Source organism: Octopus sinensis, linkage group LG5, assembly GCF_006345805.1.
Source record: "Octopus sinensis linkage group LG5, ASM634580v1, whole genome shotgun sequence".
Taxonomy (NCBI): domain Eukaryota; kingdom Metazoa; phylum Mollusca; class Cephalopoda; order Octopoda; family Octopodidae; genus Octopus; species Octopus sinensis.
Genome location: NC_043001.1, coordinates 38,000,570 through 38,053,910, shown reverse-complemented (window position 1 = coordinate 38,053,910; position 53,341 = coordinate 38,000,570). Strand labels below are relative to the sequence as shown.

The 53,341-nt window shown below is 35.5% G+C and overlaps 2 protein-coding genes across 2 annotated transcripts; one reads left to right on the top strand and one right to left on the bottom strand.

The window, feature by feature from the left end:
• The first annotated feature begins 14,554 nt into the window (after positions 1 to 14,554).
• On the top strand, positions 14,555 to 16,723 carry LOC115211909. Its single transcript, XM_029780656.2, has one exon. It carries the CDS (start codon positions 14,774 to 14,776, stop codon positions 16,118 to 16,120), a length of 1,347 nt encoding a protein of 448 aa, XP_029636516.1. The 5' UTR covers positions 14,555 to 14,773; the 3' UTR covers positions 16,121 to 16,723.
• Positions 16,724 to 21,290: 4,567 nt separating this feature from the next.
• On the bottom strand, positions 21,291 to 52,634 carry LOC115211795 (pyridoxal 5'-phosphate synthase subunit SNZERR). Its single transcript, XM_029780497.2, has 8 exons — positions 52,326 to 52,634; positions 31,171 to 31,233; positions 29,076 to 29,176; positions 28,029 to 28,109; positions 27,623 to 27,743; positions 24,856 to 25,002; positions 22,450 to 22,632; positions 21,291 to 21,598 (listed from the first exon to the last, which is right to left on the bottom strand). The coding sequence occupies exons 1-8, from the start codon at positions 52,360 to 52,362 to the stop codon at positions 21,297 to 21,299; spliced, it is 1,035 nt and encodes a 344-aa protein (XP_029636357.1). The 5' UTR covers positions 52,363 to 52,634; the 3' UTR covers positions 21,291 to 21,296.
• Between the last annotated feature and the right edge of the window lie 707 nt (positions 52,635 to 53,341).

Genomic DNA, 53,341 nt, shown 5'->3' with positions numbered 1-53,341 from the left:
CATATGGATATATGTTTGTGTGTGTGTGTGTATATATATATATATATATACACACACACACACACACTTTATATATATATATACAGACACACACATATATACAAAGTAGATTACTCCCATTATTGTTCATTGACTTGTTCTTAATTCTGTTTTGCTCTTGTTTTTCTGTATTTCCTACCCCTGTGACACAGACTAATTAAGGAAAAGCCAGAAATTTACTATGGAATGAATGAAGTTAACCTTCATCCCCCATTTGGAAGAAAAATTTTTTAAATATGTAGCTGAGTGTGGTTGACCTGTTTTGATTTCTATGTGATTAAAAGAAATACATTACTTTTCCTCTTTTTTTTTTGCCGTATTTTTTTTATTGTTTTTGCTTGAGATACTGGTTCCAGTGATTTGATTTGGTTGACATTAAGTTTAATTTGAATATTTTATTTTATTTTTATTTATTTATTTAGAAATTAAAAAAAATATATTAACATGCCGAAAAAATAGAGACAAAGAAAGAGAACATTTGATTTCTATACACTTAATTTTCTTTACAGAAGAAAACTTAAAAGGCAAAATTTTGAAATTATTTGGGGTAGAAAGAGATCAGGGTATTATGGGATTTCATTAGAATAATGAATTCAGTCTTAAATTGGAGTTTTATGTCTTTTTTTTTTTTTAAATCCTTTAAAAAATAAAGGTCTGCTAAACATCAAACTTACAAATGAGAGTAAAATGTTTTTCTTTGATGCTGTTAAAACTTTGTACACACCACTTCAACAAAAGTCAGATACAGGTATAAGTATTTTAATAGCAAATTGCTACCAAATTTGGTTAATTCTTTATAGATGGAGGTTTTCACAGAATTCTTTTAAATTTATTGATGCTTTCTTTGTTTATGTAAACTTAGTTATTATTTAAAAAGTTCTTTTTAAAAAGCATTACATTATTTAACTTCTTGGGCAATGGAGTTTGTGCAATGAGCCTGATTACATTCTTTAGGATGTGATATTTAACTGATTGTTTTATATTTCTTCTTAGTTCAATCCCATAAGAAATAAATTTACCTTCGATCTCATACATATTGATAAAATATGTAGCAGTAATTATACTGGGGCTCAGTGGCAAGACCATTTTTTTCTGTAGAGCTTTCTCTTAAATTTAAGATGGAAACTTTAAATCTTCCATGTTTCTTTCAAATTAATTGGTTGTTTGTAACCAAGAAGATATTTTTATTTTAAAAACACCCGGTTCTTGTTTTTGATACATTCTATACATTTATTTACAACTTCACATTAAGAAGGATTAGAACAAAAATCCATAATGATAACAATAATGCTATACTATCTTCATTCAATATAATGTTGCTTATCATTATCTATTAAGAAAGGGATATATGTGCTACTACTGTTGTGTTCCTTTAGGGATGCAGTTTGGAAGGGATGTTGAGTACTAAAGGAAATGCAACTTTGTAATGGTTTCAAATTTATAAATAAATGCAGTTGTTGTCTCACTCAGTGCTATTGCTGACACTGCCCTCAGCTTAACTTTAATTCTTGGTCTATTGTAGATGGTAAGATATAAATTTGTTGTAGAGACAAGAGCCTTAAGGTGAATACTCTGTAGTTTTTTTTTTCTTGTTTCTGTGTTTAAATCTCCACTGCAGTGAATGCAGCTTTATTTTCCTGTGGATAAAATGAGTACTAGAAGTTTTATTGGAGATAAAAGTTTGGTATACCTGTTGACTGCAGTTATCAAAAGTGGAGCCTTCATGTTTCCTTTGAGTAGAAGAAATAAATAAAAAAAATTGTAGTTATTTAAATGATCTTTATTAAATGCAAAAAAAATATATTAATTGCTTTTTGTAGAAATGTGCTTGCAAAGCTTAAATAATTTAAATTGAATTTTAGTATTTGCTTTGTTTTAACAATATAATCATGTAGTGATGAATTTAATCACTTAATATGTTTGTCCCAAAGACAAGAGATTGTTGTGTAAGGCTCACAAATGTTACTTTTATTTTTAACTTAAATTTCTATTGTTTTGTTATATAGTGTCATTACTGACTTCTCTTTCTTACTAGAAACTCAACTTCTTTTAATACATTCCAGTTCTTCATAATTTTGTACATAAAAAAGTATTCCTTCAAATACCAACAAATGAACATATACCACTACTGTCCCATGTTCAAATACTGTAATCCTCAATGGATTCTAGTCATTACCATCAACTATTCTGGCTTGAAGAGATTACCTCTGAATATATTTTTTAATGATTTACATTAGATTTTCTATGCTGGTACAAGATAAATTTTCCAACAATTTTAGTTGTGAAATATATAGCTAACATTTTTTATAGTTAAATATTCTAAAAAATTAACTATTCAGCCTTACAACTGAATTATGCTTGTGGGTAGGTAGTTTACAATATTCTCACAAGAGCTTGAATTCGTGAATTTTCATAATAGTCAGGTGCCGGGTTACATACTTATGGTATCGCTTTACTCTGAACTTTTGAAATTTCCTTTCTTCAAGGGAAATCTATCTCAAATTTTGCATACAATTGGTAGTGTGGCATGCTACTCAAGGCATATAGTACTCTGACCCTTTCAATTATTACCCAACTATTTTCCCCACTTTTATCCTAAATAATGAAGGTAAGTACTAATCAGCATTGTTTTAAATATCTTAAATCACTTAATTTCTTTAACACTTACCATTTTATTTTATGGAAGCAATGTAATGCCCCAGTAATTTGGTAAAGATAAATTTATTAATCATAGTTTTAGTGAAACCTTTAAAAAATTCTTTTATATTGTAAATGTTATATTTCTAACCATTTATTTCTTCATGTGTTGGGGATATCCACCTGTTCTGTACTTGAACAATTTTTGGTAGTCACATGGCATTTTAAATCTTTATCCTTTGCTATTCTCTTCCCATTAACAATCTGCTTTCTGTCACTTCCGATTCTTCTTTCAACATGAAAAAAAAAAATGCCTTTAAAGTGACATTTACAATCCAGGATGAATTCTCTTCAAGGATTTTTCCTAAAATATTCATTGTCTCAAAATTATTTAATACTTATTTCCATAAACTCTTAGCATTTACATCCTTAAAAGTTACATTTTTCACCCAAGTATAATGGCTGACTTTATATCAGGGAAAGTATCTCTTTCAGTTATCATTACTTTAGATTATTTGTAGAAATACAATTATTTCATTTAATTTGGTAGCCTCATTTTGTTTACACAACTTAAGTTTATTTTTTCATTTTTTAACACTGTTATTTTGTTTCTGTTTCTCTGAACTTTTTTTGTATTCTCAATTTTTATTAGCCCTAAAACTATATCACTTAAAATTCTTAATTGATTCACAAATTTCCAGCAACTGCTAACTATTTGCTCTTCAGATATAAATGTCATCCTTCAGAAATTGGCCACCCTTCTTTTCCAGAATTATAGCAGTTATGTATATGTATGGAGATATATACACACACACACACACACACAGAGTTATTGAAAAATAATTTACTTTAATAAATTGGGTTTAATCTATTTCACTGTTGAAATCAAATTGGAAATATTTTATAATTTTGAATTTATCTATAAGAGTAGTTTTGTAGACTGCTTTAAGAACATCTAGTTATATTTGGTTAAACTCGCATAAAATATTCTATATTGTAAGGTATAAACTATATATTTTCCTTTACTAATGCAATATATAATGTGTATACTGTGGTTTTTTAAAAATAAATTTCAGTTTATTTAATTGCTAGCTAGATTTGACTTAGATCCCTAAATAAAGTAACAAAAATAATTAGTGAAAGTAACTTATGGTAATTGTTTCAGCTTTTTTTTTTTCCATTTTCTTAAGATTAACTTGTTTTTGAATTTAGATACAAATGACTGAAATATGAAATATATCACCAAATTCTCAACTACATTAAATTTATAGATTAGTAATAACACCAGAACAATTTATGATAATACTTTCTGTTTTTATTAACCATGCAGCTATTTTGATATATTCTGACTTTAAATATTCATGTCATTTTCTTCTTCTTTAGAATTGAGTCAACTTAACAGCTAACTTTAACAGCTTTTCTGAATATTTTTGACAAACTAATTAGTTGATTATTAATTATTATTAATCAATTTCATTATGAAGTGTCCTAAATTATTAGAGTGCATAATTTATGTTTCAGTTATTAGTTCAAACTATACTTTCTTAAATTAACTAATTTGTGACATGGAAAAGAGATTCTGAAAAAAGAAAATATTAGGTCTGTTTTACTAATATAGAGATCAAAGGTAATTCTTTTTGAAATTCTGGCTACATAATACAAGTGTCAGTTAGCTATACAAAACTTTTTTTCATAGATCTACTTCTTCATCATATTTAGTATTAAAATAATGAACTGCTAAGGTGGCCTAATATCTCCAGAACCTTAAAATCTTTTTACATTACCTACATGTCAACTTCATTGAAACAATATCAGCACAGAGCAACCTTGAATTCAATAAGTAAATTATAAGAATTTAATATTGGTTTGAATATTATCTTTTGTAAATAATATATACCTTCCACATTATTTACATTTAATTTAAATCAGAATTGATTTGGTACTCTTACATGTGAAGTATGTCATATTAACTGCAGTTTCAATCAGTGTGATTTATAAAGTGTATGAATGCTTCTGGTATAAAACAAAAATTATTGGGGAACTGTAACCCCTTTGTATCACAGACATGTAATCTTTGACTGATTTAATTCTCATTGAAGCCATTTCCTAATACTGGGAGACTGCAATTGTTCTTGGCATTAAAAAAAATATATATGTCATTTTTAGAATCACTAAAAGTCTCCATTATTTTGCTAAAACGTGATCTTTATTATTTATTTTTTTTTTTTTCATGTTTGCCAGTTGATGGCATTTTATTTTAAGTATTCTTCACTTGCTTCGTAACAAAGAACCTCTTCTCAGAATTTAGCAAAACTGAACTGTTGTCACTGTTACAACAGTCACTATCATCTCAGTATTGAAAAAGAAATCAATAATAACTGTAATAAAAACTTGTCACAAGATCCCTCTCTCCAATTTTAGTCAGTATCTTGCCTCAAAACATTAGGTAAAATGTAGCCTGAGTGTTGAAGCTTTAGAGATGAAAACTAATAGCCTCTATTGGTTCACTTGACTGTGATGTTTGTAATGTAGGACTGTCTGCCTCTCTAATCAGACACCATCTGACTTAGCATGTTGGCAAAAGTTGAAATATTTCAGCTGTTAATATCGTATGAAATAAACGAGAATATTTATTAACATATTAATTGCTAGACTTCCGAGTTTATTTTTGTGAAACATTTTCTACTTTTTTTTATATACAAGCATACATATTTTCTTAAACTGTTTTCTTTCATTATCTTTTTATACTTGTATAAGCTTAGACATTTTCAAGAATATTTCATTAATGGTTGCTATCATTCTACATTTTCTCCTTTTACATACTGTCTAGCTCAGAGGCAGGAAATTTTTAATATTGAAATGCTGCATTAAAATCACATTGGGTTACAGTCTGCAAATTCATTGTGTAGAACAGTGTCACATTTCTATATAAATACATGTTCACTAAATTTAAATAAAATTTATAGCCCAAAGTGTGTCAAATCACACACAAACTAATAATACTGTAGGAAAATAACAGATGAATTTGTAGAAATAAAAGCAATAATAGATTATATATTATTTTCCTCTTTTTTAATAAATACTAACAAAAAAAAATCTTGATGGACCTTGTTGGAAAAATAATGCAATAGTTATTACATAACACAATTTGAGAATACAGGGTTAATACATCGTTGAATACATTGTTAATGTAATTGATCTTAATTTGTAACATCAATTAACGTAAAGCTTATATGGATGTGGTTTTGAATGTATTAATAAGTTTATTAGTTGTAGAGATGGGTTGCAGATAATGTTTATGAATATTTTAGTGCCTTACAAAGTTGAGTGAAGTTTGTAGTACATGTTATAATATTATTTTGTTTGTCGAGTCCAATAATGTATTATAGAAATAATATATTTTATTTTTCAATTGAATAATACATTGTAGAATCATATCATGTCATTTTTAGAACACTGTATGCCAGTGGATCTTGGCATAGAAGTAACTGACTTGAAAATTAATGTACATGTTTTCCAAAATGATCAAAATAGATATCCCCCAAAATTTCTTATTCAGTTTAACATGTGCCATGATTAAAGCTGAAAGAGAACCAGTTCTGTTCTCTACATAGAATGTTAAATAATATGCTTATCATGGCTGCCAGAGAAAGTAAGATGAGGACTGAATAAGTGGTCAACTTGTCTGGTGTTAGATGAATGATTTAAGAGAGAATTAATGTGGTTACTAATAATTTTTCTTAACTATCATACTGTTTAACCAAACTACTGTCTGAATGCTTTTCTGTCTGCTCTGTTTATATATAATACAGAATCAAGATTTGAACTAGAAATAATAAACTTATTTTTTTATTCAGTTTTTTAAAGGTATTTTTTAAACTAATTTTTAGCTTGTTAGTTTGAGGTGCATAGAGTTCTTTGCTCAAGGGTATGATACAAATTCATACCAACTTTTTGATAATGTCTACTTTTTTTATATACATGGTTGACTATGTAAACTGAATACTAAGAGTTAAATGTTAATGAAATGATCATTTTTATTTGACATTAGAGAAAGGAGCAGTTAGTAAAATTCAGTGATATTAATTTGTTGATAAGAGCAAATATTTCACTCTTTTACATTGGGTAGGATCAGTTCCAAAAGGAATTTTAGGAATAATGAGGAATGAAAGTTATAGTAGGAGTATACAGTATCCTAACTGTAGAAGTGAGTGATTACAAATTGGAATATCAGTGGAAGTATTCCTATTAACCCTGCATCAGATTATTTATCTAGAAATGATATCTACTTGGTGTGTCAAGGATATGAAGAAGACACCAGCAATAATTTCTTCATTTTTGGACAGAAAATTATATATATATATATCACCATCATTTAATTCTGTATTCTATGCTGGCATGAGTTAGTTTGACAGGATCTGACAAGCCCCTGTCCTGTGTTGAACTCCAATGTCAACTTTGGCTTGGTTTCTGTGGCTAGCTGTACTTCCTAACTCCAACCACTTTACAGTGTGTACTGGGTGCTTGTTTTGTGCCACCAGCACTAATTGGCAAGTAACTTGCAAGATGTGAAAACAACAGGAAAAGGAAAATGGGGAAAGACCCTTAGATTAGATGGTGGGGGAATATTTGGGAGACTAACTATGAAAAACTTAGAGGGATTTAACAGGAGCAAGTACCAGTAGTATGGTTCAAGTGCATTTCAAAGGGCTTTTTAAGTCATACTTGTTCATTAACATCATTTGATCACTGTCTTCAGTGATCTAAAGTTGTTAATTTGTAAACATGATTTATTACATGACAAGTCCATGCATTTGTTGAGGAATGTTAACAGAATTAATTCCAGTGCACTTATATTTTACTGATCTTGGAAAAATGAAAGTCAAAGTTGGTCTTGGCAATAAGTAACCTCTTAACTTGAACAGACAAGACTAAATATCATTAAGATTTAGTCTAAGACCCTACTATTTCTGCTATGCCACTGCTTTGATATAAGCAGTAATAATTGTTCCTAAGAGGCATAAGGTCAGATGCTTGGACCAACCTCAGTATTTCACTGATACTTCATATTATCAACTGGAAAGGAAGAGGTAAAAATGATCTTGCTGAGATTTTAACTTAAAACTTAAAGAGTTGGAACAGATATCCCAAGGAGTTTCTTCTGACGCTCTTTAATAATGATTACTTAAGCACAAGGTACCAAATTTGGGTGAAAGCTACAATTGTTTATATCAACTTCACTACTTGACATGTACCTTTCACTTCCAAAAGGATGAAAGGCAAAGTTCATCTCAGCAGGATGGCTATAATAATAATTATTAATTATTATTGTTAATGATAATAATACTAATAATAATAGCTACTAAAGGCACAAGGTCTGATGTTTGGGGGAAGGGGTCTAGTCGATTACATTGACCCTAGTGTTTTACTGATACTTATTTCATTGGCCACAAAAGGATTAAAGGCAAAGCCAACCTCGGCGGAATTTGAACTCAAAACATAAAGATGGATGAAATGCTGCTAAGCATTTTGCCTGGTGTGCTAATGATTCTGCCTGCTTGCTGCCTTAATAATAATAATAATCCTTTATACTATAGGTACAAGGCCTGAAATTTGGAGGAGTGGGGGCAGTCGATTATATCAACCTCAATACACAACTGGTACTTAATTTATCAACTCCAAAAGGATGAAAGGCCAAGCTAACCTCGGCAGAATTTGAACTGAAAATGTAAAGACAGATAAAATGTCACTAAGCATTTTGCCCAGGGTGCTCACAATTCTGCCAGCTTGCTGCCTTAATAATAATAATAATAATAATAATAAGAGCCAGAAAATTTGGGAGATGGGTTGATTGGTTAAATTAAGTACTTGAGTAATACTTTAAGAAAGACAAATTTTTTTCCCAGTGGGATTTTATCTCAAAATATAAAGAATCAGAGCAAATACTGATGTGCAAATGATTCAGTTTACTCACTGTTCAGTAATAATAACTTTGTGTATTTGTAACACTCCTTGATTGACTTTTCCTATGAAATAATCCAATGTTATGCTATCATCCATCAGATTTTACCAGCCCTCTTAAGTTGGAGGGTTAGTGATGTTTTATTTTTCTTACACAGGATATTGTAGTTTAAGTGATGGGATATAAACTCACTAAACTCACAATATTTCAGTCAAGGTTGATAGCTCCACTCAGGCATTGTGATTTCTCAATATTGGTAATGATTATAGCCTAACTGAGACAGAAAGTTGTCAAAACTGTGATTTAAAAAAAAAACAAAAAAACTGGGCAATGATGATTCATATTGCCTTAAACATTGGACACTTTTATGCCAAAGAATTCACTAAGTTGAAAAAAAAAACCTGTTACATCCAATTTTTATTGGATTGGTTTGGAGGAAGGAGCTGTGCCTATGACCTACACAGACTCTCAAGCCCAAAGTGATCTGTATGATTGAAGTTCGTCTAGAGCATTTGCAAGAAAACATATGCAGGGACGGAATTACAAATGGCAGGGTTCTGAAGAAGGACTCAGTGTAGTGATTAGTGTTGATGTGGGTAACAACTGCATAGAGATGGCACAAGGCCCTCCAGCTCCCAGGAACAGACCAATGTAGTAATGCAGAACATAGAAGGCAGAGAGAGTTAGGCTACAATTATTACTAATATTGAGAAATTATAATGCTCGAGTGGAGTTATCAACCTTGACTGAAATATTGTGAGTTTATACCCCATCACTTCGACTACAGTGTCCTGTGTAAAACATAAAACATCTCTATCCCTCCAACTTAAGAGGGCTGGTAAAATCTGATGGATGATAGCATAACATTGAATTATTTCATAGGAAAAGTCAATCAAGGAGTGTTACAAATACACAAAGTTATTACTGAACAGTGAATAAACTGAATCATTTGCACATCAATATTTTCTCTGGTTCTTTACGTTCTGACTTAAAATCCCACTGGGGTAAAGTTTGCATATCAATGTGTGTGGACTAGAGGTTGGAATGTCTTAGTCTCTAGATATGAGGTCAGTTATCCATTGTAGGTCTCACTTGAGATAGTTGTAGGGGATTGAAGTATTTTCCAGTTCTTAAGAGGAAGACTAGCCTTTGTAATGCAGTCTTTACCTAGCATTTGTTAGACGAGATCTTCAGTGATGATGTGGCCTAACATTTATTGAACTTGAGAGTTAATTTGTTGTGAGGAGTTAAAAAAAATTACACATTTTGTCCTTTTAAGAGAAAGAATATAAAGACCAGTAATACAGTCGTGGAAAAGTATTGTGGAGTGATGTATGTGTGGGAAGAGAGGCAGGAAAGGACAGCATGTGTAGTGTGTGAGAGATACGGTCTGGGAGAAAATAAAGGGGATGGGGTGGTAAAAGTTTCTGGCAAAAACCAGGTCATTTGAAATGGTAGGGAAGTGGTGAAGGCCAGATCAAGTTAAATAAGTGTGAAGGTAAAAGGTTGGATGGAAGAACAATTGCAAAATAAAACAAGACATACGATATCAAATGAGGAAGAGGAAAAGGGTGCGAAGAAAGTAATTAACGAACTTTGTGAATTGTTATGAGTTATAAATCAATGAATAATGACTCAACGTGTAGAGTGGAAGATAGAGTACTGACTTCATAAAAATAGTAAATGTGCACGAACTGTAGATGACTTTCAGCAACATAGTATATGTAGTGAATGTATGAAAATATGTGAAAGCATAAACTGTATGACAAAGTATGCATACATAAATTAACTCCTCACCACAAGAATTGTTACAAAAGCAAACTCAGCTTGCGCATGTTTGTAGAGTACTCAACAGTCTCTCTCATAAACGATGCATTCTGGCATCGTTCAACTCAAAAAACCTATTCGAAAAAAAAAAAATCAGGTGTACACTGATGTACCCACTTCTTCGTAACTACTTTCATCTCATCTGTATCATCAAATCTCTACCCCTCACCGAAAACTGTCTTTCATTGGGCTGAATGGTAAGCATCGAAGGGTACCAAATCCGGCCTGTACGGTGGATGAAGAACCACTGGTCAACCCCTATCTGATTATTGCCTGATTTGTTGCCAAAGATATGTCTCCTCGTGCAGTCATGGTAAATATTGAATCGTTTTAAGACTCTTGGTTGGTCTTTTCCTCCTAATGTCCCTTCTAAGTTTTTTGAATGCCGCAGTGTATCGCCCGCTGTTCACAATACAGTTACGTTCCAGAAAATCAAGGTGACTGACACTATTGTCATCTCACCAAAGCAATCATCATGACTTGTCCAATCACTAGTTCTTAGACATTAGAGAAGAAGTGTAACGCTATGCAATAGATAGTCTTCGTTTCCAAATCATAAAGATACACCCATGTTTCATTCCCTGTCACCAGATCGAGTGAGGTAGATTTTTCTTTATTGCTTCAAACGCTTCTGGCAAATCAGAGCGTACTTCCACTCTTCTCTCCGTCAAACTACCGAAGTACTAACTTTGCACACTTTCTCATATCCAAAGTCTTCCACCATCTTTAATTCACTGTGACTACCAGTCAAGCTGTGCAGCAAGCTCACTGAACACCTGTATGAATCAATTCGCCCACTCGGCGATTCGTGTTCGTTGTTGCAGTTGATGGTCTCCTACTGCATGGTTGTCTTCAGTATTGGTTTCTTCTTCTTTAAACTTCTTCCATCTATGCATATTGCCTTCGTCTATGGTGTCATCTCCATGGGACTGTAGCTTCATTGCTCTTTTGTCAAGAAATCAATGTTAGTAAGTCGTTTCTGTTTGGAACCGATTATTTGCCTGCAACGAACAACTGGAAGAAAAGTTACTAAAGAGGAAGTTACTCTACCAACACGTGCCATTTGAACAACCTGTATCAGTTAATAAAAAAAGAAGTTACGCCCACATTTACGTTGCATTTCGAGACAACTGTGTGCGTGCGTGTATGTGTGTGTTGAGATAATCTGTGAGAGTGAAATAGACTAAGCTATGACAGTGACTATTTAGATGACCATGACCTCAGTTGATTCTCCCCCACCGGGTCACAGAGGGGAAGACCACCCACCATCACCTCAGCAGTGAAGAAAACACCGCAGAATGCTGGATCGTACCCATCCAAGACTCTGACAACACAATCAGGTGAAAGGAGTGATTGCACATGCAATAGGGGCTAGCGTAAGAACCACCTTGAAGAACTACATGGTAAAGTTTAACAAGAAACTATACATGCAGGTTCAAGGTGCAGCCATTGGTGTCGGTGTAGCTGGAGATTTAGCCAGCCTCTTCATGACCTGGTGGGACAGAAAACTTAAGCAATCCTTAGCAGAACAGTCCACAACTCTTTTACTTTACATTAGGTATGTAGATGACATTAATATCCTAGTTAAGACCAACTCTAGTAACGGTAATGTTGAAACTAAGAGAAACATAATGGAGAGCATCCAGCAAGTAGCTAACTCCATCCACCAAAGTATCAAGGCAACTATAGATTACCCCACTAGGTACTCCAATAATAGACTTCTTGTCCTTGATACTGAACTATGGTTAGAGTCTGTGAACAGCAGACTGCAGCTCCTCCACTCCTATTTACTTGTTTCAGTCATTAAACTGTGGACATGCTGGGGTACCGCCTTGAAGAAGTTTTAGTTAAACGTATCGACCCCAGAATTTTTTTCCTTTCTTGCTTCTTGCAGTTACCAGACTACGGCCATGCTGGAGCACCACCTTGAAGACTTTTTAGACAACTGTATCAAACGCCAAATTTTTTTGGGCCTGGTCAAAACCACCTCAGTGATAGATTTCGTTATTCCCCCTCCCCACCTTTGTACTTATTGAATCATTAGACTGTGGCCATGCTGGGGCACTGCCTTGAAGCATTATCCGTAAAAAAGAAATGTATTCCATCGAAAATAAGTAGAAGTGAATAAGAGAACACAAGATTTTTACTACTCAATGTACATATTTTCTGAATTCTAACAAAAGGAAAGCATTTACTTCAAGAAATGTGTAGAACAATAGAAACAATAAGAAATACATTTGAACACTTGGCCTTCGGCGCCATAATTTTGTTAAACCTTCAAAGGCCGGAGAAAGTTCAAAAGATCAGCTCATGGATCTTTTCCTTTTGAACGGCACACAATTTCTAGTTAACTAAACACTTTAAAACTTTGTATACAGGTAGAATGTGTCAAAATAAAACATTTTTTTCTCTTGGCTTTCTTGATAAAATTGTAATTCGTTTGTTTAACGCAGTTTAATTTTTTGAATTTTAACCAATGAATCACCTCTAATTGAGCTAAAATCATTTGCTGCGTCTAAAACTGAGACAACATCCTGTCACTAACCCTAAACCTCCGTATACGTGCGGAAAGCTTGTGTATAAAATTATAGAATTATTTTGTTTGTTAATTGTTTTAATTATTTTCCATTGCTTTCGTTTTTTTTACATGCGTAACAATTAAATTAATTTAACAATTAAGAAAAAAAAAATTAGGGTTAGGGTGAGGTTTAGGGTTAGTGACAGGATGTCTCAGTTTTAGACGCAGCAAATGATTTTAGCTCAATGGAGGTAATCGATTGGTTAAAATTGCCGAAATGCTCGAAATTTCAGACGAAATATCTTACAAACTATAGAATTTTCTCAATAAAACCAAGAGAAAATGATGTTTTATAAACACATTCTGGATCTTTTCCTTTTGATGGACGGAATTTTCTAGTTAACTAAACAATTTGAAACTTCGTATACTGGTAGAATGTGTCAAAAGAAAACATTAACAATAATATTTTCTTTTGACACATTCTACCAGTATACGAAGTTTCAAATTATGTTTTCTTTTGACACATTCTACCAGTATACGAAGTTTCAAATTGTTTAGTTAACTAGAAAATTCCGTCCATCAAAAGGAAAAGATCCTTTATCGCTAGTGCCGTTACATAATTTCAACTGGGACTTGAATCCAATAAAGTTGTGAGACAAAGCGGCTACTATTTCTAACAATTCGCTCGACTTGCTAGAAATAGCAGCCAAGGTGTTTAGGAATATCTCTCTCTCTCTCTCTCTCTCCAAATCCTATACTTCAGAGGAAAGGGACAGGGTAGTTTTTTGTTATTGTTTTTTTTTTTTTTTTTTTTTTAGCATTCTTGAGTCCCATACTACGGGAATAACGACTGAAAAAAAACTTTTTCAAAAAGTTTCTCCACTACCTTTCCTATAAGTTTTGAGAGTTCGAGGGCTAGTTATTTCACAACTCCGCCAAATGCGAGATGATCGTCGGATCTTTTCCTTTTGAACGGCACTTTGTAACATAATTTCTAGGTAACTAAAAATTTTAAACTTCGTGATAAAATTAAATATTGTGTCTTTATCTTTTTCGGTTGCTACACTTTTATTCTTTTCTAAACTAAGCACAAGGCCCGAAATTTTGGGAGCGGAAGACAGTCGATTAGATCGATGTCAGTACGCAACTGGTACTTAATTTGTCAACTCCGAAAGGATGAAAGGCAAAGTCGACCTCGGCGGAATTTGAATTCAGAACGTAAAGACAGGCGAAATGCCGCTAAGTGCTGCGAAGCATTTCGCCCGGCGTGCTATTGTTTCTGCCAGCTCGCTTCCTTTTGCTACATTTTTATTAGCTAATAAATGATAATTTCCAAAAAGTGTTCATTTGATCTTTTTTTTTCATTTACGTATTTTTAATTATTTGTACGAAACTTGAGCTATTATGTGAGCCTCTGCATATTTAATCGATTTACGAGAAATAGCCAACAATTTTCATTTATCTTGTATACTTCCGAGTCAAGAAAATGACACATTGTATGATGTAGTCTCACATACTCCTAAAATACGGAATAATCATGGGTAATTGGATAGAGCTGAGCTTTGGTTATGCAACAATAAAAAAGTACGAAACTACAAATATTGGTTGTCAGTCCATTATTGTACGGTTTCCTAGCAATTACAACACAGTTCGCTCAATGGTTTTCGTAAATACCGTTGTGAACCTACCAGTTTAACTTAGTGTTCTAAAATTGCGCGTGTATTCACGTTACAATCCTTTTTATCACAATCTCTTTTTTAAATTGATATATTTTAACAGTAAAAGCACAGATGTCGGCTGGAGATCTTGTAAACAGTCTAGGTAAGCTTGAAAGTAAGCTGAAACAAGTAAAATTTCCTAATTATCGTAGATCAGACTTCCTTTCAGGAACTTTGGATGTCTACCTTGCTGTATACGGTTATGTGTTTTCATCGTTTAATTGCGAATTTAGTAAAGCTATTGCTGAAAGAGGCTTGGAACTTTATGGTAAAACTAACAAACACTTCGTCGACAATCTCTATCGCATAGTGCGAGATGTTTTGTGTTATAAACCTCCCATTACAAAAAATATGTTCTTGATTGATAGAGCCTTTATTGAGATGAAAATGATCATGTGTACACATATTTTGGATTTAGTTCTACAAAAATGTAAAGAGTTCCCGACTGTGACACGTAGAAGTGGTCGCTGCAAAACTCGAATTTTAACCAACAAATCTAATACGAACGAAGGACCTGGCCCGAGAAATAGTATAAACACCGCTAATGAAGAACCTGCTAAATCTGTTAAAGTGTTAAATCCTACATCTTCCGTATATCATCTTGATAACAATACACACTTTTATAATCAACAAAATGCCACCAGATCTCACTTACATAAACCTGAACACAATCGAGAAGACACACAAACTGAAAAAACGGATAAGGCCGACTATTCCATTAAACCGCATCTTGGGAAAAAATTGTTCCATGCTTGTTCTTCTTTAGGGATTCCAAAGAACTATCAAATTACTCAATTTGTATTGCCTCCGAATTCAAAAGGTTGTGTAATTCTTGAAAAACAGAAATCAAACATTAAGAAACTCCCAGTAAGTGTTGAAATAGGACCCTTTCCAAAGAAAGAAAAAACCCAAGAACTTTTAATAATCCAGAATGAAAACTTAAATCATCCATCAAACTGTGTTGAGGAACAGGATGATCACATTTCAAACACTATTCCTAAAGTAGTAAGATGTCCACTAACTAGAACCTCCCAAAATGCTGAAAAGATTTCAAATTCTTCAAAAGAAATTAATCATGACCCCATGATGGAAAACATTTCAGAAACTGTAGTCAAATCTGCAAAGATTCTTCTGGATTTACAACAGAAAAATCCAGAAGGAAAGATATTAAATTCTTCTAAAATGTTTGTAGGCAAAGAAAATTCTCCAGTATTATCATCATTAGACACGAAAATCACTCCTGTTGAGCCTCAACAGTGTCCAAAAGAAAATTTCACAAAGAACCAAACTTGTTTTCATCCCTCTTCTGTTGAACTGGGTGTTACCTGTAAAAAAGAATTGGATTATTGCCTTGCCAAAATGAATTTGATGGAATGTGCTATTAAATCTTTAGAATCTAAATTAGAAAATCTGTCATAAACTCCAATTTGATATATTTTAAATTAACAACTATATTGTATTGAAAATATGAGCATTAATACTATGAATTGTAATTATAAATATGTAAATCATTTGGGTATATATAAAGGTATGTGTGTGTGTGTGCCGCAGGTTTTGATATGTATGTTTTTATATGCTATTCAATATTAATGCATTTATAATATTCAGTTTTATCAAATTATTATTAGTTCCTTTTTCAAATTTCATGTATATTAAATTACAATCTTATTACATTCATTTAAAAAAAAAAAAATTACTACATAAAGGATACTTGGCATTGTCCAGGAAATAAAATACAGCTGGTGGCCAATTTCTTGAATGAAAATAATGGTAATTTTGCCTAGATTTATTACTTCAAATACAATGCTTATTTTATTTGTAAGGTATATATGTGTGTTGTGCAGCAGGTTTTTCATGTCTTTGCATATCCTCAGTAGCTCATGTCTCACTACATGGCAACGAGACATGGGCTGTGACTACTGAGGATATGTGAAAACTTGAAAGAAATGAAACCAGCATGCTAGGTTGGATGGGTAATGTCAGTATGCATATATGACTGAGTGTAAGTGATTTGAGAGAAAAACTGGGTATATGTAGCATCAGATGTAGTGTGCAAGAGAGAAGACTGTGCTGGTATGGCCATGTAATGTGTATGAGTGAGGACAGTTGCATCAAGAGGTGCCCATCTCTAATTGTAGAGGGAATGTGGAAGGGGTAGATCCAGGAAGACTTGCAACAAAGTGGTGAGAAAGGATCTACAAATGTTGGGACTCACAGAGAGGATGATGGGACAGATTCCTGGCAGTTTGCTACACTTGAAAAGACTCGTCAAGATAGATAAAAGTACGGTTGCCCTTGCATATAGGTTTGTCCCTTGCATCCCTAATCTTTTGAGCTTGTAAGTGCTGGTGCCATGTAAAAAGCCATTTTATTATATTCATTGCATTCACTGTATTTATTAATAGTGAGATATTTGTGGTTTTGGAGTGTTAGCTCCTCTTTCTAGCAATTGGTATTCTGATACCCTACTTTATTTGTTTTTTTTACCTACATAGGTTAAACTTGCTGTCCGCTCTTTTATTATTATCAATGGTAATAATACTTTATTTAATTTTATATATATATACTAGCAGAGATGCCTGGCTTTGCTCAGGGTTAAAATGGCATAGTCTTTTATTTTACTTGTTTCAGTCATGTCACTGAAACCTTGCTGGAGCACTGCTTTTAGTCGAAGAAGTCGACCCCGGGATTTATTCTTTGTAAACCTAGCATTTATTCTATTGGTGTCTTTTGCCAAACAGCTAAGTTACGGGGACATAAACACAGCAACATCGGTTGTCAAGCGATGGTGGGGATACAAACACTGAGACATGTACACACACATATATGTTAGTTAGTTAATTTTTTGGCTCAAAAAGCAAGGCCATGTAGGGGGACATGGAGTTATGTACAGGGTGGTGTTCATGTAAAGAGTTCAGGCCACTTGTGGTCAAGGGAGACTTTGAACCGAGCGGTCGTCGGCATCTTCACTATCTCGTCTGGCAGCTTATTCCACGGATCCACAACCCGGACAGAGAAAGCCCCTCTCCTTCGATTGAGATGAAATCGTCGCAGATAGAGCTTTTCGGAGTGACCCTGCAGCCGACGCTCTGGAGCAGGAGTGAAGAACAGCTCCTTCGAGAGGTTACACTTTCCGCTTATGATGTTGTGAGCAAGAGATCACCACGGTGTCGTCGTTTTTCTAGAGAATAAAGGTCGAGCGTCTTCAGCCTTTCTTCATAAGACAAATGCTTGAGACCAAGAACCATGCGGGTAGCCAGCTTCTGGACTCTTTCGAGATGTTGTATGTCTTTGAGGAGATAAGGAAAAGAGGCTTGAATCCCGTACTCCAATATGGGTCTCACCAGTATATATACATATACATACAAATGTATATGTGTGTATATATATATATATATGTTGAAAGATGTAAAAGCCCAAACAATGCAAATAGATTTTAAGATGAAGTAATGTAAACTGAAAGTAAGTTACCTGGTAATCTTTGGTCGTATATGTATCCAATATTTCAGGACACAAGTCCCTTCTTCAGGGTTAAAAAGGAACTGTCCTTGGTAAGATGTTTCTTGTCAGAGATAAAATAATTCTATGATTATATTTGAATTTTCAAGCGTTTCTCTTCGTCGTGAATGTTAGTGATGTCAATTATTAACTCATCGCTCCACAAATCAATTTTCATCACCTCTTTTCTAATATGTAGCAAATGTGCCTGTGTGTGTATGTCATGTTATGTATTGTGTGCCTAGCTCCAATCTATTATTTATTTGTGGGTTTAATTTATAGATAATCAAAGCTTCCTTAATTCTTAAGTTGCCAAGATTTCTATCATTAGCTTTAATAGTAACTTTAATTTGAACAGAAAGACCAATATGTTTATTGACAACTGTAGACACATGTGGTGCGGTGGAATCACAGTAAGATTAGAGAAACTCTTTGTGCATGGCAGATATGCAGGAGCAATATATAATAAGATGCACAGAATTCCTGAAGGTAGCAAATAGTTTTTGTTACCTAGGTCACCAAAGTAGTAGTGGAGGAAGATGCCCTGAAAGTATAGTAACTAGAATAAAAACCAATTGGAGAAAGTTCAGAGAGCTATTACCCCTGTTGGTAACAAAAGGTCTCTCTCTCTCAGTGTGAAAGGCATATTGTATGATGCTTGTGTACAAACAGCAAGGCTACCTAGTAGTAAATGCAGAGGACATGCAAAGGCAAGAAAGAAAGGAAGCTAACATACTCCACTGGATGAGTAACATCAGTTTCATGTGTGACAACATGCAAATGTGTTGCAGGAAAAATTTGGGTGTAAGAGGAATTAGATGTAATGTGCAAGAGAGAAGACTACACTGGTATGGTCATGGATAAGATAGCTGTATAAAAAAGTGCTGTTTACTAAATGTAGATAGAACTTAAGGAAGAAGTAGACCCAGGAAGATGTGGGATGAAATAGTGAAGAATGACCTCCAGATGTTGAGCCACATGGAGGAGATGACAAAAGATTGAGATGGTGAGTTACTGTGCATGAGAAGCTCCATCCATCTCAGCAAAGATGAGGCCTCAAAAACTGTTTATGTTCATGGCCCTACACCCAAGCTGTCCTTGCTGAGTCTCTCCTATGATTTATCTTCCTAATGCTGACCCCACCATTGCTCTTCTGACTATGGCACTATTCACTCAATTGCTGTAATTATATGAGAACAGAACAGTACATCTTTCATTCCCTCTCTTATGCTACCAGTTATCACTCCCTGGAACCATTTTCTTTTGTCATTCAAATTCCAATATCATCTCTTACCATCTTATTTTCACCCAAATGCTCCTTTCACCTGACTTTTCTCCTGTACAGCCCCTGCTACCTCTGTGTCATTATTTCCTCCCTCACCCCTTGCACAGTACATCTCTCTTGCACTCCCCTACTTCACATCATGTGTGTTGCCATCTGTTAACTCCCTGACCTCCTGTCTCCACCAAATTTCTCCTCAGACTGATATTCGACATTGACCATGCCCCCACCTGTGTTCATCATCCACCTCTTCTCTTTCCCTATCTTTATTTGTCACCCACCTTTCACATTCTTGTGAACTTATCTCTCCACTTACCTTGTTCAATCCTCTTCCACTTATCTTATATTCAGCTGCCTTTAACCGTTTTGTTACCATATTTGTGTTAAAATGCATTGCTTTTTGTTTCAGTAAGTTTCTAAAATAATGAAGAATTTAATAAACTAAGTTTGTAATTATTAAGCTGGAATTCAGAACATTAATTAACATGCAATTTTAATGGAAGGTTTTAATTCAGATACATAAAAAAAGAAATCTGTATCATAGAACTGGGGCTGTTGCAGGCAGGGTGGTATCAAAAGGGTTAACTTGAAAGAATGCTCTGATACCTCATCACACCATCACTTTTTTCCAGCTGGAGTAGCTACGCATCTCCTCTACAAGACACCTATACCCGTTCCTTTATCATTCTTTAACTTCTCATACTTGGCATAAAGCCATCTCCTTCAATACACCCCCACTCAGTTGAGAATCTTGTCTTGCAAGCTACTTGGTGTCCTCACTAGTTTCCACACACAAAAAAGCACCTAATGCATTATAAAGTGATTGACATTAGAAAGGGCATTCAGCAGCAGGAACCATACCAAAATAGACACTGGAGCTTGGTACAGACCTCTATTGGTCCTTGTTGAACTATCCAACCCATGCCAGCATGGTAAATGGATGTTAAACAATTATGATAGTGATATATATATAATGGGTTTCTTTCAGTTTCTATCTATGGAATCTAGTCACAAGGCTTTTCTTGGTCTAGTAGAAGACACTTGCCCAAGGTGCCACATAGCAGGACTGGATCTAAAACCATGTAGTTTGGAAATAAACTTCTTAGCCACACAGCTATGCCTGCAACTCAACTAATTATTACTTACATGGTTGTCTTTATTTAGTATTGACCTCAAATTAACAAATAATTATTCACTTTACAGTTATTATCACTATCAAACAACCACTAATCATTATTTTGTATTGCCTTGTTTTCAAGCTAGTAATTTTGCTTCTTTTAATGTGGTTACTTTTGTTGATTATTTTAATAGTCTTACTTGATGTTTAACCTAGGTTAGTCCTGATTGAGCAAATCTATGATCAAAGGCATTCCACCTGCGACCATACCATCATGGTTCTATGTACACAGAATGCAGACCACATTATTTAAAGTGTTTTCTATAAAGGAAATTTGACAACTATTTCTTGAAGGTTGAATAGCCAAAAAACCAAAGCTGTTCCTTGTCTACAGCTATGGTGAAAACATTTTCTGCCAAAGAAACTGCAAATTTCATTGGATGTTACATTTAATACGAAAAAATACTAGAGAAATTTAATAAAAGACAAAATAGACTAAAAGAACAAAACTCTTTCTTAAAATTATCTTTTATTTGATGTACAATTTCAAATATTAGAATGAGACAAGGAAACAAATTTAAAAATAGAAAAAATAAAATTTTTGTCAAGAGAATTTCAGAGAGACATGGGTTAAAAATTGTCATTATAAAAAGGAGCATTTTATCAGCCTAGTTTATTTGAGCAGTTATTGATTGTCATCAGCTGCTTACTTTGGTTGAAGAACTTTGATTGCTTAGAGTGGCATTCCAAATCTTCACTTCCTCTCCTATTGGCCCTTCACGCCTTTTGTCTTGTGGTCGGTCAGTATGTGGGATTCCAAACATAGCTTCACCTAAGTTCTCACTCAGTTCAGCAAGAACAGAAGGTTCATTGTAATGGGTCACAGCTTGAGCCATTGCTCTGGCACGTTTCTCGGGTAAACTACTTTTAAAGATACCAGAGCCAACAAACACACCATCAACTCCAAGTTGCATCAACAATGAAACATCAGCTGGAGTAGCTGAAATAAACAAAATATATTTTTCACTGGATTAGTAAATATCACTAACAGTTGATATTACATGGAAGATAACATAAAAAGTTACAAAAAAATAAATATTAGCTGGAGTGATCTTATTCTTGGGTCTGATTAATTTTACTTCAACAGACCTCAAGTATAGATGTAGCCAAGTAAATACTTGACACCACCATAATTCAAGCACTTTAGATATGCAAGATATACAATTCTAATGTGAAGGTGCATGGCTCAGTGGTTAGCTCACTGGGCTCACAATCATGAGGTAGCAAACCTGATTCTCAGACTGGGCTGGGTGTTGTGTTCTTGAGCAAGACACTTTATTTCACATTGCTCCAGTTCACTTAGCTGCAGAAATGAGTTGCAACATCACAGGTGCCAAGCTGTACTGGCCTTTGCTTTGCCTTGGATAACATCGGTGGCATGGAAAGGGGAGGCTGGTATGCATGGACAACTGCTAGTCTTCCAAAAAACAACTTTGTCCGGACTTGTGCCTTGGAGGGGAACTTTCTCGGTGCGATCCCATGGTCTTCATGACCAAAGAGGGTCTTTACTTTTACCCTTACCTTACAATCCTAATACAAATGTCCAAGCACTTATAATACTTTATATTGTAGGCATGCTATAACTTGGTAAATGGAAAATATGTGAAAAAGAGTAAGATGTTTTGTTTAGTGAGAATTGGCTGCTGCATTTAACAAAAAAGGTGACTATATACAATACAGACATGTTCAATGTGAGTGTCCATGCCAAATATCTGAGAGGTAGATCCTATAATTAGAGCTTATCACAACAATGAATAACAGTATAGAATTGTATGAAAACACTAGACTTACCAATGCCACCAGCAGCAAAATTTACCACTGGAAGTCGACCCATTTCAGCAGTTCTCCGCAACAGTTCTATTGGAACTTGTAGCTTTTTAGCATATTCATAAAGTTCTGTTGAGTCCATAGCTTGAGCAGTTCTAATTTCACGATTGATAGTACGAGCATGTCTTACAGCTTCAGAGACATCACCTGCAAAGCACAAAGAAAAAGGAAAAGTTTGGAAATAATATCTTAATAATATATACAGCATATTTTGGGTAGTGAGTTGACTGATGAATTTTGTAATATTGAAATGAGAGACAAAATATTGACACTAGCAAAATCTGAGTAAAGTGTTCTGAGTTCAAATCCTGCTGGAGTTAAATAGTATTTGTCCATTTGACTTCTAAATAAATCAGCACTTATAACTTATCTAAAACTTCTTTTCTGCCAACAGAAATATATTGATTTCTTCATCTTCCTGTTTATTTTAAAGAGCTTAATTGAAATCAACTTTTATATCTTAGTCAAGGAAGAAAAAGTATTGCTTATGACCTTATGCAGAGCCTCTGAGAATAGTAAAGAAAGGGTGGATGCCTGGTCCAAATGCTTGAAAGAGAGATAGCTTTGCTAAATGACACCTAAGGGCTAGGTTGTAGTGTTAAATAGGACAAAAGATTAGGGCTACCACCCAACTAAAACTATACCCTTGTGGAATAATTTTTAGCTGTGATTTCAATAGTATACAACAAATTAAAACTAATTCTTCTCCTACATAACATGCTAAAAGTATTGTAAGTCAGCTTCTCAAATTAACTGAGAAAAAAGCTTAACTAAAAAAAAAAAAAGAGTTCAGTACTTTGCAATATTTCTATCTTTTAATACTATATACTAAAAGAAATTGCATTTTATGTATATGAAATATATATAATTATTAAAATAGGATATATATTTGCAAATTGCAAGCCAGTTGATATTGTATTGGTTAACTATAAAAAATATATTTAGTAATTATTTAAATTAGTTACATAGGAACAAATATATTCTGTAATTAGAATAAATATATTTTTTAAATGAAAAATCAATCAAATACTTTAAGTTAGTCAAAGACAACCTACAGCAGGTGTGACTTTCTGAATGACATACCTGATGAAATTTTTGAAATTTTTATAGTAGTGTAGCTCACTTCTTGAAAAAAAAGTTGCCTGTGCCTAGTTTAAAAAGGAGTTCTGTAATCTAATTAGATGTAAAAAACATAAAAATATAAGTGTATCATCATCATCTTGTTTACCATTTTTGCAGTACAGCATTATATTCCAAATTTTGCTTAAATTAGAATTTTACACCTTAACACCCTTCCCATCATCAATCACAGAGTGGAGTGGGTGCAGAGTACCAATAAGGTGCTCTTACAAGAAATGGTCCTGTGTTTTGCACAAAACAATTACTATTCTGAAAAATGAATGTATTTCATATATAGGAAAAACAATATAGTAGAAGTTATATAAAGAAGAAAATAGAGCAGAATATCTGATGATCTGTAGTGCACCTGAACATTGTATACAATAAACTTGCTCTTACCAGCTTTGCTTCCTAGTCACATGGTTGCAAGTTTAGTTCTACTGCATAACACCTTGGGCAAGTATCTTCTACAATAGCCAAGGGTTAACCAAAGCCTTGTGAGTAGATTTGGTAAATGGTAACCAGAAGAAGCCCATTGTATGTATGTGTATTTAAATAAGTATGTGTGTGAGTATGTATGTATATGTACATATCTAAGTGTGTGTGTGTGTGTTCCCTTGACTAGACATCATGATGATTGTAAATCATCACACAAACAAGTGTGTTCATTTCCAGTCTGTGAAAAACATGTCTAACAATGGGAAAATAATACCCTGCTTGGAAACAGAAGGTTGGTAACAGGAAAGACATTCAATAATAGAAAATCTGCCTCAACAAATTCCATCTGACCCATTCAAGCATGGAAAAGTGGACATTAAATGATGATGATGATGATATCCGTCACTTGTTAGCAACAACATTACCAATTGCACAACAAAGCACTTGCCAAATTTTTATTTTCAAATAAGACAATGAATTAGTTTTGTGGTTATATTTCCACAAGATAGATAATCCACTAGCCATTTAAAGCCAGCAAGAGAAGCAAGTGATAGATAAGTAGTTTGGGTTTCATCAGTAGGCCTGTTGTTGCTTATAATGTCAAATACCAACTTTAGTTTGTATTCAGTAAAAAAGAATTAATATCTCAAAAACAAAGTCAAAAATGAAAATAATTAACTCACATTTCCTTCTACTTCTTGAAATAAAAATAGATTAACTATTATTTGTTCTAGTGTTTTTGAGAAAAATATGTCTTTTAATAAAAAGAATAAAAATAAAACAAAACAAATTGATATATTAAAACTACTGTACCTGTTCCAGCTTCTCCTTTGGTTCTTATCATAGCAGCACCTTCAGAAATTCGACGCAAAGCTTCACCAAGGTCACGTGCTCCGCAAACAACAGGAACTTTGAGCTTGTGTTTGTCAATATGGTTGTCAACATCAGCAGCTGTGAGGACTAGAACAGAAGGAAAGAGAATGAACAAAAATTACTTATCTCAATGTTAAACATTCTATTTTGTATTTCACTCCACATCACACAAGTCTGTTTCAAATAATATCTTGAAGAATAGCACTGTTACACATGCTTAGAAATAACAAAAATAAATAGATATATGAAGTGGATTCAATCCACCATAGCCAAATTTAAATTAACACTTCAACAGATCTTTTCTCACAGTGGATCAATGGGGTTTTTTTTGCGACAGAGTTTTACATTTTTCTGATTTCCTTAGCTAGGCCGAAATAATGTCTTCACCACTTAACCTTTCTAACCTCTTCTATTTCACCAAAAGCTAGAATTAAGATAACAAGACCACCAACTAAATCTATTGTTCTCAATGATATGTTTATCCTTCTGGATAGTTATAAAAACAAGAACTCCCAAGCAAAAATCAGTTAGTGACTCGAGGACAACTGAGTTAGTCACTTAGTGACGACTCAACTAGTTTAGTCACTTGGTGACGATTCAACCAGTTAGTCACTTTGGTGACAACTCCCGAGTTGAGAGAGAGCTAACATCAGTTAGTGAACTGACCACTAGAATCATGAAAGCAGACAGACAAACAGCCAGAGGGAAAAAGAAAAACATCCCACACTCTTTCACTCTCACTAGCTCTAATTCTGTTCTCTTACAACATCATTCTATCTCTCTTGGTAATTACTACTAAACAATGACGAGAACACAAATACAAACTATGCAAGGAAAATCTATATGTATCTTTATTTCAATTGCTTTACGATTTTATCACTTGCTCATTGAGGCAAGGAATTGTATAATATAACAGTAAAAATAAATGTTTTCTTTCACAATTCCAACCGTTACACAAAAGTAATCTTTCATTGCTTACAAACAGATTACATCCATCCTGCTGTGTATCAACTATTGTTTTTCATATTATGATAAAAACTAATCTTCAAACATTACATATGAATAAATAAATAAAATCTTCTGTATAACTCTATCACAATTGATAAACTTTGTCAACCATCTTCTGGACCAAGTCAACATATTATTAGTTCAAAGCTAAACTTTCTATGAGATTCAGTTATAATGCACACTAAAAAGTTGCTTCACTATCCAAAATTGGGTCAGAAAAAGGGTTGATATGTTAAGCGAAAACAGATAAATAAATACTACCATTATCTATGAGCGTGTGCTACACTAGAAAACATTTTCAACTGTCAGTGAAGTTGAGCTTAAGTTTTTACAGTTAGAAAGTAGTAAGCAAGTGACTGAAGTTCATCATCAACATTTTCATGTCTCATTGCCAACTATTTGTCTGACCACCTCATCATTTTTCCCATTAAGTTACTGCCTACTGGAACAAATCGGTCTTACCAGGGGAGTTAATCAACTGGTTCAAACAGCAGAAATAGTGCAATATTTAATGAGGGTAAGGCAGTAAGCCGGCAGAAATGTTAGCACGCCAGGCGAAATGCTTAGCAGTATTTCGTCTGCCTTTACATTCTGAGTTCAAATTCCGCCGAGGGTCAATAAATTAAGTACCAGCTGCATACTGGAGTCAATCTAATCGACTGCATCCCACTCCTCAAAAATTTCAGGCCTTGTGCCTAGAGTAGAAAAGAATATTTAATGAGAGTGCAGCTGAGTTTTCTCATGTGCACTAAGTTCTACATGTGGCAGGGATGAAGTACAGCTGCTCTATTCTGCAGCATGCCAAAATTATTTCAGACCCATACAACAGTAATGATTATAAACTACTCTCCGTTTGACTGACAGATTAAATTCAGATTGGCAAAAGCAGTATGATACATTCCAAAAGCAGTATGACACATTCCAAAAGCAGTATGATACATTCCGAAACTTGGAGTTATTCCTTGTCTATGTTATTGCCTGAATTACTGAAATATATAGGTAGGACCATCAAAGTGTTCAAAATTAAAAACAGTTCTGTAGCAGTATTTTGAACTTAGAGGATGTAAAGGACATAACAAATTGAGCAACATATCTTACTTTACAAAGACATTAGTAACAGAAAAATACACTTATGTGGTATTGCTAAATAAACAGTCTAAGCAGAGGGCTAAATAAACAATCTAAGAAGATTTGAAATTGTGATTGTTTAGTTGCTACTCATTCATGTTAACTGAAAACAATCTTCACAAAAAAGCTAATACATACAGAGTAGTTATGTCATTTGATGTGCAATACAAAAATAAATGATGATTGATAATGATGATAAAAAAAATATTGATTTCTCTGACCTCTCTTTATAAGGGCAGAAAATGTGATTTGTGTGATATTTATGTTTTGCTCAAGAACAGAAACTGACATAAAATCTAGTGAAGTGGTTACAACAACTAAGAAAATTACAGACTTAATATCACTGAAATGTTATCCCTAATATGCTGTGTTGATTAAATTGTTAAAATACAATAAGAAATTAACTCTGGCAAAATATAACAAAACAAGAACCCCAAAACAGAGTATGTAAGAAAGACAACTTGATATTATCTGAAAATATTAGGGTTGCTTTAATCAGAGAAACAGAAAAGTAAGTCATCAAATATAAAGACCAAAACTCATAATTGTAATTAAAAACTTGTGTATTTACCTTCAGATTCATCGACCATGTCCACACCTAAAGCCTCCAAAATCTGGGCTTCAGCAAAATGACCGATACGGGCTTTAGCCATCACTGGTATTGTAACAGCATTCATGATTTCTTTAATTTTCTTCAAAGGAAATTTTTTTTATTTTAGTGCAAACTTCAATGATATTAATTAATCCCTAATATTTCTGTAATAACAATTAAATATGCTAACTTCTATGGGAAAAATGGATAAATTTACATTTGTAAGATACTTTGTAATGGCCACTTTATTTAGCATGAAAACATTGTCAGTTGATTACATATCAATACACCATTCATTACTAAAAGTTGGAATTATGTCAAATTATTCCTTCTAAGGAATTAAGAAGGCCAATGCTAAGCAAGAGAGAGACATTAAGTTACTTACCAAGGGATCAGTCATTCTGGCTACACCTCCTTGGCGGCGAATATCAGCTGGAACTCTTTCAAGCGCCATAACAGCACAAGCCTATGAAATAAAATGAAAAAGTTATGTCATAAGAAATAGATAAGGACTTTCCTGTGAAAGTCTCGTTTAGAACCACATACATTTATGGATGATAATGCAAAAGTGAATTAGTTTGATTTGAAGAAAACTACCCTTGAAGTTATAATCTGTAAGGTTATTTTTGAGCAGCAAGCTAAAGAGTAAGCTATTCCATATGCTTTACTAAAAAGCTCAAAATATATATTTCTGAACGACATTTCTTTATATTTCTGACAACTGCTTTCATATACTAATTAGTAATTTTATCTGCAATTATTTTACTTACATTGCTAATATCTTTAGGAAAAGCAAAACTTCAATTTCATACACTCACAAATTATAAAAAAAAATCTTGCATTTGAGAAGGGAGGATGCTAATTCTAGTTGCAATAGAATATAGCTGGTTGAATTAACTTCCAAAATTGAAAGACAAGTTGATCCCAGTAGGTTTGATCTTGAGACAGTAAGGTGAGCATTCTGTTGGTCTGTCCATTTCAACTAATTTCAACTACATTAATAAATTATTAGTATTAATGTAAGAAAAGAGAAAGGATCACAGATGATTCACTTTGAACCCAAGAACATGAGACTTGGTGCTAATTAATAGTAAGGTGAGCTAATCCTTCTATTAGCATTCTGTTGGTCTGTCCATTTCAACTAATTTCAACTACATTAATAAATTATTAGTATTAATGTAAGAAAAGAGAAAGGATCACAGATGATTCACTTTGAACCCAAGAACATGAGACTTGGTGCTAATTAATAATTAGTCTGATGCCATATTTTTGTGCATTCAAATGCAATTAAGATCAATGATACTTTTCATCTCTTGCAGGTTGATAAAATAAATTTCAAATTATTGCTTTGCTCTTACATTATAGCAGATCTTAAGCAATAGAAAGAATTCATTATTGTCAACAAAAAACAAATAAAAAAAGACAGACTTACTCCAGCTTCTTCGGCGATACATGCTTCTTCTGCATTGGTAACATCCATAATGATTCCTCCTTTAGCCATTTGTGCCATACCAGCTTTGACCTTGAAGGTTCCTAGTATAAAGTAATAAAAACATATATTTTACTAATGTTATAAGGAGAATGACTTGAATCTAGCAAAAATAATATGTAAGCCTATAAATTAAATGAAACTGAAATAGGTTACATAAGTAAGCATTATGTTAAAGATTAAATGTATCATATTCAATTCTAACATCAAAAAAAGAATACAAATTTGTAAGGATAAAAGAAAGCAAGAGAGAGTGAGAAAACAGAGAAGTTAAAGTTAACCACAGTAACATTTCAACATAAAACAGAGAAAAACTAAATACTGCAAAGCAGTTAGATCATCATCTTAAAATTTCTGCCAGTCAACTGATTCTAGATTAATATTTAATATTATCAAACTTTTAAATGAAACTTTCTGACTTTTCATCATCATCATCGTTTAACGTCCGCATTCCAAGCTAGCATGGGTTGGACAATTTGACTGAGGACTGGTGAACCAGATGGCTGCACCAGGTTCCAATCTGATCTGGCAGAGTTTCTACAGCTGGATGCCCTTCCTAACGCCAACCACTCTGAGAGTGTAGTGGGTGCTTTTACATGCCATTGGCATGAGGACCAGTCAAGCAGTACTGGCAATGTTTTTTTCATGTGTCACTAGCACAAGTGCTAGTAAGGTGACACTGGTAATGATCACGTTCAAATGGTGCTTTTTACGTGCCACTGGCATGGAAGCCAGTCAGCTGCTCTGGCAATGATCATGCTCGGATGGTGCTCTTAGTGCTCCACTAGCACGGATGCCAGTCATCGAATTTGATTTTGATTTCACTTACCTCAACAGATTTTCGCAAGCAGAGTTTAGTGTCCAATGAAGGAAAGGTACGCATAAGTGGGCTGGTTACACCCCTGGCATAGGCCACGGATATGGTCTCACTTGGCTTGCCAGGTCTTCTCAAGCACAGCATATTTCCAAAGGTCTTGGTCACTAGTCATTGCCTCAGTGAGGCCTCATGTTCCCAGGTCTTTCTGGGTCTACCTCTTCCACAGGTTCCCTCAACCGCTAGGATGTGGCACTTTTTCACACGGCTATCCTCATTCATTCTCGCTACATGGCCATACCAGCACAGTCGTCTTTCTTGCACACCACATCTGATGCTTCTCAGGTCCAACTTTTCTCTCAAGGTACTTAGACTCTGTCAAGTATGCACACTGACATTACACATCCATCGGAGCATACTGGCTTTGTTCCTTGCGAGCTTACGCTTGTCCTCAGCAATCACGGCCCATGTTTCGCTGCCATGTAACATGGCTGTTCATACACATGCATCATACAGTCTACCTTTTACTCTGAGCAAGAGGCCCTTTGTCACCAGCAGAGGTAAGAGCTCTCTGAACTTTGCCCAGGCTATTCTTATTATTTCAGTGAAGATATTTTCCCAAGGAAAACTCTCACAAACTATGGCAATAATTCTTGCTGGTTCAGTTCAGGTAACCTAAGTATATAGAGATTATCACCATAAACAGTGAGCACATTCTACAGTTATTTTCATACCCTTGAGGTCTGAATGAGGTTTCTGTACTTATATATTATTTTTATTCTGTATTGTGAGGATTGGTCAATACAGCAGAAAGGTTTGGATTTACTGTTCACACAATCTGCTCTCATATTGTATTTTAAGATGGCTAGTAGGAGAAAAAAAATTATAAACTACTGTTTTAATATAACCAACATTTCTTTTCCTTTAGCATTATTACATTATATTACAGAGAATAATTTATATTTTGATTTCTTTTTTGATTGATACAAGCTAAACTATGCTAATGAGTTATGTTGAAAATGTTAGCAGATTGCAACTAGCTATAATATGAAGTGGTAACTGTAACCCTAAATTCAGAAGTTAAGCAATTTTAATTTTTCAACAAGTTAGCCTTGTAAAAAGAATTAAAATATCACAACTGTTGTAGCTGTGAACAGGTTGTGTCAAAAAGTCAACAGTTTTGTGAAGTCATACATTATAAGATAATTAAAGTGTAAAACACACCAGTTTTCCTTCCTGCAGTTTCATCCTTCACAGCTGTTAAATTGGTAACAACAACATCAGGATCTATAAGTAAAATATGAATATTAATAATAATCATAGTAATAATAATGGTGACAAGGATTTATTACACTGGATAAAGTTACAAATTGGTGGAGAAATATCACAGAAAACTGATATTTATGGCATTTCTTAAAAAAAATCTTTATGAAGTGAATGCTTGAAATTTAAAACAATTTCTTTCATTTTTTAAAAAATTTTCAGACAATCATAATGAAAGGCAATGTTGACTAGATGGAGGAATTAGTTTAGAATAATGAGATTTTGCAAAGTCACAGATGACAAAGTAATATTGCAGTGGGGATATAAGTTGATATATTTGACCCTAAGTACTTACTAGTTGTCATTTTCTTGATGCCAGAAAGTTAGAAAGCAATGTTGGTGGAATTTATGAGAAGGAAAGCTAAACACCTAAGATACGTAGGAAAGAAGAAAACAGAAGTTGGGGCACTGATGCTTTGATGATTGTGATTGATTTACAAATCAGAACTGGGTAGTAGATCATGTACAGAACTTATTGCCACACTGTAAAAATTTTCCCAGTTACACAAGCAACAAATTTGTAGAAAAGGTACAAAGTCAATGAACTGATATGGTGCATGACTATTTTAACTACTTACAAGAATTGAAAGTACAAATCTGTTGAGAGAAAAAATTGGGCATAAAAGGAATCAGATGCAGTGTGCAAGAAAGAAGACTGCCATGCTATGGACATGTGATATATAAAGATGAGGACAACTGTACAGGGTGTCCCAGAATATAAATAAAAACGCACTTTTATTTATATTTATCATATTTGATGTGTTAAAAGTGTATGAATTTTTTATTTTGTATATATTTAAAAAATTTTTATAATTTTTTAAATAATTTTATTTTCATTCATCGAGTATGAAAATTTTATTTTCATTTCACATAAAAAGCACCTTTCAAGTGCAGCCAATGCCAGTGCTGGTGGCACGTAAAATGCACCATTCAAGCATGGTTAATGCCAGTGCCACCTGACTGGCCTCCGTGCCAGTGTCATGTAAAAAGCACCCACTACACTCTCAGAGTGGTTGGCGTTAGGAAGGGTATCCAGCTGCAGAAACCCTGCCAGATTAGATTGGAGCCTGGTGCAGCCTCCTAGCTTGCCAGTCCTCAGTCAAACCATCCAACCTGTGCCAGTATGGAAAGTTGATGATGATGATTCCTGTTGGATCTTGCCTATCTGTCCGTGACAGCATTTTTAAAAGTTAGCTGCAATCGTTTTCTCTATCTCCATCCTCTGGATGGGGCAATAGTTTAGCTGAACTTAAAGAACACATTCAGTTAGAAGTGCAGGAGATAACTCTGAAATGCCTCAAAATGTGTTTTGTAATACTAAGGATAGATTTGGAATTTGCAGGGATACAGACAGAGCACATGTTGAAAATTTTCAATAAAGTTTTGATGCAAGATTTATAAATCTATTTGTTTTGGAATCATAAGTAATAAACATAAAATCATGTCAGTTTTTTTTTTAATTTGCCTGATTTCATTGAGATAAATAGTTAATTCTTGGACACTCTGTATAAGTAGTGTCAATCACTTAACAGGGATGGAACTTGTGGAAAATGGGAGACAAAGTTATGAAGGCTGATCTCAGGACCTTGAACCACATGGAAGAGATGACAAAGGACCAGGATGACTGGTGGTATGTGATACTTGAGAAAACCTGAATTCACACAAGGTACTTTATTGATACTTATTTAATATGAATATCCAACTGCCCCCTCAGAAGAATGAAAGTCAACCATAGTAAGATTTGAAGTGAAACCATAAAGTGCTGTTAAGTTGATGTCATAAAGCTTTTGTCTGACATGCAAACAATTCTACAAACCATTACCCAAGAGGAGCAGTTAATAACAATAGTTAATATCCACAACCTAACATGGCCATCAAACTAAACAATGCCTTTGTTGTTGATTTAATTGATAAAAATACATAAAATCATATATGAACTTGTTTTTTTTTTTAAAGTCTGTGATAAACTAAAGAATTACATCAATGACTTATAAAAATAGAAACTGAGAGCTAATTGAAAACCCATCTGATCTCTATTTAAACAGTGGAGGAGGAATCGGAGGTGGGGAGGAGGAGTTGGCGGTGGAGAGAAGGAGTTGGAAGTGGGAAGGAGGAGGAACAATATAGATTTAGTACAGGAGTGGGTGTTGGTATTTTGATATTAGTTTATGACTAAAAAACTATCTCACCATTCAACAACAGATGATAGAACTGCTTATGTCAGTCAGCCCCAGCTGTCAAATACTAAAACAAAAAAAATGCTACCAGAAAATATTTTGTTCTCATCAGTTGGGGGTGCCAGAAATGTCAGAGAGAGAGAGAGAAAGAGAGAGAATGGAGCGAGGGTGACAGTAGAATAATGATTGTTAAGAACCATATAAAATGACAGTTAGTTCATTCCAAGCAAGGTAAAAACAATGGTTTTGCTATTTTGGGGATCACATGCATCCTGCACATCCTGTGTATGTATAAGTATATCCTTAGTTAATGTGGGAATAAAATTTGTAAATCAATACAGTTTAATCTTCTGAACAGTTTAAAGTAGTCTAGAAATACATGAAAATAGTTTTCTACAGCCACAGTGCTGGTTTTGTAGTCTCCTAGATCTAAGGATGATATTTTACAATGTGAATTCTAACAATTTCAACAAAGTTTTATGAACACAAAGTGGTAGTTTATGAGTATCATTTAATAAACCAATATGAAGAGCCTTAATTGTTATTTCTTTTTATTAAAAAGAAGACAACAAAAGCATGCATTAAAAGCATGTTTTAGTTCCTGGTTAATTCTGATGGAGCAGACCTATGATCAAAGACTTCCCAACCATGGCCATATTGTCTTTTTAGGGGATGTAAGATTATGTTATCTCAAATGTTCTGTCCATAAAAAAGATACAATTTGGAAGAGATTTGGCTGATATTTAACCATTTTGAGTTTTCCCTCTTTTTTGCTTTCTTAAGTACACTTTTGAAAGTTAATGAAGAATATGGTAAGTCTTTTGTTATTGTGTTGCTCTAGTTTGCTTTGTTTGAACAGGCCTATAGCATAGAGGCAGATCTATAGCATAGAGGAAGACCTTAGCATAGAAACACCAGATAAAAAAATATAAATGTGTTTAATTAATATTTAGATTATTGTCATAATATTTTGAACTAGTAATGTAGTCCTATTTTTTAAAATCGTGAGAGTTTATTACAGGGGATTTTGGTTACAGTATTGAAAAAGCTTTGTAGAAGCTGGTAAAATACTGAAAAATCAGTCAAGAGATTAACACTTTGTATCCTACTACCACCACTACCATCATTGCATTATGTCAGCAAATAAGACAAATAAATCTTAGAGTAATGACACTTTAAAGTTGAGGAGTGTTTTATTGACTTGTAATTTTGAGTTCAGTGCTGTCTGTGGAGAAAGATGTGAGAAAGAACAACAGCGTATTCAGGGGACAAGTTGTATTCCATTTGCTTAATACTATTAAAACTTTAGATAAGTACTGGCTGAGCAAAACACACAGGTGAATGAACACATTTTTCTTATATGAGAATAACAGACATAGCTGAAACAAAATAAACTGGTAACTAAAAACTAGATGTATTAAATTGATATATGAAAATAAGAAAATTGAAGTAGCATGGCAACGTGATGAAAACTAGATGTAACGTCTGGCAACAAAATAACAGCCAGAGTTTAAAACCTAATTAAGATTGATATAAGATAGCTATAATTAATAATTTTTTTTAGATTGGCACAAGCTAAAAATTAGTAAAGCAGGAATGTTTGACTGAATTAACTCTAGTACAAGTTTGGTATTTATTTTATTTTCCTGGAAAAATGAAAGATAAAGTTCATCTTGGTGAAATTTGGAGTTGAGACAACTGTTTGGTATTTAGTCCAGTACTCTGCTATTCTTAAACACAACTACAATTAATAAAGGGTATTATTACCAAAGACAGTAATAGTGCAAACTAAGTAAATCCTAGAAGTAAAAAATTATCTGTACTTTTGTCTAAATTTCTTTAGGTTGGCCACACTGCCTTCAGTGCTTGTGCACTAAAAGGTGGTACTCTTGTGGTTACATAACCAAAGTTTGACCTAGATTGTTCAAGTTTTCTTTCTTCTGTTACAGAGTAAACACAGCTGCACCACTGGCAGTGTGCACCAAAGAAGAATAGAAATCAGTGATCCGATTTCTCTAGTCTGAAGCTGTGTCAGGGGCTGAAATTCATCATAAACTTTCAGTACAGTACAAGGAAAGTGCTCTGCCTTATAGAAGTGAGTATGAATGGATCAAGAAGTTTTAAAATGGCCAGACAAGAGTGAAGCATGAAGAGAGAGCAGGATGCTCAACAACCTCCATCACTAGTGTGAAGACTCAACAAGCTTGAAAGATGGTTCTGGTGAACCAATGTGACCATCGATGAGGTGGCATATTCTCTGCAAACTAGCCATGGTTCTGCGTATGAAATCATCTATGGCAAGCTTCACTTCTTTAAAGTCTGTGCAACTCATGTCGTCCTTTCCCGTTACCTCTCATCAACAACAACGGATGACTGTGTCTTCCCCTACCATTCTTGTTGAAGAACATCAACAACAACAAAGATCGACCATCCATACAGAGTTTGCAGAAATACAACAAATGATTTCACCTTTAAGATGAGAAATAGCAGAAATCAAATCAAGTGTTCATGTAGAACTCTGCAATGAGAGATCTTATCGGAGTGCCTGGCTAAAAAATCTCCCTGTGGCTCTTGCCAAATCTAGATGCATTGAGACAGCCACTGAATCTGTTAGCCACGAAATAATTGCCATTGTTGTATCAGAGGACATAGCTGACCTTCTGGAATTTGCTGCCAGCTCATCCAAAAACCTAGGCTGTGCTCCTCCAAAGGGTGTTCTCTGCTTTGGTCAACTAGGACCAAAACCCAAACTAATCAGGCTGTCTTTTTCAAACTCTACTGAGGCACGTTCATACCTTTTAGCCCCTGGTAAAGCTAGATGTGAAAATAGAATTACCTTTAGAACATGCCCTGGCCTAACACCTGATGTACGTACAAAGCTACATGCTGCAGCTTCCTTAAATCGCAACTCAGCACAACATGAAAGCTTTAGCCTATGTGACGATGGGCAGATATGGAAGTTTATTAAGGTTGGTGAAACATGGAAAGGAGATACCAGCTGGTCCGAATACACTGTACCACAATAGCTGGCAGTGAAAAAACTGTGGGAAACTAAATCAGAACAATCTGCCATCCCCTACAGACCATCATAGCCTGAAATCAAGGTACAAATTGTTGTCCTTAAATGCTCATAGTTTGTGCAACAAAATACATCTTTTTGATTCTTACGTCAAAGGTATCAACCCCCATTTCATTACAGTCATGGAAACATGGGCACATTCCTTATTCTGTGATGAGATTTGCAGTATAGCTGGCAACAACCTGTATCGCAAAGACCATATTAATTGTTGTAGAGGTGGTGAGATGGTCTACATTCATTCAAACTTTTCAACAATTCCTTGCATTGATTTGAACCAATCACAAGAAGTAATTTTCTGCGATATATGTATGACTGTGTCAACACTTTTACTTGGAGTTGTTTACCTACACCCACCAAATTACCATCAGGACACACAACTTTGTGATATCTTCAGAACTGCCATCAGGAAAACAGCCACTAATTGTTTTTATTGCAGGCAACTTCAATCATGCTGAGATTGATTGGGAAACCTTTTGTTGGCTGCAAAATGCAAATGATTTCCTTGAGCTAGTGCTGGACTCAAACTGGTTCTAAGTAGTCAACTCCCCAACAAGAGGTGACAAAACTTTGGATCTACTCTTTACCACTACTCCTGAAATGGTTATTAGTGTTACTACTGAGGAACCTTTAAGCAACTCTGATCATTGCCAATTTGTCCCTTATGGGCAGTAACAAAGACCACAGCCATTTCCAAACTGGTCGCTTAGACTGGAACTCTTACTGCACTGAGCTAGAATGCCCAAACTAGTTGGAATTTTACAACTCTGGAGATGTGAATGTTAGTTAGTTAGTTAATTTGGCTCAAAAGCAAATAGCAAGGCCATGTAGGGGGACATGGAGTTAAGTACAGGGTGGTGTTCATGTAAAGAGTTCAGGCCACTTGAGGTCAAGGGAGGCTTTGAACAAAGCGGTCGTCGGCATCTTCACCATCTCGTCTGGCAGCTTGTTCCACGGATCCGCAACCGGACAGAGAAAGCTCCTCTCCTTCGATTGAGATGAAATCGTCGCAGGTAGAGCTTTTCGGAATGACCCCGCAGCCGACGCTCTGGAGCAGGAGTGAAGAACAGCTCTTCGAGAGGTTACACTTTCCGCTTATGATGTTGTGGGCGAGAATGAGATCACCACGGTGGCGGCGTTTTTCTAGAGAATAAAGGTCGAGCGTCCTCAGCCTTTCTTCATAGGACAAATTTTTGAGACCATGAACCATGCGGGTAGCCAGCTTCTGGACTCTTTCGAGATGCTGTATGTCTTTGAGGAGATAAGGAGAAGAGGCTTGAATCCCGTACTCCAATATGGGTCTCACCAGCGTGACATAGAGTGGTAGGAATATGGCTGCTGTGAGCATTCCGAATGACCGTCGAATCAAGAACAGAATTCCGCGTGCTTTGTTGGCAGCATGGACGCACTGGGCCGAAGGCGAAAAGGAGGAATCCACCAAGATACCCAGGTCCTTTACCTGATCGGTCCTCTCCAGCAGCAGACAACCCGGCTCGAAATCAAGTTGAGTTGCAGGGGGAGAGCCAACAGGCAGATGACAGCACTTTGACACGTTCAGACACAGGTCCCATTCGTTAGACCACCTCCAAATTTGGTGGAGGCATCGACGAAGATCCTCTATATCACCGTGAGCAGTTTGATATCATCGGCAAATAGAAGGGTGTGTTGCGTGAGGTCGTCGGGCAAGTCATTTATGAAGACTAAGAACAATACTATACTTCAAAACATTCTGAGCTCAATATAGACAGTATGTACAACATCAGTACCGCGTAAGCACAAAAAACATCCCAAAATTGCAATTTGGGAGACTGCAGCAGTCAGACTTGTCAGGAAAGAATGTTGTATGCTGAACTGGAATACAAACTGCATAAATCAGATATAAATAGAAAAAGCGCAATAAATCATCCATCTCAAGCAGGTGACAGAAAGGAGAGTACTTAAATTTGAACAATGCATAGCAACCAACACTGACAGTAAAGTGTTCTGGAAATATGTACATTCAATGTAGAGACCTCGCTCTCCAGTTGGTCTTTTTCGCAAACCCCACACAAGTCAGATTACTGACGATCTCAAAGAATGCGTAGAACAACCATTAGCATCGCTTGGGGATGGGGGCAGTGTTCCCTGGACGGAACTTTTAAAGAGGCAGCACTTTTCATCTTATTGCTGTCAGCAATATGTGTTTTTTGTGGGGTCTGGGAGTGGTACACACAAGTGCACAGAACTCATTGCTGAATGCTATGCAGGCATTTTCACTGTTGAAAATCAAAATGTACCATCTCCACCAACTCTGACATCAAATTCTATAACAACTATGAAATTTACACCTGCAATGTTGCAACATCACTTTAAGAATAAGTGCCACTATGCCTCTCCTGGTCTTGATGGTGTTACATACCTGCTTTTCAAAAGTGGTGGGTAGGGTGACCACATGTTGTCTGTCAACTATTGTCCAGTCAGTCTTACTAGCTGCATTGCCAAACTGATGGAATCCTGTGTCACAAAGTCTGGAACTTCTGGAATTCTCACAGCCTTATCCAGCCCACAATTTGGATTTATCCCTTACTCCAGCTGCTATGATCAACTTACTGTTTCTTGAAGACATCACCTGGATCACTGATGACGGCTCATGGGTGGATGTTGTTTACCTTGACTTTGCTAAAGCTTTTAATCTGTGTCACACGAAAGACTTATGGCAAAACTCTCTGCAATGGGTGTGAAAGATGATCTTTATAACTGGTTGTAGTCATCCATTCTCAGCTGAAAAGCGGTAATCACTGTTCTAGGACAGCATTCTTCAGCCTATAAGATATCATCTGGTGTACTGCAGGGATCTGTTCTTGGTCCCCTTTTGTTTGTTGCATACATTAATGACATAGATGCCAACTTAAAGAATGCCACAATGCTGAAATATGACATGTTGTACCTTGAGATAAAAAGGACAGATCCTGAACACTATAGATCTTTCCTGCAATTGGACTTGGACACACTGCAGCAATGGATCAAGGACTGGCAACTCAAGCTGGCTGTGGACAATTGTACCACCATGCATTTTGGGAGGAAAAACCCAGCATCCACATACTCCCTCCACAACACTAATATCAAGAAGTTTTCTTGTGAATGTGACCTGGGCATTACTGTCAGTAGCAATTTGTGCAGCTCTAAAATTGTCGAGGCCAGGGTTATCTTGACATCAATCAGCAAGACCTTTGTCAGCCACTCTCCAGCTATCTATTTAAGGCTATGGTGCGGCCACACTTGGAATTTGTATCACCGGTCTGGAACCCATATCTTGCTCAGATAAGAAACTGTTCAGAGATGTGCAACCAAGCAAATCCTCTCCATCAGGCATCTACCATACTCTGAATGCCTTGCTTCCCTGGGCATGGATACACTGAAGCTCCGATGTCTGGCAACTGACTTGGTAAATACCCATAAAATTATTAACCATCGTGTTAACAGTAACTTAATCGACTAGCCCCCCCCCCCTCCACACAAATTTCAGGCCTTGTGTCTTTAGTAGAAAGGATTATTATTATTATTCTTTTTTACTCTTGGCACAAGGCCTGAAAATTTTGGGACGGGGGCCAATCGATTAGATCAACCCCAGTATGCAACTGGTACTTAATTTATCGACCCGAAAGGATGAAAGGCAAAGTCGACTCCGGTGGAGTTTGAACAGAATGTAAAGACAGTTGAATTACCACTAAGGATTATCATTATTATTATTGAGGCAGCAAGCTGGCAGAATCGTTAGCGTACTGAGTAAAATGTTTAGCAGCATTTCATCCATCTTTGCGTCCTGAGTTCAAATGCCACCAAGGTCAAATTTGCCTTTCAAGGTTGATAAATTAAGTACTAGTGAAACACTGGGGTCAATGTAATTTCAGGTTTTATTCCTTTAGTAGAAAGGATTATTATTATTACAGCTTTATAATTCATCTCTGCATACCAACATGGTATTAAAAGAGCTAGAGTTAGTTCTATTTAAACATTCTTTTCTTTCTGTAAATTCCAAATTGACAGTTACGTGAGATAACACTTCATTGTTAAAATAAAGAGAAAGGTAATGCAAGGCATATTTATTGAATTTAAACTGTTGTTAAATGACAAGGTTTTAAAATATTGCCAGATTATTTCATTTTTCTCACATTCAGCAAACAACTTCCTCACTAAATGTGAGAAAATGACATGAATTGGACATTTTGTGATAGAAATATGTAACACAAGGGGTTAAGAAATAAGATAGGCATTAATTAACTAAACAGAAAAAATATGGTGGAAATATTTTGAAAAATGATGGCTGTCTAATTATTTTTCCCAGTAAATCTATATTTATCTTTTTATAGTATCAAAGATGATGTTTCTAAACATTCAAATATTTATGTGAATAGTCAAAACAAGAGTTTCATAGTCCTACTTATGAAATGTAAAGCTGTTGGGTTTTGTTTGGACATATAAATGTACGAGGTGGTATCAAAAGGTTGTCAGACTAATTATGTTTAATAAAAAATAACTTATTTATCCAAGTTTTAACATCATCTCCTTTGAAACAGTCACCTTGCACAGCAATTCACTGGTCCCAGTGTTCCTGCCACTTTTGGAATCCAGCCTGGAAGTTATTTTCCCTGAGTCGAGGACGTCAATAATTCATTCTGGATCTCAACAATGGTGGTTAAAACAGTGACCTTTGAGCTGCATTTTCATCTTGGGGAAGAGATGGAAGTCTGCAGGTGCTAAATCTGGTGAACAGGGTGGGTGCGGAAGCGATACCATGTTGTTTTTGGTGAGAAACTCAAGAGTGAGGAGAGCTCAGTGACAGGGTGCATTGACATAGTGAAGAATCAAATTCTTCAAGCTCCACAGATCCGGTCGCTTTCGCTGAATGTCCTCCCTCAGATGTTTCAAAACATCGCAGTAGAACTCTTGATTTATGGTCTGGCCCTGGGGCATGAATTCTTGATGCACAATATCACATTTCCAGGAGTGACACTCATGGCAGGTCTTCCAGATCGCTCACTGTCTCCTAGGGACATTCTTCTGCTTTTGAAGTGCCTGTGTCACTCGAAACATTGCGTACAACCCATTGCCTCATTGTCATAAGCTTGCCGAAGCATGCTCAATGTCTCCGTAGCAGACTTCCCAAGTTTAAGGCAAAATTTCATGTTGGCTCGTTCCTGTCCATGACAAAATCATACACTACATCATACTTGTGATCACAAAAACACAAATTTCACAACTTGCAAAATAAGCAGTGATGTCACTCAGCACACTGCCTCATGTAGGTCACTGCTAGCTCTCACTGCATATGCTACTATGTGCTGCCACCTGTTGGCATGCTACAGAACTAGTCCGAAAACTTTCTGGTAGACAGAAGGTAATACAGAACTGTTTCTAACATTAGGAAATAAAAAATTATATTAAGCCCAAAATTAAGCTGTTAAAACTTTAACCATAGATCTAAGTACATTGAATTTATAATTTTATTTTTAAGAAAACTTGATATAAAGAAAAGAAATGTAATGATGATAGTATTAAAAAGGTTGTTGCTTATAAGGCACAAAATAAATATAGCCAATGGTTTCTTGAGTGGACTGTTCCAAGCATTTAATACATATTCCATCTGAGGGAACACGATTAGTATGTTTACAGAAACTATTAAGCTATTTCTATTTGTTGTTGGTCTTCTCACTCCAGATTCAAAGGTAATGTTAATGCTTTTCTGTAAGCTGTTATCAGTATAAACAAAGTAGAATGGCTTTGACCGAAGATCAACTCTGATTTCAGCTTTCTAGAAGCATACTCCTACTTTACAACACTCACTGTATCCAGTTTGTTTCTAAGAAACTTAATACAGAAAAATAGTTTACTTTATCTCATTTCATTAAGCAGTTTAATAGGAAAAAGAAAAAGGATAGCAAGCAAAAACCAAATATTGTCATCAGTTAGTATGTCTGTAGAATAAATTTCACTTCACAAATTTCTCCAAGGATTTGCTTTTTTTTTTCAGATCAACTATAACTATCTTGATCTATGTTTCCTTTAAAATACTTGATATTTTATCAACACATTAAGAATATTAACATGTAGGAAAGAAGCTAAAAACCAAATATAAAATACACTGAACTGCAAAAGAAACACGAGATATGTGTGACTGTGAAATGTGTTTTAATTTCATTATGTCAGAGATAAATTTTGATATATCTGATAAAGTCAATTTCTTGGATGCACTTTGACTACAGTCTATGGGTCGTTGTCATATGTTCTGGTAGTGGGTGGATCTAGCACATTGACATTGTAGGGTGTGACATGTTCAATACCGTGTATGCCCTCCCTGGGTGTTTAAAACGCCCATACACCGTTGGTACACAGAGTGCATGCGGTGGTTCACAAAAGCCATTGGCACCTGTGCCTACACTCTGAGGAAAGCTACTCCCAGTTCCACATAAGCTGTTGGTCTTGGGACCACCTGGTTCAACCGTCACTGGATTTCATCCCACAGGAGTTCAATTGGGTTCAAATCTGGGCTGAGAGCTGGCCACTGCATGGTTCTGATGCAGGAATTCCATGGTGACCCTGGCGACGTGGGAGGGAACACTGTCCTGCTGGAACATGTGGCTATGGTGACATGTGAAGAAGGGCACGATGTGAGGTCTTAGGATCTGGTCAACGTAGTGCTGTGCTGTGATGCCATTCCCTCTGCCTGCATCAACATTTTGGAACACATGGGGCCCAATTCTCTGATTCAGGTATATAGCACCCCAAACCATGATGCTTTGTACACGCCATATATCTCTCTCCATGACACATGCATCTCTGTTGCATTCACCCCTCCTAGGTCACACCCTCACTCTGCCATCTGAGGTAGAAATGCACTACTGACTCTTGTCAGAGAAGACTATTGACCTCCATTGTTGGTGCAGTGTGCTCCACTGTAGTCATGTGTGATGGTGGTGGGTGGCAAGGACAAGCCCTTGAGCATGATGATGGCAATGCAGGTTGTTGGCGGACAGTTGATGTTATACCATGTTGTCACTGATGGGTTGCTGTCCAGTGCCAATGGTCTCATAAGCTGTCACACTGGCAAGTCCAAAGCAATCACAGAGGTGTCAAAGGTGGATGAAACAGTCCTACCTGGGCATGGTCACCCAGGAGTGCCCTCTGCAGGCACGGTCTGCAGTGCTGTTGGTCTTGTTGTATCACTGTTGCAGGCAATAGATGGTGCAGACATGGACATTATAAGCTTTCGCAACAACCAGGTATGCTGCCCTGCTTGCAATTGACCAATAGCATGTTCTCTCTGCGCTGCTGACAATCAGGTCATGCTTGATGCATCCAAATTATGAATGCCAGGAATATGGTTTGAGCTGATTTTTATACCCATAACCTCCAATGAGATGCACGTGCATTTTGGTTTTCATGACAATTGTTTGCAACTGCCACCCACTGCATTCAATGCAGCTGTGTTTTGGCGTCTCGTTTCAGGGAAAGTTGAAAGGTTACCTACAATTTGGGTCTCAGCCATAAACAGCATGTCTTGGAATATTTACACTTATATCCCCGAAATAAATTTTCAGAATTTACCATATAAAAATAACATTTGAAAAAATTGTGTTTCTTTTGCGGTTCAGCGTATAGTTACAAAATACATAAACTCTAAGCACAATTTAGAAGCCATACACCATAGTCAAAACCTTAAGGTGATTCTTCAAATGATTATTATGTAATTAAATAAAAATAATCTTAACTGTTCCAGGGCCATGGGAACTCTGCCAGGCTACCTTCTCACCACTTGTCACACCCTCTTCAAGTAACTCATAACCTCATATTACCGCTTACCTCAATCACATACCTCTCTAAAGGAATGAAACAGAAAGTGGAAGAACTGTTTTCTGCTGTATTACAGCCTTACAAGTAATGTTAGGCAGTGATACAGTATTGATGTTCAACAAAGAAACTTCTACATATTGTATGACCTGCTGGAAACAGCAGTCATATCCTCTTCAAAATACAAATACACCTACCATCTTAAGTAAGGGATGTATAAGACAATGTAATTCCTGATATAAAAAATATTTAAAAAATGATGTTTACTGGAATGCCTTTCATCATAGATTTGGTTCATCAGAACTGATATGGGACTAAGCAACAACCAAGTCAATGAAGAAAGATTTCTGTGTGGTCACTTGAGCAACTAAAATAACAGCCAAATTTTCTTATTCAGGCTCACAACATCTGAATACAGTGCAATATAATTTCTTTTTCTCAACAGGCCCTGCACTAATTAATGTTATCCCAAAAGAAATCAAAAAAGAAAAAAAAATCCCATCATCTTCAAATAATACCTGGACAAATTTCTTCAAGGGATATCAGGTAAGTCACCTATACTTGAATACATCTCAGTCAACAAGAGCTCCCTACTTGAATAGATCATGATGACCACAAAATTTGATTTAAAAATTACTTAACTGATCCTATCAGGTGGTGCTATTAAATTAGATATGGCTTGGGCCAAAGTTTAGCTGAAACATGTTTATCAAGTTTCAGTCACCACATTCAAAATTTTAAAATGACACATTGAATAACAAAGTCCATTATATTACAAAAATACGAGACATATAATACATGATAGAAAACAGACACATGATGGAAAATTGTTCCAGCATACTCTTGCCTGAATCATGCAAGTATGGAAAAGTACATGTTAGGGCAGTGGTTCCCTCAGTACTTATAACAGAAAATAACATTAAACTTTAGCACCTTCATGTATGTACAACTCAGCATTCCACTTTAAAATGAAAAAAATGTTTTCTTTAGCAATCAAGTCTCGGTTACTACTCATTTTTTCAAGAATATAACATCAAAAGGAAGATGGATGTTAGCATGAGGTTGAAAGTAAGTTTCTTTAAGGAAAAGTATTGGAGGTTAAACACAATTCTAATGTTAAGACAGTGACATTACATCTGACTGCAAAGTGGAATAGTTGCTCTCAAAATACCAGCTTCAACAATTCATACAGATAATCAAAGATATAGAACTAGTCTATATAGGCGCAGGAGTGGCTGTGTGGTAAGTAGCTTGTTTACCAACCACATGGTTCCGGGTTCAGTCCCACTGCGTGGCACCTTGGGCAAGTGTCTTCTACTATAGCCTCAGGCCGACCAATGCCTTGTGAGTGGATTTGGTAGACGGAAACTGAAAGAAGCCCATCGTATATATGTATATATATGCGTGTGTGTGTTTGTCCCCCTAGCATTGCTTGACAACCGATGCTGGTGTGTTTATGTCCCCGTTACTTAGCGGTTCGGCAAAAGAGACCGATAGAATAAGTACTGGGCTTACAAAAGAATAAGTCCCGGTGTTGAGTTGCTCGATTAAAGGTGGTGCTCCAGCATGGCTGCAGTCAAATGACTGAAACAAGTAAAAGAGTAAAAGAGAGAGAGTCTATCCAATTTAGCATGTAAAATCAAATGTAAATAAAATAAAAGAAAATTTCTACAGAAAGACCTTAAGATTGGATTATGAAGAAAAGTTAGCAAACTTATTCATCAATTCCATTTCTGATATCATCAAAAGAACAGGAGGAACAAAGTTTTAAATATGAACTTTAACAACAGGCTGGCAAGTTATTTTGCAGAAATGAGAATTCAACAGAGCAACTTATACAGAGAAACTTAAAAGAATGGAAACTACAATTTTCTGTAATTCAGAGCACCTCATAGTCCAAGCAGACAAAATAGAAAGAATGTTGCTCCAGAGGATAGTAAGGCAGATGTGCTGGAACAGCTACTCTGACTCATGGGGCTCACACTTGCAGATAGCCATCTCTGCCCTGATAGCAGTGAGCAAGGATATGGTCTTGGGGTAAAGAACACTGGAGGCCTCCACTGCTACAAGCTTGATCATAAACCCAACAGAGAGTAACTGATACCTTGACAGTTTGCTTTTCTGATGAGCAGTGGAACCAGGGGTGGTAGTTGAACGCACTAAGTTGCCACTGGAGAAGGTGTCACAGCATGAGACATCCCAGATGAGAGGCCTACTGCTACAAAATGGGAAAATTGTCATACCATCAGGCCTTTTATTGCCCCTTCAGTCTAGCCCCACTGGTTCAAGCTGTAAAGGGAAGCCAATAGTATCTAGGCCATGCTTTATGATCTCGTTTAAGGGCAGTATGACACAGGAGATGACCAGTACTATGATGGCATGACTGTGGATAGAGGCTGAAAGGATCCAGTGGCATTCACAAGGCTCACAGATTTGGAGGCTAAGCCTCAGGGAAATGCTAATGTGCAAACAGTCACTAGGAAGCTGAGTGCCAATCATGAGTGATGGCACCACATTGAGTCAGGCTCCATTGTGAGGCTTGGATGCAGAGCAGAAAAATGCCAGACAGTGCTGGTCAAGTTGGTACACTAACTTGCCTGAGTCTCACAATCTGTTAGAGATAGTGCTGCCTAGTCCAAGATTAATAGCCCTTTGGCAATCACTTTCTACATACTTTTCCCTACAGGTACTGATTTTCAACTCTTAAGGCCAAATATTAGCTGTATTGTTCTCACTGATCTCATTGAGCCTACAAAGGCTATGGGCACAGCCATTTGTTCTAGATCACTGATTCTCAACTTTTGAACTTAGTAACCCCAATTTACAGACACTCACCCCCATGTTTCTCAGAAACAAAAAAAAAAAAGCAAATTATTTTAAATAAACAAAAGCTAATTTTGTGCAGTGGTCTACTATCCATATGCTCTTATACTACCCTATTCAGCATGTGCTTTATTTTAGATATTTGCACTGACTAGTGTCACAGATTCTTTAAGAAATCCAGTTATGCTGGACTTTAGTACATCATCAATCATATTCTTAGTCACTGATAATACAATGTCCTATTCATATTCTAATCACAACAAAGCATATTTTAAAAATATGTTTACAATATAAAAATTGTACTTGGTTTAAATATCTTCTATAAAAAATCTCAGTCTTTCTAAACATCAAGCATCTCCCCAACACACTGTTTTCTTGTGAGCTCACAATGCTTTGAAGGGAATACTGCTTCTAAGGTTAAGAACCACTACTTCAGACCATTCCAAAAAGAAAAAAAAAAAATCTCATTTGGATTAGAATTTCATCCTAGAAAGAATTCTACTGAGAAGTATTAGATATTACAAAATATATATATTTAAATCTAAAATTCTTTGTTTCTTTCTCTCATTAGACACATCAACCTCTGGATATCATATCAACATTATATCATCAAGATAGTCATTCTTATCCTCATGTGCATTTTATCTATGATCGTTAACTTTATTTCCTCAAAGTCCAGTCTCGCTTTAGCTATTATCTTTGACCAGCACCTTATCAAGCCTAATTTTGTCATACCTTGCTCAGTCAGTTTTTGTTCTTCTTTTTATGTATTTATTTGTTAAAATAATTTAGTTAGGAAGAAGTAGCACCAATACTCTTTCTCAGGATCTCTGTTACTGGCAGGAGAAAGTTATTCTCAGACGGTGCCAAAAGGCTCAAATACTTACACCAGAGTGGAGTCCACTAAACATCCAAGAAATAGGTGGAGGTATTGAAACCAGGTGATGGTTCAGTCTACCACCCAATAACATGAATAGTCCCACCAGCTGACTTTCAGAGTTTCCATTTACTAAATTTAACTTACAAGGCTTTGGGCAACCCAAAGATATGGTAAACAAGACGTGACAAGAAACATTTTCTCTCATATATAAAAAGAATATCTGTCATTGAAAACTACTAATTTTACTCCTTAGGCTATCTACTTAGCAAGGATTAATTGGGTCATCTAGATAAATGAACTTAATCTAAGGAACCATTCACATATCACACTGAGTTGGTAGATTTAATGCCTCATTCCCTGTCAGTCTGTAATTGCACTATATCTCTTATGCTCTAATTAGTTGATTAATCTAAATTATACTGAGGTCCTGCTCACTTTTCTTAGAATTGACCAAAATCATTTTTCTAACACTAATATATTTCTTTACTACCCACAAGGAGCTAAACATAGAGGGGTAAAACAAGGACAGACAAAGGGATTAAGTCGATTACATCAACCCCAGTGTGAAACTGGTACTTTATTTATCGACCCCGAAAGGATGAAAGGCAAAGTCGACCTCGGCGGAATTTGAACTCAGAACGCAACGACAAACGAAATACTGCTAAGCATTTTGCCTGATGCGCTAACGTTTCTACTTTTTCTTTGAATAAAGCTCTTTATTCAGTTGTTTTCTTAATACACAGTCTTAATGCATACTAGTATGTATCTTGCAGGTTCCTTGAACTTACCCTTTGATAGTTGATTATATAATAGAATATACAAGGTTTTCAGAGAGGACAGCTTTTCATTTGTGATGTGAGATAATTAATAGACCTCTTCCTTCCACAATATTTTGCAAATTGGTTGGTACTAGGATGGTCCATACCATAAAGCAAGTCTGTTTTTGTTCTAAAATAAATACTCCAAGAGCCGCAAAACCTTACATTATTGGTATTACCAGATAAACAAAAGGTTTGATGCCCCTTTTTTCAAAGTAAGAATAACTTCCACAGTTTACTCTTTTACTTGTTTCAGTCATTTGACTGCGGCCATGCTGGAGTACCACCTTTAGTCGAGGAAATTGACCCCCAGGACTTATTCCTTGCAAGCCTAGTACTTATTCCATCGGTCTCTTTTGCAGAACTGCTAAGTTACGGGGACGCAACCACACCAGCATCGGTTGTCAAGCGATGTTGGGGGGGTGGGACAAACACAGACACACAAACATATACACCACGTACATATATACGACGGGCTTCTTTCAGTTTCCGTCTACCAAATCCACTCACAAGGCTTTGGTAGAAGACACTTGCCCAAGGTGCCACGCAGCGGGACTGAGCCCAGAACCATGTGGTTGATAAGCAACCTACTTACTACACAGCCACTCCTTTTGAATAAGAATTTATTGATATGAATTTTATTATATGTAACACATACAAACTAAGTGCAAAGTATTTGTGGCTTGTCGGTAAGTAACGTTTATAAACTGAACGTTAAGAAATATGTAATTATGAAGTATTAGGAGATAACAAACAAATACCAGCCAAAGGTTAGATCTTTAAAATGTTATAAAAAAACATTCCAAAAGTAGAGAAATGATAGCGTGAACTGAATGAAGTTAAGAAGCTTCTGATGGCTTAATTTAAATGCGGATTATATCAAACGTGTGTATGTGTGAGAGAGAACGAGAGAGAGAGAGCGTGTGTGTATGTGAACTTTGCAAAAAGAAAAAAAAATTAGATGCTGAAAGAATATCGCAGAGAGCAAATAGCTTGCATGCACATTAGCTCTATGCTATATGATACGGGTGGCTAGTAAATAAGCTGACGCGAACGAAAGGGTTAAAAAAATACTACCACAGTAACATAAAAAATATATAAATCCTTTTAGCGAAGGAAGAGAAATCTAGTGATTGAAGGAAACACGATCCAACGAAATCTTCACGTTGTCGTTCAACCTGCTAGAAATAACAGCCTGAGCTCCCTCAAATCACACTCAACAGTCTTAAAAAGGACTCGTTGGATAACGTGGTACTGGGTTCTATGTACTTAAGAAGAAAAAAACTAGATAGTCACGGCTGGAATGTTTTTGATTACAGGCCTGCTCTATTAGAACTGACATGAGGATAAACATTGCTGAACCAACAAAGCAGCTTCATCATAGTTGCTCGCTCTGCTAGAAACATCAGCCAATTAACCCTCAAACCATACTCTAGTCTCATTAGAATAGGATAAAGTGGTCACGAACACTATACTGAGAGAAAGAAAGAAAGAAAGATTATCTTGGTTGAAATGCTATTGCTTAGAACTGATCTAAGGCTAAACAAGTAACTAATGAAGGAGTCTTCCATCTGGTCGCACGACCTACAAGAAACTGCAATCATCCCCCCGCCCCCAAGCATATTCCACTTTCTTAAAAATTAACACGTGGATAATGTTTTATATACACTCAATTTAGAAAGATTGAATGACCATAGCAAGACCATCTTAGATCACAGGTTTGCTTGGTCAGGGTTGGCCTGGGGCTAAACAACAGCTGAACCCACTACAATATTGATTGATACAACATCAGAGGTGAACTAAGGTTAACTCTGAAATATAAACTATCTTTCTTCTCTTCGATTAAGGTGAGATTTAATTTTATGAAGCATTCTCCAACCCTTACACAAATCGTTTATCAACATTGTAGGCCTACAGTTTTAATGATAGCACAAATAAACAGAGCTTATGAATCTGTCGAGAGGTTATCGTATGACATCATTTGTTTTGAAGGACTTATACCCAGCCCACTAAAACTATATTTTATATTCAAATATATATATATATATATATATATATATATCACAATAAAATATATCTAGTGACGAATATCTTTCTAATTGCGTGTAAAATTAGCTCCAGTTGAAGTAAACGATGAGTCCAGCTCGGGGATTAACCGATTTAGATTATTGATGATTTCAGAGGAATTTGAAGGCAGGGAGAATCTAAATTTAATGATTACCAAAGCTACATCCCCTGAAAGAGAAACCACCCGTTAGCAATGCAAATCGATACGTGATTGATATAATAGTTTGGACAAGTATTAGTCATCACAACCATTAAAAAAAAAAGAAGAGTAGCTGAACTGGATGCTGTAATTTAATTCATTCACAAGCAAAAACATTGTTCATGACCATTAAAGTTAGGGTTACATAAGCGTTAATGTACAATTCTTATACCAGCTCGAGGCGCCGGCTCTTAATACCAATTACTTGAAAGATAACTAGGAAATTCTACATAGTTGGTCAACCAACTAGAAATAGCAGCCAAATTTCCCTTAAATCCCATCCCACCACCGTAAGAAATATCTAAAATTGATATTGTAGTACTGGATACATAGTCTCTATAAAACAAAAAAAGTGAGGCGATTATGAATGAATAGATTCATTGATCATAGTTCTATTTAATCAATGCAGAAATAGACAAAACAAGTTATGAAGATACACATGATAGATCGGCTGTTCATCTCCGCATATCTTTTAGAAAACCTCACACTTTAGCGTGTTAAACATACACGTATTTATTTATACACGCTCATATAGTAACTGAACATTGTTTATAACAAATTGGAAGAGTACTCAATGCGAAACATAGAGTATAATTATATTTATCAGCTGTCTAATGTCTCTACATGAAATTTCAATATACCTCGATCGGTTCAGTAATCGCTGATCTATGTTATGTTATTGTTTTGCTGTATGCCAACCCTGATGGAGCAGATCAACGATCAAAGCGTTCCAGTCATGAACATCCCATCTAATTTGCAGACAATGCATCGAGAATTTAATCAAAATTGTCTCCCTACTAGTTTTAAGATGGTAGGGTATGATTTAAGGAATTTGGCTCCGTTTTGTAACAAAATAGATGTTTTTTGTTGGATCGACGTTCATATGTGTGTGCGCGCGTGTGTTCTCACATAGGGGAATATCGTGCATATAGATGTGCACTTATGTGGGAATTAAGTTCAATGTCGGACTTTATTGGTTACTATGGCCCTTTATTCTTACATCTATCATGAATATAGTGTGAATAAACGGTGATATATGTGACACCGAAAATATTTACAGTTGTTAATGGTAAAAGCAAGAAGATAAATCGCCTTCTCTAAGCCTCTTACATCGTAAAATAGCAGGGCACGGCATTTTAAACACAAATAAGAGGCACAGAAAAATTGGTAGCTATTTTACATCACTTACCGGTGGTGATACCAGTAGCAATTGTTTGTCCACTCATACCAGGAATTTATGGTAGTTGCGATAAAACGTAGAGGCAGCTGATAAACAGGATCGCTCTTGCTTCGTGAGCTTCGCCGGGATTGAACGAATCGGGTTAAGAGAGACACCTATTAAAGCAAGACCGACAGTCAGACAAGCTGCATGTATACGTAGAGTCACGCACGCACATGATACGTACATCGGATTACAATTACGCATACACGCACACAGATACATACACGTGTGCATGTTCAAGTTCGAGAAGGTAAGAGAGAAAGAAATAGAAGCAGTATATATTTGGCAATATTGAACGTGATGACAAATGAGAGAGAACGGGAACAATAGCATACGGAGTGAGAGAGAGAGAAAAAAAGAGAGAGAAAGAGAGGCGGTTACGAAGTAGAGGAAATAGTAAGAGAAAGAAAAGATGCGAGGAGAAAAGATTAATAGATTAAAATCTGACAAAACAGGGAGAAAGCAACAGCGATAGAAAAGAGAATATAAACTAAGTATGAAAATAGGAGTATTATATAATAAATACAATCGAAATGCGAAACTGCTGTTATGAATAAACTCCTTCCCACGCTACCACACTTTGTCTATATCTATCTATCTATCTATCTATCTATGTGTGTGTATGTATGTATGCATATATATATATATATATATATATATATATATATATATATATATATATACATACATACATACACACACACACACACACACACACACATATATCATTATCATTTAACGTCCGTTGTTCAAGTTGGCATGGGTTGGACGGTTTGACTGGGCTGGCACGCTGGAAGGCTGCACCAGACTCCAGTCTGATTTGACATGGTTTTCTACCGCTGGATGCCTTTCCTAATGCCAACCACTCCAAGAGTATAATGGGTGCTATGAATGTACATATATATATATGAATATGCATTCATATATACATATATACATATATATATATATATATGTATATATATATATATATTATATATATA

Bases quoted from the DNA above. Each gene is read 5' to 3' on its own strand.
- LOC115211909 (XM_029780656.2), top strand. From the start codon at position 14,774: ATGTCGGCTGGAGATCTTGTAAACAGTCTAGGTAAGCTTGAAAGTAAG.
- LOC115211795 (XM_029780497.2), bottom strand. From the start codon at position 52,362: ATGAGTGGACAAACAATTGCTACTGGTATCACCACCG. The intron at 31,234-52,325 runs GTAAGTGATGTA...TTTTACTTATAG, and splicing joins TGCTACTGGTATCACCACCG to ATCCTGATGTTGTTGTTACC. The intron at 25,003-27,622 runs GTAAATACACAA...CTTCTGTTCTAG, and splicing joins CATGGTCGATGAATCTGAAG to TCCTCACAGCTGCTGATGTT.